Below are 72,089 nucleotides of genomic sequence, written 5' to 3'. Positions count from 1 at the left end.
AAAGGGGCAGGCTGAGAGAGATTTTTAGGATGATGGAATCTTTCTGCATCCAGTTTGTGGCAGGGGTTACACAAATATATACATTTGTTAAAACTCATGGAACTGTACACCAAAATAAAAAAGAATCATTCTTATTATATGTTAATTTCTAAAAAGCTCTTAGACTTTTACACCAAAAAGTCAATTGTACTGTGTTATTTTAAAATAAAGTAAAATAAAATTTTAAAAAAGAGAAAAAATTTAATATCAATACATTACCACTAAAATGGCTACAATTTCTAAGAGAATGACCACAACAAGCATTGGTGAGGATGTGGAACAACCAGAACTCTCAACACTGCTAGTGGAATTGTAAAATGGTCCAACTACATTGGGAAAAAAGTTTGGCTGTGTCTAAAATGTTAAACATAGACCATACAAACCAATCACTCCATTTACCCAAAAGAAATGAAAACATATGTCTGCACAAATACATAAATGTTCATGGCAGTTTTATTTGTAATAGCCTAAAACTGTAAACAATCCAAATGTCCACCAACAGGTGAGTGTATAAAAAGATAGTGGTATATCCATACAATGGAATAACACTCAGCAATTAAAAGGAATGAACTATTGGTATATGCTGCAATATGGATGAAACTCAAAACAATCATGCTGAGTGAAAGAAACAAGACCAAAAAAAAAAAAAAAAGAAAAGAAAAAGAAAAAGAAAGACAGAGAAAAGAAATGAAAAGAAAAAGAATAGTAGGGTTAAGAGCAGATTACATGCAGCCAATGATAGAATTACTGGTAGGTCAAAAGAAACTATCCAGAATGAAGCATGGAGAGACTTAAAGGATGGAAAATATATTTTAAAAAGAATGAGACACAGGGGATACAATATAGAGACCTAAAATATATCTCATTGGACTCCCAGAAAGAGAGGAGAGAGAGAATGGAGAAGAAGCAACATTTGAAGAGACCACAAAAGTCATTAATCTCTGGTTTCAAGAAGCCCAACAAATCCTAAGCAGTATAAATGAAAAGAAATTCACACCTAGACATATCACAGCAGAATTACAGGGGTGGGGAAAGCACACAGAAGGGAAAAAAACTGATTACCTTCCAAGGAGCAATAGTTAGGTCAATAGCTGACTTCTCAATGGGAACAATGGAATCCAGAAAACAATATAATGAAAATAACTGCCAACCTAGTATTCTATATCTAGGGTTTAAAACAGGCAGAGAATTAAAATATATGACAACAGTAGCATTTAAGTTGGGGAGACTAATCTATAGTCCTTACATTTTCTCAGAGAATATAAAAGTACCAATTAACATTTGACTTTGATAATTAAGAAACCATATTGTAACGTCCAGGGTAACCATTATTAAAACAGTAAAAGAAATTTCTTTTATTGGCAGACCAACAGAAGGGGAAAAGTGGAGTAGTAAAAAACAACAAATCCAAATTAAAGCAATTAGATGAAAGGTAAATATGCATCTAAATTTACTCAATAATCACTAAAAGTGGGAAAACCAGATCTTATGTGCCTAAGAATGTGATGCAATGTGAAGCACACAGCACCACCTATTAAGTATTCTTGCCAAAAAAAACTGAATATGAATCTAATCAAGGCTTCAGATCTAACTACCCATTTACAAGAAATAAGAGCAACAGAAGAACAAGTTAAATGACATCAAGAGGAAGCAACCAGCCAAATGTAGTCTGTGAGACATTCCATATAACAAACGACCTGATTTCTCTGAAAAATTAATTCCATAAAATCGGGTGGGTGAGTGAGTGAAGAACTCTTTTTTTTTTTTTTTAATGGTTGTACACAACATTTATCGTTTTTGCATTTGCTGCCAGGAATGTTTGCCATGAGTTCAGGGCCAAGCTGTAGATAGTAATCTGTGACTCTCGAAGCATGAAGGTATCCACTCTTCCTGAGTCCATACCTGGACTCAGTCTCCACTTGGCTTGTTTGGATTGGTTTAAGGTGTAAGCTAATTCAAACCTTTCTACACAAGCTGTGTATACGTTCGAAACACAGATCATCTATGACCCTGGTGGTGAAATCTGACAAGAACAACATAAAGTGGTTTATAGCACTTATTGATTTTAACTTGGCTAATGTCCCAAACTAGTTAGGAGATAAGGCAGTACTCAGCAAACTTCTGTTATTTGAATAAAAGAGTCAATTAGGGAAATTTGGATATGGATTGGATAATATATGATAAGCAATTATTGTAAATGTTTCTACATCTGATGATGGTGTAGTAGTTATATTTTTTTAATGCCATCTGTTTGAGAAGCATACTTGGGTATTTATCAGTGAAACTACATGATATCTAGGATTTGCTTTAAAACAATACAGCATAAAATGGGATGGGAGGGATAGATGAAAGGAGACTGGCAAAATATTGATAATTATTGAATCTGGATAATGGGGGACTATTATCCTATTCTGACTGCTTTTGTTTACACTTGAAATTTTTTATAATAAAAATGTAGAAAATATACAGCAGGTTAGACAAATATCAAATATATATCACTGATTACATTAAAACAATTACAGTTAACAAGACTAAAATTGTATTGAATTTTTAAAAATTTGCTTATATACTGCTTACAAGAGATTCATTTTAAAGCATGAGGACATCGTAAGTTTGTAAGTAAAAATATTTTTTAAAAAGGAAAATGTTAGGAATGATACATTTGTAAGCACATAATAAGCCCCCAAACTTTATAGTATATGGGCATTGCAAAGAACCAAGAAAGCCAAGACACACTTGAAGAAGAACAAAATGGGTAGACTTGCCCTAAGAAATATAAGAATTATTCTTAAACTATGTAAGTCATGGGACTGGTATCCAGAATACATAAAGAACTCTTTCAACTCAATAACAAAAAGACAGATAACCCAATTTAAAATGGGCAAAGGATTTAATAGACATTTCTCCAAAGAAGATATACAAATGGCCAGCAAGCATATGAAAAAATGTTCAACATCCTTAGTCATTAGGGAAACGCAAATCAAAACCACAATGAGATAAAATTTCACATCCATTAGGATGACTATAATCAAAAAGACAGTCAATAACAAGTGTTGGCAAGAATATAGAGAAATTGGCACCCTCATATGCTACTGATGGGAATGTGAACTCATGCAGCTGCTTTGGAAAATAGTCTGGCAGTTGCTCACAATGTTAAACATAGAATTATCATATGACCCAGCAATTCCACTCCTAAGTATATATACCCAAGAGAAATGAAAATACACGTACATGCAAAAACTTGTACACAAATGCTTATAACAGCATTATTCATAATAGCCAAAATGTAGTAAGTCAGAAAGAGAAAGACAAATACTATATGATATCACTTATATGTGGAATCTAAACTATAACATAAATGAACAAAACAGACTCACAGACATAGAGAACAGACTTGTGGTTGCCAAGGGGGAGGGAGGGTGGGGGGGATGGATTGCAAGTTTGGGATTAACAGATGCAAACTGTTATATATAGAATGGATAAACAACAAGGTCCTACTGTATAGCACAGGGAACTATATTCAATATCCTGTGATAAAATATAATGGAAAAGAATATGAAAAAGAATGTATATATGTGCATAACTGAATCACTTTGCTGTACAGCAGAAGTTAACACACTGTAAATCAACTATACTTCAATGAAATTAAAAAAATAATAGCCCCAAAGTGGAACAACTCAAATGTCCATTAACTGATTAATGGATAAACAGAATGTTGTATATCCATACAATGGAATATTATTCTGTCATAAAAAAGAATGAATTACTGATACATGCCACAATACGGATGACCCTTGAAAACATTATGCTAAATGAAAGAAGCCAGCCAAAAAGAGCCCATGTCATATGATTCCATTTATCTGAAATGACCAGAATAGCAAATCTATAGACACTGAAAATAGACCAGTGGTTGCCAGAGGCTGGGAGGAGAGGGGGACCAGAGAATGACTGCTAGTGGGTACAAGACTCCTTTTGGGGTGATGAAATATTCTAAACTTAGATCATGGTGATGGTTGCACAACTCTTTGACTATACTAAAAGCATAGAATTGTATATTTTAAATGGGTGGATTTTATAGTATGTGAATTATATCTTAATAAAGATGTTTTTTAAAACTATAGTAATTCAAACAGTGTGGTATAGTTGCAGAAAAAGACAAATGACAAATGGAACAAAACAGAGAACCTAGAAACAGACCCACATACGTAGGAATATTTTCCATATTACAGAGCTGGCTCTGAAAATCAGTGGAGACAGTGTTGGTTTTCAGTAAAGAGTTGAACTTGTATCAATTCGAAATTGAAAAAACTTAAATTGGATGCCTAACTCATACATATCCTAAAACTGATTCTGTGGATTAAAGACTTAGTTGTGATGAGTCAAACTTTAAAGCTTTTCAAAGTAACGTCAGAGAGTATCTTCATTACTGTAGGAAAGGGAAGGCTTTCCTAAGACACATGAAGCACTAAACAAAATGAAAATATTTCAATTTTAGTTCTTTAAGATGAAGACCTATGTTTATTAAACAAAACAATAGAAAGAGTAAAATGGCAAGCCACAGAGCAAGAGAAGATATTTGCAGGGATTGCTAAATGACACATAACTGACAAAGGACTAATATCAAGAATATATAAAGAATGTGTATGGATCAACAAGGAAAAGGCAATCCAACAGAAAAATGGGCAAAAAAAAATCTATACAGGCTTCCACAGAAGAGGTAACATGAATGATCAATAAGCATGTGAAAAGATGCTCAATATTATTCATATTTAGGGATATGTTAAAACCTCAATGTAATTTTTTTACACACACAAAGTTGGCAAGACTTAAAAGTCTGAAAATATGCTTTGGTGAGAAAGTGTAGCAATGGGACTTCTCATACACATCGTCACCAAAACTTAATATTTTCATATTTTACTGGTGAGAGTGTAAATGGATTCATTTTGAAACAAAGCTTGGCATTGCATGTTAAATTTGAATAATGTGAGAAAAAATATTCAGAAATAATGGCAATGTCTGTGACAATAAATGCTCTCATTCTTGCTAGCTTAACAAGATTTATAACACACTGAGAAAGGATATGGGGCACTCTTATCCAGCACTATGTGCTAAGCATTTAATTAAGATCTTTTCACATGCTTCTTTATTTAAAGTTGAGGCAAAAGGGGTACCCAGACTGCTGTTATTCTATGGCAGGAAACTTCTGACTGAAGTTCCTTCTACTAGATAAAAATAACTCAGAAGCACTGTTAGTCCATGAGGACAAGCTACACATTTACAAACATTACCACTCTCTAGCTTCTTTCTTCAAGAGACATAGGTTTCAAACATTTAAAATTTTCAGTACAATAATAATCGCATGGTGGGATGTGGAATTAAAGAGATTCTTTCTTCTAGGTGCCATTTTATGACCATAAGACAAATCCAGAAGATCTTATATGTGAATGATACGAATACTCAAAGAAGCAAAATGCCAGTTAGAGAAGTAATAATTACACACATAATGTATGGAAATTTCCTTCAGCTAAAGAAAGACTTGACCCATCAGCAAGAAAAGGCTCAACAAATAACTTCCAGACATGATTAAAACACCACACACACACACACACACACACTCTCTCTATATATATTGTAATGAAATTTCTGAATTCCACAGATTTTTAAAAAACCATATAAACTTTAGGAAACAAAGGAAGAGGCAACATACACAAAAGAGAACCAGTGAAACAACATCTACCAACTGTGAAAAGTTTATACCTCCCAACTAAGATAGCATTTGTCTTAGTTGGGAAGGCAAAAGTAGATATTTTGGGGTAGTCAAGGCCTCAGAAAGAATATAATACACCCACATACCAGACATGAGGGAACAAACATTTGGTATGTGCCAATCAAACGACAATTTATTCAGCACAGAGATGTCAAATGGGGAAAGATAAGATGAATAAGAAACAACAGTAGCAATGAATCCTGCAATGTACGCTTACATATAAATAGATTATGATAGCATGACTGAGGATTTGTAATATAAGCGATAAGAAAGGATTGTTGAAATAGGAAACACGTATCAGACAAAACAGAATTCAAGATCAAACGTTAAAGAGGACAAAAATCGATGCTCTGTACAGTCATGAAGAAATGTCATACATCTACGTAACAAAAATGTACAGATGCCAAATACGTAATGCAAAACTTGAAATACAGGGAAACTGAATAAAACACCAATATGATGGGAGATTTTAATATTTTTTCAAAAATTTAAAAAGGATATAAATAAGCAGGTCACCGAAAGAAAAGTCCAAAGAAGACATACAGATGGCCAAGAAGCACATAAAAAGCTGCTCAATATCACTAATTATTAGAGAAACGCAAATCAAAACTACCATGAGGTATCACCTCACACTGGTTAGAATGGGGATCATCAGAAAATCTACAAACAACTAATGCTGGAGAGGGTGTGGAGAAAAGGGAACCCTCTTGCACTGTTGGTAGGAATGTAAATTGATACAGCCACTATGGAGAACAGTATGGAGGTTCCTTAAAAAACTAAAAATAGAATTACCACACGACCCAGCAATCCCACTACTGGGCATATACCCAGAGAAAACCATAATTCACAAAGACACATGCACCCCAATGTTCATTGCAGCACTATTTACAATAGCCAGGTCACGGAAGCAACCTAAATGCCCACTGACAGATGAATGGATAAAGAAGATGTGGCGTATATATACAATGGAATATTACTCAGCCATAAAAAGGAATGAAACTGGATCATTTGTAGAGACGTGGATGGACCTAGCGACTGTCATACAGAGTGAAGTAAGTCAGAAAGAGAAAAACAAATATTGTATATTAATGCATATATGTGGAATCTAGAAAAATGGTACAGATGAACTGGTTTGCAAGGCAGAAACGGAGATACAGATGTAGAGAACAAACGCATGGACACCAAGGGGGGAAAGCGGCAGGGGGGGTGGTGGGATGAATTGGGAGATTGGGATTGACATGTATACACTAATATGTATAAAATAGATAACTAATAAGAACCTGCTGTATAAAACACAAATGAATAAAATAAAATTCAAAATAAATAAATAAATAAATAAAAACCAGGTAGTCAAAAAGTAGCAAGAATATAGATTTGAAAATATAACCTATAAGCTCAATTTTATCTATAAATTTATATCAGTAATGGAAAAATATACATTATACTAATATGCCTGTATTCTATTCCGCCCCCCCCCCCAAATCTTATTATGCCTTGTCCAAAAAGAAAACTACAAAATTCCAAAAAATGTAGAGGATATACAGGCCATACTATGAACCCAAACCAATAAAACTAGAGATCAACACTAAAGAGATTAATAAAAAAAACTTTTACTACTCGGAAGTTAAACACTATTGTAAAGAAGAAATAAAAAGTGATATGTAGAACTATCTCGAAAGCTATGAAAAAGAAAAATTCATATGTAACGGACATAGCTAAGATTGTACACCAGAGGAAATGCACAGCTTTCAAGGAGTTCGTTTGAAAAGAAATGACAATAAATGAAGTATAAAACATAAGACATTTTAACTAGATAACAAAATAAACAAGAAAATAGGAAAAAGTTAATAACAATTGAAGAGGAAATTGATTAAATAGAAAACCAAAAAATATAAAGAATAAATAAAATTAAGAGCTGTTTCTTTGATATTATCTATGAAACAGCCAAACCTATGGAAGCCTGTTTAAAGAAAAATGAGAGAAAAAATATACAACATTCAGGATGAGAAAGGAGATATCACCAGAAATGCAAGAGAATAAAATAATTATAAGAGAATATTTTGTGCATCTTTATGGCAATAAATAGAAGATCTAGAAAAGTGGTTCTCAACCTTGGCCACACATTGTCATCACTTGAGCAACTTGGAAAATTACTGATGCCTAAGTCCCTCCCAGAGATTCTAATTTAGTTGGTCTGGGGTGTGGCCTGGGCACTGGGCAGGTCAAAGGCTGCCTCACGTGATTCTGATGTTCGATCAAAATTGAGAACCACTGAATTCTTAGAGGGCTTGGACCATATGGTCCATGAACCAGCATCACCATCTCCAGGGAGCTTGCAAGAAATGCAGAATCTTGGACCCCACATCAAGCCCACGGAATCAGAATTAGCATTTTCACAACCTCCCCTAGGTGATGTGAATGCACATTAATGTTTGAGAAGTACTGATCTAGAAGAAATGGATGATTTCCAAGGGAAATATAGATACGAAAATTTATTTAAGAAGGAAAGCTGGTGGACCAATTAATGTAGAAGAGGTCGTTAAAGTAAAAACTTACCATTTACAAAGAGGCATCAGACCCGAATGCTTTCACAACTGAGTTCTATCTAATCCTCAAAAGTCAGATAATGCCTCTGGTTTTTAAACCATTCCAGATTATGGAAAAGTTTCCAAGTTTATCTTATGGATTTAGCTTTACATTAATAGTCAAACCTGATGACAATAGTACAAAACAAGAAAACACCAGAATTATGAACATAGATACAAAAATTCTAAATAAAATACTAGCCTATTTAAGCAACAATATATTTAAAGAACTGGGATTTCCCTGGTGGTCCAGTGGATAAGACTCCATGCTCCCAGTGCAGGGGGCCCAGGTTCGATCCCTGGTCAGAGAACTAGATCCCACATGCCGCAACCAAGACCTGGTGCAGTCAAATAAATTAATTAATTAATTAAAAAATATATATATATATATATTTAAAGAACAATAAAAATTACCTAAGTAGCATGATTTTATCCTGGAAATGCAAATATGGTTTAACTTTAGAAAACCCATCCATGTAATTCAGTATGCTTCATTACATCAACAAAGAGAAACTCAAGTAATTATATCAATAGGTCGCTAAAAGACATTTGATAACGTTAATTAGTCATTCCTAATAAAATCTCTAAATAAAATAATAGTGGAAGGAAACTAACCTTGGTAAACACTACTTTTCCAAAACCAACATTATACTAAGTGGTTACGTGCTGAAGTATTGCCATTAAAAGCAGGAGTTAAAACTAATACAATGTAATATGTCAATGATCTTAATTAAAAAATTTTAAAAAGGAAAAAAAAAGCAGGAGTAACAGAAATGCCTGCTATAATATATATTATTCAGCATTGTTTTAGAAGTTCTAGCTAACCTAAAATAGAAAATGGAAATAATTGACATCTTTTTGCAATATGACTGCACACACAGAAATTCAAAAGACTACTAAAGCGAATTAGAATTGGGAAGATTACGTGGTAAAGTAGCTGGGTCCATGAAAAGTATATAAAGATCAATAGATTTCTCTATGCTCTAACAGTATCTAGGTTGACTATATTATGATGCGTACAATCTCTGGGCAAGTTTTTCAGCTATTAAAGAGAATGAGATAGAGTTTGGTCTACTTTCCCAAAGGGATGGATAGGATATATTAAGTGACTTGCAAAGATGCATAATCTCATTTTGGTCAAAAAAATTTACATTCCTCCAAACGTCCTCTTGCTCTCTTTACGCATCTATCTTTGTACAGTTTTGTATGAGCATGAAGGGAAGGCATACAGTCTGTTAACTATGATTACCTCAAGGAAGTCAGCTTGAAGGAAGTGCAGGGATGAGGTCATTAAGTTGTCTTTATACTTATCTTGTATTGTACAGCATGTTACAATAACATGTATTTTACAATTGAAAAATCTAATAAAACTCAGTAAAGATATTTTTTAAAGGATAATAATGTTCTGGGTAATGGGATAAGAGGGGAAGGCATTTTACTTTCTTCTCTGTATCATTCTGAACTTTCCATATTCTCTCCAAAAAGAATGTGAATTAAAAAAATTTTTAAGTCAAACAAGTTTCAGAAATACTTGATGTTTGAAAATTGCTGAACATAGAATAGAATCAATGCTGTGGTTACAAGACACATAGAAGATTTATGTGTATGCACTAAGACTGGAAGAGAACAAAGATGAACAAGCCCTTTAATAAAGCAAAGTGGCATCGCGGATCATCATTTTTCCAAATTTTGTTATGAAAATATGCAATAAAAATAACTTGCAAGATTTCCATCTTTGTATAGTTAAATAAATTTGCCCTTTAGAAGTTACTTTTTCTGAAGAAAAACTGAAGCATACTACCCTGGGAGAAACAGGAACTACACCTTTGAAAGTCTGTCACAACCACCACCTCAAGAGGGGGAAAACGGACACGAATATGCAAGGCCAAAGGTAAAGATCTCTGCTAGTGGGCCAATGCCAGAGGGTAACCCAGAATTGGACTAGCCCTTATTTTTTTTTTATGAGAATGGCCTAAGGGACCTCTCCTCTGCCTCCCCCGGGAGGGCTGGGGAGGATGCTGCAGCCCTTCGATCCCGTTTGCTCCATTTCTCTGGTAGGAGACCAAGCAGTCTCTCTATAGCTCACAGAGGGTAAGGTGGGCCCCACACTTTCGTGACTGGCTGCATCAGTCAGGGCCTAGACTGGAAATCCATTTCCCTCCTAGGGAAATTCGGCCTCTGGGTCTCTCAATCCAGCTTTACTATATTAAGTCACACACCCAGTGGGTGGTTTCTTATGTCTATTTTCAATGTAGTTAGAAACCAGAGAGGAGGACGGATGTGATTAGAACCTTCCAAACCCCATCAGATGGCTTTGGAATACCTCTCCTTATTTCAAAGTTCAGGCAAAAGGAAATGGGCTCTGCATTTAAAGCCAAACACAAGCATGAAGGAAAAGCAGAAATTGGCCTCTCTTGAAAAGTAAAATAATATAGGTCTAGTTAACTATTTCGTTTTCATCAATGTGTTTAGATATTTCTGTGGTAATTCACATCATGAATGAATAAACGCCATCTGAAAGCCCTATGCAGGTTTTCTGTAGCCAACTATCCTAGTGGCTTTACACCACCAGCACGTCACTACAACGCCAAATCCCTTGCGTTCACCAATATCAGCAACACAAGTAACACGAGAGACCAAGAGGATAGGAAAAACCAAGTAAAGGAAAATAATTCTTGATTTTTTACTTTGACTTCAAACTTGGTTGACTAAGAATTTCCATCTCAGGGGCCATTAAAATGATTTTAAAGTCCGAGCAGGTGCAGATGCTATATCTACGTGCAACAGTGATACTTTCATTGGTGCTACAAGTGCTGAACTACTGAAGGGGTCACATCACTTCCAGCTTATACCGTGTTGGGGATTTATTAACTGTGTGATTTAAGCCTCATGTCCATGTATGTGTGTGTGTGTGTATGCCTTGTCTATAGCCAACACTCCACTAGGGTAACTTAAAACAAAATAGGAATTTATTTACAATAGCAAAGATGTCAAAAATAACAGGAACGATATATAACAAATCCAAGAATTGTTTTATGAAAAAGGCAAACAATACATACACAAAAGATAAAACAAAATCCAAAAGGGCAAACTTAATTTTGACCTTATCTAAACAGCTGCAGAATGTGGCAAAATAGTTTTTCAGATATGAATTACTTAAGTAATGTTGGGCCAATTCAACACACACTTTTCAGCCCTTCCTTTTTACTTGGTGAATCTTCCTCTGAATTCTGTTTACCTTTGGGGAATGTAACTTTGGGGAGGTCATACAAGATTTATGAAGTACATACAGGCTATTTACATGTGTACTAAAAGATACATTTATTGGCTGACAGGCTCACATTTCAAAAGGAGTAAAGTGATATGAAAGTGGAGGTATAAACTGAGTCCCATTTCACCATCACTGCTTCCTTCTGGGGTTTGGGTGTGTGTGTGTGTCTTGTCTACTACACAGAATGAATGCACCAGTAATCTTTTAAGTTCCTCAAGTGCTCTAAAACAGTGCTTCCCAAACTTGAGCATGCATCAGAGTCACTTGGAGGAGGTGTAAAGACACAGATCACTGGGTCCCACACCCTGTTTCTGATTCAGTGAGTCTGAGGTGGGGCTGAGAATTTGCATCTTTAACAAAGTCCAGGTGATCATAATGTTGCCGCTGCTGCCAGGCTTTGAAAACCACTGCCCTGAACTATCACCCTTTCAAGATTTCAACTGGTCAAGCTTTTCCTTGCATGAATCATAGAATCCTAGAATTTGTGAGAAATAAAGGAAATTGTTAATACCAAGATTCGCAGAGTACTGAGCAGTACACTATCCGACTGGTTGGCATCACAGACCAGCAAGATGTTATCTGTCAGGTGTTCTACTACAGTTAAGTTTTTCAGCATGGTGTGGTTTTGCCTTTTTTCTGCCTCTGGACAGTGACATTCACCATGTTTTCTTGATCGTTTACCTCAAATTTTGATTATTTAGTGTTTCAACTATTAGGGAAACACTTGTTCCAACAGTTAAATAACTGCAGGATCTCATCTTTAAAAATCAAAGATGACTCAAATCTATTTCCTTATTTTCTTCTGAGTCCTGATAACTTTTACCTAACTTCCGATTTTTATTATAACAATGATCATTCTCTAGTATGTTAGCGTCTACTAAAGCCCTCCAAACTGGGCACAAAGGGGTAACTCTAGGGCAGGGCTTCTGCTGTGGGGCTGGGCTGTGGACTGATGCTGAAATAAGTGCTCTCAAAAACCACTTTATGCATGGGAAAATTTATCTCAGGGGAATTAGAGATGCTAATAAAACAAATCCTTTATGAAGATAAAAGAAAAAATGAATTTCAAAGACATGCTCATCAAAGGACTCACCAATCACCTCTTAACTTCTCTGAAATGTTACTTGCAAATTCGCAGAACTGAAATATTATTAGTATTTAAATCCAAGTCACAAAATTCAAAGCGATCAAGCATTTCGCATTCCACTGCTGCATATAAGGAATTAAGAAATGGGGAAATGAAAATAATCCACTGCTTTTGATGTTTATTAGGTTTACAAAAACTGTACATTTTTTTTTCTTAAGAAAAAGCATTAACTTAGTACTGGTATCAAATAGACTAAACATTAACAGGAAAATATTCTGATTTTTATTTTTGCACGTTATTCTCAAGTACACAATTACAATAATGTCACACATCCCTATATGATTTTCTTTTTATGTATTTTACCTTTTTTACAAAGTGTACAGAGGGAGGGACATACAATATTTAAGGATATTTCTACAGAACAATAACTTATATTATGTCCTTGTAAAAATCTGTACCTCTTTAAAACATTTAACTGAAACAACCATTTTTTTTTTAGCTTTGCTAATCAAAATTGTTTTAAGAATTAAAACTAGGTTGTAACTAATGTCAGTACATAACAGTGACTACAATTTTTTTTCTCTTTATACAGACAAATACATTTTACCATATTCACTTGACCAAACCCTTAAATACCTTTTAAAGGTTTCAATATTGTGCTTTAAAAAGAACAGAACTGTGTATGATTCCAGACCATCCATGTAAGAGAAATATAAAGTGTGTAAATTGTTGTGTTCTTTATCTTTCAGTTTATTTAAAAAAATATACATGACCAATTATTTATATGTTTTGTATTAATTTTTATGGATGTTTAAAAATGAACAAATTTCCATATTCATTTAAGTGTTTTCTTTTATATTATTTCTGGGAAAAATAAAAATTAAGGGAGATTTTAAAGGTTCTCACAAAAAAACAGACAGAGCTTTCAATAGTACTGCAGGGCAATGAATCACACGATGGTTAAGTTACTTTTAAAAAAAAAGCACATTACGGGGGCCAAGAGGGCACAGGCATTCCTATGCCTTGGCTTTGACTGGCATTCAGGATGGAGTTATACCAGCCTAAAGCACTTGATTTAGAACTGGACTAAATCAACCTAGCACTTCAGAGGCTTGCCAAACACCAAATATTAGATTTCTAACCCTGTAAATATAACTCTTGCATACAAATATCAACGGCAAAGAGAAAGGTGAAAGCTAAAAACCTAATAGCACAAAGGGGATGGAACACCATAATGAACTGGCAAGGCAGCTAACAAGTGGGGAGAAAACTCCAAAATCTCCCATGATGTACCAGATACTCATGTGCCGACAGCCAATTTAAGGGATCCCAAAACCTGTTTTCAGTTCTCCAAGATTCATCTTAACATAACCAAATTCACTTTATGAATTTATGACTCTGATTCAGAACTCTCTGTTAAAAAGTGTTAACTTTCAAAGAAAAACGAAACTGTGAAAGACTTGGTGATGTTCCAAATAAGGCCTCAGATTTTCCTCATGCACTTAAAACACACCTTTATCTTCTAATCAAAGCCAGCTTGAGTGTTAAGTTTTTGAAAGGTTGCCAGCTGTAACGAAGAAGTAACAGAGCAGGCTGAACGTGCCCAGTGTAAGTCGTAATTAGCACCCATTCTGTGGTACATGGAGCAACTGCTTCCTTAGTCCCCTCACTTGGGGACACAGAATCCCTTCATGGGCTTCTCAGAGAGAACTGAGGGAGTTATGTCTGGATTCTCATTAGCTTTTCTGAAAAATATAAAGGCATGGAGCTGAAGTTATATGAAAACATTCTATCTAGAAACATCTTAACTTCTATTTTTCAGTTACCAAAGATATTTAAAAGAAAATACCTTTACTCTTTAAAAATACTAGTCCTTATTTTCCTTCTAATTCTTCACCTGAGTAGTCTCTCCAAAGAGCATGATTTACAAAATGCTCTCTCATGCATCCCTGCGTCTTTCATGTTATTGTAAATTTAATACTTTTCATTATAGATTTTCAACAACTACTACTTGGGGTTGTGTGTATAAATATGTAAAATAAGCAATACACACAGATACATGTTATATATATGTGCATATACATAATTCAGGGTACATTTACATATATAAAGTTGCAAAAGATCCTACGAGCCACGAATTACCTCTAGGAGATTCCAAATGCAGTCCTCAGTAAGTCTCATCTGTAGCACACAACCATTCCAACACAAAGCAGCACAGACAAAATACAACAGGATCAAGCAAAATTTTTCAATAAAGTTTTCTAAAAGTTTGCTATGCTGACAAAAGATGTAAATACTCCAAAGAAAGCACCCCCAAAAGTATATTCTGTCTGCTGAACAAAACGAAAGGTAAACACAAACCCAGCCACTGCTCTTTACTCAGCGATGCCAGGGACACAAAAGCTCAAATGGAAACTTTCATTGTCATGTGGTCTGAAAATATTAAAACAAGATGAGTAAATGACTCCCATGTTAGGATAGTTAGACCTGACCATAAAATCTCCCATTTATATTAGTAGATGTCTCTGACAATTTTATTGTGAGAAATTTATGGGGAAAAAAAAAATAAGTCAACATTACTTTAAGAGTTACCAATCTAAAATTACCTTAACTTTAAGTTAAATGGTCTTAGAAGAGTACCATCAAGGTAAGCAAGGTAAATATTTAAATAAATATAAAACTTCTAAGATAGAAAAACTCAGTATAGAATCAGGGATTACTTTATTAAAAGCTTGTTGCTGCAACTTGCTTGTTGCTGCAACTTGCTTGTTGCTGCAACTTGCTTGTTGCTGCAACTTGCTTGTTGCTGCAACTTGCTTGTTGCTGCAACTTGCTTGTTGCTGCTTTTCCCCATTTATTAAACAAACTGAATAGAATTCAGAACACACTATTGAACAAATGGTAAAAAAAAAAAGTCAACTAGAAGCAATAATTCTATTTGTACACAGCATAAATCAATATACAGTATTGTATGTGAACGAGACTGTGGCTTTAAAATGAATTTTCTGCTTCAAGGCCAACATCTCTACAAAAGTCTGTAGAAGTATTGTTAGGGCAGGCCAACTTCTTTATGATGTCGCATTATGTGCTGGTTCTTTTCTGAAGGTCTTCGGAACCCTTTCTTGCAGTACTCACAACGGTGGGGATAGTCTTTCGTATGAATGGAGATAACGTGCCGTTTAAAGCCTGAGGCATCTGTAGTGCTATACTCACAGTACTCACACTGATATACTTTCCTACCACTGTGTGTCTTCATATGCTTTTTAAGCTCATTCTGTTGCCTAAATCCCTTTCTACATCTCTTACACCTAAATGGAAGATCTTTTGTGTGAACTGAGAGAATATGGCGACTTAGAACGAACGGATCTGCAATCTTAAAGTCACAATGTCTACACTGGTGCATTTTTTTACCCTTGTGGGCAGCCACATGTTTCTTGAGTTCTGAAGGCCTGTGAAAGCCTTTATCACACATATCACACTTATGGGGGTAGTCCTTTGTGTGAACCGAAATTATGTGTCGTTTCAAATCGCTTGAGTTCGAACTCTTGTGGTCGCAATGCAAACACTGGTGTGTTTTGCTTTCTTGGTGGATAAGAGCATGTTGCTGCACCTCTTTGGTATCTGAGAAAGTCAGAAGACAAATGTCACACTTGAATGGCATCTCTTTACTATGCTTAGTTTTTACATGCGTTTTCAAGTTAGAAGAGTCTGCAGACCTATATTCGCAGTACTGGCATTGGTACGGCTTCTCCCCAGTATGGATTCGCATGTGCTTTTTGAGCTCTGATGGGTGACGAAAACCTTTACCACACTCCACACATATATGAGGAAAGTTCTTGCTGTGGACCGCCAAAAGGTGGCGATTCAACAACCCTTGTTCAGCTGTCTCATATTCACAGAATTTACACTTGTGCATTTTGTTGGCTCCTTTTTCCTTATGCACCATTTTGTGAGTAAACAAAGCCCCAGCGTGAGAGAAATGCTTCCCACATTCGTCGCATTCGATGGCCTTCTCTGCCTTGCTGGTCAGCTTGTGGCTCTCCAGGTGGTTGTGTAAACTTATCTTCTTGTTGGTAGTGTAATCACAGTCAGTACAGCGGTACTTCTTCTTGGTAAGGTGTTCAGGATGGTTTTTCATGTGCCTTTTCAAAAAACCTCTCGACTTAAACTTTTTCCCACAAATCATGCAAGGATAGACAGTCAAGGGATGTCCATCAGGGCCAATAATTATTGCTAAGAAAGGAAAAGAAAGGAGCATGAGTGATCAAACCAAGTTCTGTTTTGGTTTCTTCAAGAATTTAAAGCATGTGTTCTGAACATTATTGGGCAAGTACTCCTATGTTAGGCTATTTGCTACTTAGCATCATTCCTTTTACAATTTTTCAACATAAGAGATACAGCAGCCTCATCAAAAAGAGAACCTGGTCTGGAAACTCCATTCAGTATGACTGTACCAACCTCACTCCCTCCAGTTTAAAAAAAAATAAATGAATAAATACGTAACTTCTACCAACTAGTGACTGCAGCTGTATCAATTGAGAAATTGGTGGGAAATTATTGATAAAAACAAAGTTTCATAATCACAGTTTCTGCTTTGGTTATTCTAACAACATAACTTATGTCAATTTACAGTAAAGCTTAAATATGTCTACAGAATTTTAATATGCAAATCAGCATACAAGAATAGACAAGAATATGTCACAAGAACTGAAGTACTTGCCTTGCTGCTCTGTAAAGTATTCCTGCTTTATGCTGACATAATCAGATTCTTTAAATATATTTGGTCTTTAAAAAAAATTAATGCTTCCAACATATTTGAGGTATTTCTTTTCATATCCACATAAAAATCACCCGAGTTTTGAATTTTTTCATCCATGTTTTATCCGCTCCCCCCTTTTTTCTTTTTTTAATCCAAGGAAATCATTCATGAATATCACTGAATTCTTAAAATTATATTTTCAAATTCAATACACAAAAGCGCTACGTGGTCTAGCAGCTAAAATGTCATCACAACACCTTTGGGGATACATACTAGAGTTTCATCTGAGAGCTCGCAAAGCACGCTGCGCTGTGGAACTCATGTGCCCTCACCTGTTTGGTACTGCCTGGAATCAGGTCTTCTCCTTTTCTTTGGTTTTTGTTTAGCCAGTCTGCCAAGCCCAGCAGACTCATCTATGTGCAAGAGGGCACTTGCAGTGCCATTCCGGTTTTCAATTCCATCAGAATTATTACCTAACAATGCGCATTAAAAAACAAAATTATACAGTATTATAAATTATAAAGAATTAGGGACTCTTTATTAACTATAACAACGAAAGTTAGCCATGATACTCATGAATGACAGAAATTCCCCATTCTAGGTAATGGGTTTTATGACCACATTTATTATATAGCAAGACCATAGGAAATGCCTAGCTTCCAAATCTAAAAAACACATGTCAGCATTTTGCCCCATGGCCATGGACTCCCTTGTTGTCTCCCAAAATTGTAAAGTCATGGGCCACATATAATCAAGATGAAAAGTTTCAGCTTGAAAGCCTGTGTACTTCTTGCAGTACTTCCTTCTACGTAATATACACATGAAGGAAATTCCTGTTAAAAATAAAGACAAAAAGTAGACTTTATAATCTTCCTCTACTCTTATGCAAATCAAATAACCCTTACAGGGTGCTGGTATTTCAGATTTCTGAAACCTAAGACCACAGAAACCGTTTTCAATCATGAATTCACGTTCAAGAACCAATTCAATCCCAAGAGCTGCAACACGACTTACCGTAAGCTGCTGCCCATGCTATTGGCATGAAAGTTTTGATTTCATTGTCATCGATTTGCTGTTCGTGCGCGGCAGCGGCTGCCGCTGCGGCAGCAGCATCCTCCTCTCCTACAATCACTTCCATATAAACTTCGTCTGCAATTTCTGCAACATCTGAGTAGAAAATTATAGAAACTTGTGTGACTAGGTTTACAGAGATCACAGGAAAAGATATTTTCACTTGAATTCAGTTAATAGACAAATAGAAAGAAGGTTCACATGTTATATACCTAGAACATAGCTTTCACGTAGTAAGCACTCAATAAATACTTACTGAATGAATCATACATTCCTCGGCTTTTACCATAATGTGCTTTTTTAATAATCTTATTTTTCCATATTCTTTTCCATTATGGTTCATTATAGGATACTGAATATAGTTCCTTAATTTGTTTTTAAAGCAACATTCTAAGCACACATAATAAGTCATTGATGTTTCCCTTGAAATACAGCAGAATAATAATCTCTACAATAATCCTACTTGTTTCCTTCAGATACTGGCCATATTTTTTAAAAAAAGAAAAAAAAAAAAAGAGCTACAGGAACATAAAATTCTCTCCCACAAAAAGGCCACCTACTTACTTAAATCTTCATCTTCTTGCTGAGAGTCGTTGACAGTCATATAAACCATCTTTTCCCTTGGCACACGAATACTGCTATTTTGATCAAGTAGTTCAACTCCATGATCATTCTCAGGCTCACTCTCCACAATGTCTACAGTGCCACCTATCAGAGAAGATGAAGGCTCCAAGAATTTATGTGAAGACTTCATTTCCACCTGTTTCACTTACTACATTTTACATACTTTTCTACTGCTATATTGGAACCCTTGCTTAAAATGTTATCTTCAGAAAAGATTACAAATATTCTCAGTCTAAACCACCAAAAAATAATTAGGTTGAAGTGTTTGATCAGGAGGTATACTATGCTGAAGGTTTCCTCTTACCTAAGTCATCCTCTCCAGGGTCAGCTTTAAAAATGTACACCTTGATGACTTCAGGGCAAGTGCCATCCACTTTACAAGGATCGATTTCCGACTCTGCATCCATGGTCATTCCAGAGGAACCGTCGTGTTCTATTTTGCCAGCATCATCCACTAAAAAGGCAGGAAATACATGACAAATAATAATAGCAGATATTTAAATAAAAGTTACCATTTTCAAAAGCCCTTTTTACAAATATAATCTCTAACTTGATTCACATAAAATTGGATGATTTTTACCTAAACAAGTAGACACGCAGCACATGGTGAGAAATGTGGCTGACTGCTAAGCTAGAGCCGGGTCACGGAGGGCTTTGTACAACCAGGCAGAGGGGCTCATGCTTGACCTTGGTAGGCAGGAGGTTTTTCAGTCTGGTCAGGTGCCACAGTCTCTCAGGGAACTTAAAAACACAGGCCCTCGCCAAGCAGTTCTACAGAATCAGAATTAGCAGGGGTGGGGCCTGATAGACAGATTTAGAGGAACCCTGCCCCAGGGATTCTGATCAGCAGTTTGAGAACTTCTGCTGTAGGTGGTGGGAGACTCATAGGCAGAGCAGTGACAAGGTCAGATCACCATTTCTGCTACACCATGCTGGCCTTGAGAAAGGTGGATTCAAAGGGATCAAAACATAAAGCAGAGATATCACTTTTGAGTCTACTGCAATAATGCAGGTGACAGATGACAAGGCCTCAAAAATTAGGACAGAGGTAGTATGGATGGGGAAGAGGGCTACACTTGAGTCGTATCTTAGGACTGAAATCGCAGAACCTGGTGCCCAACTGAAAACTGAACATGACAAAAGGAGCCAAGGATAACCATGGGGTTTCTGATATGGGTGACTGAATGACTGGGGGAAGAAATGGAAGGAAATTAGAGAAAGTATCTCTCTTCTGCATGTTTAATTAATTAACTTAAGGTCCAAGGGTAACATCCCTAAAAGCTCTAAGAGCCAGTGCCTGTCCCTATCCCTCTGTGATCACAGAACCTTTTGCTTGTTTCTCGCAGAGTATATGATTCACTGTGTTGTCACTAGGGGTGTGTTGCCCCTGTCTTTCCCACTGATAGAGCAGAATCTGTATTTTCATTATTCAGTCTTTTAAGACAGAGTCTGGTGATAGTAGACACTCAGAATACTGATGAATCAATGATTCAAGGAATGACTGAGATGTGAAGTCAGTTGCTAGATACTCAAATCTGAAAGCTGAAGGCTGACCCACAGATTTGGGAGCCATCGGTTCCGTGTTAACTAAGCCTTGAGATCACACAGTGAGAACCTGCAGTGTGAGGAAAGAGTGGGCTGAGGATATCCTAGGGAATGTCATGGTTTAAGGGAGGGACAAGAAGAAGAGTTCACAAAGGAACCTGAGAAGGGAAAGCTGGACAGGTTGGTGGAAGGTCATAAAGGAAGCTAGGGAGTTAGAAGTTCCAAGAATCCTAGTAAGGCCCATGGCAATAATGCAGCATGCACACAAGTCAAAGGGGAATGTCTGCACTGACAACAGTAACCTGGAAGTCACTGGTGTTCCTGCTGAAGAGCAGTATAGTGAAGGCTATATAGGGGTCAGATTAGAGTGGGTTGAGGATTCAATGGAAGGTGTGAATTTCTTCAAAAAGTCCAATTTAAAAATGGAGAACAAAGGGTAGAAACTAGAATGCACTGCAGGATCAAGGACTTTTCTGTTTAATTGATTAAAAATACTCGAGCATGCTCAGTCTGTGAGAGAAAATACAATAAAAAGTGAGAGGCTGAAGCCAGAGAACCTGGTGAAATTTTGGGATCAAGATCTCAGAAGAACAGGGAGAAGATGAAACGAGGCATAAAGATGAAGGAATTTTCCTTAAATAGGAGGAGAAACACGCTATCCTTCTGAGACCTGGGAAGGTAAACATGGATGAGAATGAAGCTTATGTTGTGTTTAGAGATGGGAAAGGAAGACTGTAATGCAGAAAGTTGGAAGAATTCATGGCTGGTGGCTTCAACTGTGGACATGAAACAGGAGGCAAGGGCCTTGGTCACCAGTAAGAGAATGGCAGATGGGTTAAGAGCTTGAGAAGCTAGAGAAAATGAGCTGATCCAGGACAAGCTTACCGATATGAAGGTTCAAAGAGACCAGCTGGTTAAATCCTCTGTGGTTTTTAAGAACAAAGAGAGGTTCCCTGAACTGAATATAACTACCTAAATTCAAGTTATCTTGACTATGCTTTATAAAAATGATTTGTAGAGGGAAAGAATCGACATTATGCCCTTATTTCTGGCCTGATGTGTACTTACCCTTTTTCAAAGCTAAATATTTCTATGACATACCCAGCTGACAGGGCCACTGTTATTTTCTTAAAGGTGGCTTTGGAACTTCAAACTGAGATGGCATTAGAAGGCTGAAGATCTCACCAAACTAGCAGGAGAGTCCTGAATAAATCTGTACGTCTTCAGAGAACTCATCTCTGAATAGTTTGATATTGTTGATGAAGCTTGGCCTCTTTTGGCAAGGTTTGTCAAAACTGATTCTAACATGTACTGGAAAATCAAATGTCCTTGTGTTTACAAAGAACAAAGTCAGGCTAGCTGTTTTTGCATATGTTAAGTTTGTTGGTACTCATAAGATAAAACCTCTGATGACCAAAATCCAACCATTTTGGAGCTTGCAAAATGTCATGCATTTACCTGTAACTTAGAGTAAGACATTTCTGTTTGCTTTCATACATGTGTGGGAAACACATCTGAAATATACAGACTTACCAAAGCCTAGCAAAGCTATTCTATTATTAGGCAAAAGTAGAATTCACCTTCAGATTTTCACCTTGAGAATGTGTCCCACTAACTCAACCTATGAAATTATTCTGAATATGAAATATTACAGAAGTGATTTAAAAAAAAAACAAACATTTTGGTGGTCCTGTTAAATACTAAAAATTTCACTGTGATTTTAAAGTTCCATTAAAAATGAATTTCTAAAAACAGACAAAGAAGGCTTTGATAAAACTGAGTCATCATATGTATGATTTCTGCATAAGTGCCTTCTTCTAATGCTGTAATGAAGAACTAAAGCTTTAGAATAAGGCCTCTCCAAAATAGAAGAGCATAATTTCTGGAAATTAAGACCATTTCTAATAATAACTACCATTTGCATAGCATTTTGCAATTTCCTTAGCATTTCTATGTACTTTTCAATTTCCTTAGCATTTCTATGTACTTTTATTTCATTTGATTCTTACCTTTTCCAGATAAAGAAAGGAAAGCTCTGAGATGATACATGATTTGCCCAGTCAGTAAATAAGTGAGGGGTGGGAGAGAGAGTGAAGAGGTACCTGTCTTTAGAACTCAGACCTCTATTTTCATCTTTTGATTTTTGAAGAAATATATGTTTACTGTATAAAATTTAGTATTAAAAAAAAATCACCAATAGTCTCACTAACCAGATATTGTATCATTAGTTAGTAAATTTTCTTCCCAGTTTTTTCTATTAAAAAAAAAATATTGGCATCACAGTTTCCTCAAGCCTTATATAATAATCATCTTTACATCTCATCTGGTATTTTAAACTTTAAAGCTGAAGAAAAATTTGGCTTATCAACGATCTCATTAGCAATAGCAAAACTATAGCAAAATACAGGCGTACCGTATTCTTAGGTTACATTTTCTCAGAACTTTGTAGAGACTGTTCCACTGTCTTCTAGCACTGAGTATTTCTGTGTGGATGTCCCTATAATACTTTATCCCCAAAGTTCACTAAACATCACTGTGATTATGACTTAGTGGTTTTATCATTCTGTCAACTTCTTGAAAGAAAGATTCAATCTTTATTTCGGGAAAGTTCCTTGAAGAGTCCAATCTTTATTTCAGAAAAATTTCTTCCATTATAAATATTTTTCTAATTCATCAGTTATTCCCTTCTTCTGGAATTTCACTTATATGCATTTGTCTCCTTTATCTGTATCCCATATCTATCCATCTTCTCCATAATCATTTGTATCTTTTTTTTTTTTAACCATTTCATTTTTGTGATTTTCTAAAGCCAGGTGTCCCTCTGCCCCTGGTTATATACTGAGGCATATTTATGCTTATAGTTGTTTCTGTGGTAGCTTTTTTTTTTTTTTTCTGTGGTAGCTTTTATCTTGATCATATTTTTACTTTTCAATTTCTTTCTGAATTCTGTCAGTTTGTTTTCTGCCTCTATTGTCTTGTAATACATTTTTTGAACCTTTGTATCTCTTCTCTGAGTTTTAAGAGATCATGTTTGCAATTTCACTGAGGCTTCAGGTCAGTGCTAACCAAGAGAACTTTCTGCGATGATGGAAATGTTCCATATATCTGCACTAGCCACATGTGACTACTGAGCACTTGAAATGTGGTTGGCGCAATTAAGAAACTATATATTTAATTCATCTTGCAATATATTGATATTAAATAAAATAATATTTCAGAGAGCTGAAGAACATGAATCTTCATAGGGCTCACTATGCATGATAACACAACACATGAAAAAAGACCCACAGGACTTCCCTGGTGGTCCAGTGGGTAAGACTCCACGCTCCCAATGCAGGGGGCCTGGGTTCGATCCCTGGTCTGGGAACTAGATCCCACATGCCGCAACGAAGATCCCGTGTGCTGCAACTAAGACCCGGCGCAGCCAAATAAATAAATAAATATTAAAAAAAGAAAAGAAAAGAAAAAAGACCCACACCTAACTAAACAAAACCCTATGATATTTCAGACCAACAGGGATAAAGAGATGATCTTTAAAACTTCCAGAAGAAAAAGAAACATCTACAAAGCAATGAGAATCAAAATGGCATCAGGCTTCTAAACCAAATGCTGGATGACAATGAAACATGCCATCACAAATTCTCAGGGAAAATTCACTTCAACCTAGACCTCCGTACCTAACCAAGTTATCAATCAACTTAAAGGGTAGAAAAAATACTTTCAGTATACAAATCTAGACTCCTTAGGAAGTTATTTCGATATGTGGTCCAGTAAAATAAGGGAGTAAATCAAGGAAGAACGTGGTATAGGGATCCAGAAAACAGTGGATTAGTCTCAGGAAATGAGAAAAGGAAAATTTTAGAAAAATGTCTGCATTATAGTAAGCCTAAAGAGCAACTAATCCAGAATGGGTCAGAAAGACAGAAAGCTTCAAGAGGGGAGTCACTGGAAAAAGAAGAACTCAAAGAAAAAAAACTGGACAGAGAAGTAAGTCAAACTTGATAGTGTATTTCTTAGAAGGCACAAACAATTAAGAAAGAAAACCCGTGCTATAAGGGCAGAATCAGTCTCAACGACAAAGTCTAATTAAGCTTGAAGTCTTTATATGACCAGTACCCACAAGGAGGACATGGATCAGTCAGTAAACCCCAGCCTTTCAGAACCGGAAGCTACCTGAGAGATCTTGAAACAGATTATTTTCTTAATTTGAAAGAAAAATAAAGATGATTTTACTTCCTAAATAAGTTACTTCAAGGGACAGCCTGAATACACACATCTTTTCTAAAGGTTTAACAAGACTGCCAGGTTATAAATGTTAGGATGCCTAGGTGGGAAACCAAGCCTTTTCATAAAACCGTACCTCAGTATTGCTGCTGAAGAGAGAATTTGGTTCTCTGAACCAAGAGCCTATTCTAACTTACTCTGATGAGTCCAACAGTCATCTTACTACCTAATCACTTCAATTTTTTTTTAACCTCTAAACCAAAATCCAATCAAAAGAAAAACTATAGAATAAAAACTTGGTATTCGACATCCTTAGGGTTCCGGTGTGGGCGTGTGGTATTGGATAGTGAAGACACCATGGATGGGTAGTTCCTCCTAAAAGGATACCTAAGCTCACGATCATCTGTTATGTCCCAGACATTGTGGTGGGTAGTTTCGCTATATTTTATCATGAAATCAATGACAACAACCCCAGGACTTAAGTGTTTTATCTCCGTTTTACAGATGTGAAACCGGAGCACCTAAAAGACTAACATGCAAGAAGCATTCTGCCAAGGCAGCAAGTGCTCTAGTAGATAAACACACTTAAAAGTTCACTTTTAGACCTCCCTCTCTTACCTTCCTCTTCAAGAACCCTCCTTCTGAGGTTAAAATTTCATCTTAATTTTATTATATAGCCTATAAAAGATTTGAAAGAATTGGTTATAATCTGATCTCCTTTAATTCTTGAAACTTTCCTAGAGGGGGTCAAAGGCTTAGTGAAATTAGCCTCATTCTGTAGACAGGGAATTAAAGCATCAGAGACATTCAAGTGCCTATCCTAAGTTACAGTGATCTCCAGCATGGTGTCAGAGATATAATTAATGAAAAATATTTGCCAAATTGCACTCAATTGGTCTAAGACCCCTACTTGATTAAGAACTAGTTAAGCAAGAACTGACTTCTTAACAAATTCAGGGGGAAAAGGAATGACTATTACAATCCCACCCTCTGCCTGCCTTTACCCCAAAATCCCCTGATGGGACAACAGGAAGGTCTTGAATGAAGCCAGTCCAGAGTTAGTCTTGCTAGCCCAATGGATGCCACCAACAGAGAGACTCTGTGGATAACACCAATGGCCAGTAGTTACTGATAGGCATGCTTTGTGCTGGATGCCTGGTGCGCATGACCTCTAATTCTCACAACCACTCTGTAGGTCAGGTAGTATTACTGCCTTTTCACAAATAAGGAAACTAAGGCCAAAGTGAAGTCAGTAACTTGCTGAGCAGCAGGAATGGCATCCAAGTTGAAGGCTGGCTGACTCTAAGCTACAGGTGCTATTTCCATACACCACGTTGCTTCTCTAGGATCTCTATCAAAGGACAGCCATGTTCTCTCTCTCCCTCTCTCCTCTCTCCTCCTCTCTCTCCACTGACCAACTCCATTATCCCACCAAGTAATCAGAGATCTGTTCCAAGGGCAAGCTATCAGACAATTTTTATCTAGGTCTCAAGCAGATAAACAGTAAATATGAATCACAAGGCCAATCTGAAGCTCCAACTGCTTCTAAGACTTACAAGATGTAGACTTTTTAACACAATCTTTTTTTGTCGTGGGGAGAGGGAAGGACTACAACATCTTTACCTTATTTGAGCACTTTATTCTTAGTATAAATCTGACATCCTGATTGGACGTTAAACTGAGAGCTTAATTCACTAATTTTAGTGTTGATTTCTAAATAAATTTCAGAATGCCTACAGTAAAGACAATAATTTTAGATGGATTAACACAAACCTTTTTGAATTTTACCAGAACAAGCTAGACATCTTCTCTAAAATAGTCTTAGTTCAATAAGACTTTTCTCACATTTCAGAAATATTCCCATGTGGACATGTATTTTTTAAATTCTAAAATCTTATTGTGGTTTATCAAATGGTTTAAGGATGAAAACTGATAGAGTGCATACATTAAAAAAATGGGGGGCTTCGCTGGTGGCGCAGTGGTTGAGAATCTGCCTGCCAATGCTAGGGGACACGGGTTCGAGCCCCGGTCTGGGAAGATCCCATATGCCGTGGAGCAACTAGGCCCGTGAGCCACAATTACTGAGCCTGCGTGTCTGGAGCCTGTGCTCCGCAACAAAGAGAGGCCGCGATAATGAGAGGCCCGCGCACCGCGATGAAGAGTGGCCCCCACTTGCCGCAACTAGAGAAAGCCCTCGCACAGAAACGAAGACCCAACACACCCATAAATAATAAATAAATTTTAAAAAAATGGTAAGATACATACACATGCAACAATCAGCCCACAGAACAAAGGAATAAACAAATATTTTACCATGTCTCCTGTACTAATAGCCCCTAGAATCAATAAACAAGTCATTAGATTGTACTAATCCTCAGAGTTTATGCATTAAACATATAGAGATTTGGATTTATTTATCATTCATTCCCCGAACAACTTTTTATTGGATGTCTACACTATGACAAAAGTTGTGCTTAATTAGGAGCTAACATCAGATCAACTGGTCAAAACACCTAAACTAGAAGGCCAGGGCCACCACACTCTGCAACCGCGGGGTGCCGCTGACACTGTGGCTGTACAGTGGACAGCGGCAGGCAGCAACCATGTATACAGACCCTCAGCTTGTCTAATGTGCTCCGCCTCTAGTGATGGTTTTACCATCTGCCCAGCTGCACAAGCCAGAAGCCTGAGAGGGAGCTGCAAACCCTCCCTCTTCCTCAACCCTAAATTTAATCCAAATCCTACTTTCTAAGTATGTCATGAAGCAGTTTCCGTCAAACTCTACTGATAGAACCTTATTTCAAACCATCATCATCTGTTCCTCAGCTGGACTACTACAACCTCCTCCCATAGTGTACCTTTTTGGTTTCTGATTTTACTCTTACCTTGTCTGCTCTCGACAGCGCCGTTAAGGTTACTTTTCTGAACTGTAAGTCTAAGCATGTTACTATTAATCTGCTTACAACCCTCTAACAACTCCCCACATCAAAAAGGCAGAGCAGGTTTCTTAGTATATTCAAGAGCCTTTATTATGACTGTGCCCTTCCCTATTTTGCCACTCACGTCTCATCATTTTCTCCATTCACCTCATCAGAGACATTATTTGCACCCCAAAGAAGAAGTCTCTGAACACTCACAGATCTTTCCCAGCTCCCTCCAAATAAACATGCTCTCCTCTCTGCCATTCCTCCCTCCTCGGCTGCCCACTGAACATTTCATTCCCCCTTCAAATTAAGTTCACCCCACGTTATTTTTTAAAGATGTGATAATGGTATTACTGTTTCATTTTTTTTAAATTGTTATCTTTCAGAACTATATACTGAAATACTTATGAATGAAATGACGTGCGGAATTTGCTTCAAAACAATATAAGAGGGAAGGAAATGCACAGGAGTAGAGATGAAATAAATTCAGTTATGTCTTCAACCAAGCTTCCACAGAACTTTGGCTTATAACACTTTCATAGCATTTAGCTCACCCTAGTGTACCCAAAATTTCCCAACATCTTTTCCCTTAGTGCTTCCAAAATGCTTTGTACATCCAGTTATATATCTTTTCACACTAAACTGTAATTACCTGTTTCTGTTTGTCTTCTCTCCAGGACTGTGAACTTTTAAAGTCAGAGGCTTTCACTGTTTATCTCTAACAGCTAGCACAGTTCCTAGCTTATCGTGGCTTATCAATAAATGTTTGAGAATAAAGATACAAGAAAAAATAAACATGGGCAAGAGTATAAAAATAACAGTTTATATACAATTCCTTTTTCTCATGTAAACATAAATTTGAAAAAAATAACATTTCTGAGGTAGAAAAACAATGGAAAAGGGTTTGGAGGCTGTCTGGGTAGATTCTGCTATGATGGGTTAAATAAGAAAATGTTTACGCCCCCTCTAAATTATTTCCTAACGTCCTTGAAATTGGGTATTCAGTAATACTGCAAATTTTAGTAAATCACTGGAACTCTATTTGCCTCTTCTGTCCACCAATAAGCACTATTTATCCCAAACTCTACTGCTCTGTAGTATTAACTTTATATACACACACATATGAAGAAGGGCAATATGAGAGTGGGGACTAGACACTTTGGAATAAAACACACTTGATTTCAAATGTTCACCCTAATGCTAGTTGGATGTGTAACTTTGGACAAGTTACTTAAACAGAGCCTCAGTTCCCCAATCTGTAAAACAGTGGTAACACCAATGTTATAAGGTTGCTATAATTAACAAATTATATAGTAAGTTCGGGCACAAAGATATTATTTACTGAAGGTTTACTATTACCTATTTTTATTGTTACCAACCTGTTACAAATCTCCAACTAAATAATTCTTGGGATAAAAAAGCTTAAGTTTAAAAAATTTTTAAAAACTGTCCATATTGACTTGATAACAATCAAACCATAAACACAATCCTAAACATTTTTCCCCAAAAAGAGAACTGTATTAAAAACAAACCTCACCAAACAAACTTAATTATATCTTCTGATGGAAATTCCCATTGACTCAAGGGCCATTAGAAGATGGGTCTGAGAGCATTTTGCACACATTAGTACCTGAACTCTTTCTTGAAATATTAATTCAAATGGACTTAAATTATATATATATATATATATATATATATATATATATATATATATATATACTACACCAAAATAGTTTAATAAGCATTAGTTAAGAACTAACCAATCTAATGATATATTAACATTCAGCTTTTATAAAAGCAGTTGCATACTGCAGAACATGGTGTTTTGAATACAATCTTATCTTAGTGAAAAGGTCTTTGACCTTAGAATATAAAAACAACTAAATGGAGAGAAGACAGCTATGTTATTACTCCACACTCACTGTCATCAAAAAGTTTTATTAAAGTTATGGTCTGCACCAAGTAAAATTTCCAAGTTTACAATAAACATGTTAAAAATGTTGATAAACTTTCACTTAACCCAACTAGTTTAAAGGTTCCAAGATTAAATTATTTGCTATAATTTTTGTTAATGTTTGTCTTCTTTAAAACTGCTTACCGCGATGAAGAGTGGCCCCCGCTCGCCGCAACTAGAGAAAGCCCTCGCACAGAAACGAAGACCCAACACAGCCAAAAATAAATAAATAAATAAAATTTAAAAACAACAACAACAAAAAACTGCTTAAAATAACTGAAAGCACATATTTTATTAAAATGTGTATTAGAAATGAAGCACCATAAAAGGTTTACATTAGAACAGAGACTCTCTGCCAAGTGATCGGGCTTTGGCAGGAGAAGCCCCATACTCCAGAGGCATATTAGTTGTTTTCTTTGATGTTACTATCAACAGTAAGCACACATACCCAAGTATACTGGTTTTCCATAAGAACACACTATGTTGCCATAACTTATTAATTTTGCTAAACCTTTAAAAACTCACTTATGGATTTTTGCCTGGCCTTTAAAATTCAGACTTTAATATTTAGGGTAGTAAATTTTGCAAATTCACTACCCATTTCTGATAACATGAAAACAGTATAAGGATAGACATATAGCTCAATGGAATAGAATTAAGAGTACAGCAATTAACCCCTCACCCTTTACCGTCAATTATTTTCAACAAGGGTGCCAAGAACATTCAATGGGGAAAGAACAGTCTTTTCAACAAAAAGTGCTTAGGACAACTGAATACCCACATGCCAAAGAATAAAGTTAGCTCCTTACCGCACACTATGTACAAAAATAAACTCAAAATAGATCAAACGCCTAAACATAAGGGCTAAAACTACATAATTCTTAGAGGAGAAAACAGTGTAAATCCTTATGACCTTGGGTTAGCCAACAATTTATTATATATGACACCAAACACATAAGCAACAAAAAAAATTACAGGCATGCCTCATTTTATTGCACTTTACAGATACTGTGTTTTTTACAAATTGAAGGTTTATGGCAACCCTGGGTCAAGCAAGTCTATCGGCGCCATTTTTCCAATAGCATTTGCTTACATATATTTTGCTTCTTTTCGAGTCTCTGTGTGATATTTTGGTAATTCTCACAATATTTAATATTTTTTCATGATTATTATATTTGTTATAGTGAACTGTGATCAGTAATCTTTACTGTCACTACTACGACTACTGAAGGCTCAGATGATGGTTAGCGTTTTTTAGCAATAAAGTATTTTTAATTAAGATATGTACATTTTTTTAAGACCTAAAGCTATTGCACATGTAACAAACTACAGTATAGTGTTAACATAACTGGGAAACCAAAAAAATTCGTGTGACTCGCTTTACTGCGATATTTGCTTTACTGTAGTGGTCTGGAATCAAACCCGCAATATCTCCAAGGTATGCCTGTTTAGATAAACTGGATTTCATCAAAACTTAAAACTTTTGTACATCAAAGGACGCTATCAAAAAAGTGAAGACAACCAACAGAATGGGAGAAAATATTTGCAAATCATATATAAGGGATTTGCATCTAGAATATATCAAAAATTCTTTCAACTCAGTAAAAAAAGACAAATAACTCAATTTAAAAATGGGCAAAATGGGCGTCCCTGGTGGCGCAGTGGTTAAGAATCCGCCTGCCAATGAAGGGGACACGGGTGCGAGCCCTGGTCCGGGAAGATCCCACATGCCTCGGAGCAACTAAGCCCGTGCGCCACAACTACTGAGCCTCCGTGCCTGGAGCCCGTGCTCTGCAACAAGAGAAGCCACCGCAAGGAGAAGCCCGCGCACCGCAACGAAGAGTAGCCCCCGCTCACCGCAACTAGAGAAAGCCCGCGCACAGCAACGAAGACCCAACAAAGCCAAATAAATAAATAAATTTATTTAAAAAAAAAAAAAAAAAAGGGGGCAAAAGATCTGAACAGACATTTCTCCAAAGAATATATACAAACGGCCAATAAGCACGTGAAAAGACGCTCAACATCATTAACCATCAGGGAAATGTATATCAAAACCACAAGAGGATACCACACTTCATATCCACTAGGATGGCTATCACCAAAAAGACAGTATTAACTAGTACTGGAGAGGATGTGGAGAAAATGGAATCCTCATTCACTGCTAGTGGGAATGTAAAATGGTGCAGCTGCTTTAGAAAACAGTCTGGCAGTTCCTCAAAAGGTTAAACATAGAATTACCATATGACCCAGCAATTCCACCCCCACATATATACTCAGAAGAGATGAAAACATATATCCAACAAAAACTTGTACACAAATGTTGATATTGAAGTCCTAACAGCCAAGAAGTGGAAACAACCCAAAAGTTTATTAACTGATGAACAGACTAAAATGTATACCCATACAATGGAATATTATTCAGTAATAAAAAGGAATGAAGTACTGATACATGCTACAACATAGACGAATGTTGAAAACATTATGCTAGGTGAAAGAAGCCAGACACAAAGGACCACATATTACAGGATACCACTGATATGAAATGTCCAGAGTGGGCAAATACAGAAAGTAGATTAGGGCTTGCTTAGAGTTGGAGAGGATGGAGAGGGATAATATGAGTGATAGTTAAAGGATATGGGGTTTCTCCTTGGGGAGATGAAAAAATTTCTAAAATTGATCATGAGGATGGTTGCACAAGTTTATGAATATACCAAAACCCACTGAATTGCACACTTTATAAACGGGTGAACGTATGGTATGTGTATGAAAAGCTATTACCAAAAAAAAAGTTTATTTCAAAACTTAAATTGAATCTAGGATTAGAAAGGAACACCTAACTCCCATTCATCTCCTACCTAACTGTCCTAATTAAAAGACATGAGAGATGTCAACAAGACCTAGAGTGACATTTCGTTGATCATATTAGTATCAGAGGCACCCAAAGAATATTTTGTTTCCTGCAGCTGTTGTAAGGCAGTACCTGACTCATCATCACCAGATCTTCTCCAACTTTCCCTATTGTACAAACTGATGTTTCACAAAATAGCATCTTGACTATGCAGCTGCAAAGTGAAACTGTAGGAGGGTGAAGACCACTGCAAAGAAATCAGGGATGCCTGGCAGCTGTCTCAGATTCATGGAGAACTAAGAAACAATTTGAGTAACAAGTGGACGATTCAAACACTCCACCTTTCAGAGAGCCAGAAAACTCCTAAGTACCATAAAGCAGTGCTACCATATCTAGCCTGACCAGAACCAAGTAACAGCCACAGCTACTGGTAGGGAAGAAATGTGTCATTAATACCTTGGATGAGGCGTGATGTCCACAGACTTTCAGCTATAGCATTCATTTATTCAACAAATACTTCACATCTAATATGCCAAAGGATTTGATGGGGAATATACATAAGTAGCTAAGATGCAATAGACAGTTCCTGTCCTCAAGAAACATACAATCAATTTAGAAGCAATCACAACATCTAGAGAGCAAAGACTAGCTGAAGAGGTCATCCTGACCTCAAAGGCAGCTATACTGTGACAAAGAGTGTTTGTGGCAATGTACACTACCCATGACACTACTACTTGCTACTTTATCATCTTTTTAAATGAGACTTTCAGAGGGAAGAAATCTGTCAAGAAGGACCCTAAAAACTTTATAAAAGCTGTTTAGTAGACTCTTAGCTTCAATGACTTACTGAAATTTTTAAAAAGAATATTTGCACATCTGTTCATGTTCGTCTTTGACCTATAAAGTGATGAATAAATATCATAGGAATTCAGAGATACTACCATCTCTCATCATATTATGAAGAGCATTAAAGTTGACTGCTAATAATGGCATCTCAGCATTCTCCATCACAGATAAAATCAGGCCATAGTTCCTCTATGTGCTTACTACAAAGCCCTTCTCAATCCTGAACTTCTGAAATCAATATAGGTTTTAAGTTAAAATGTAGCATAAAAGAAGTATCTTTACTGGGAAGCAGACAAGAGAAAAGCTAGTTAATTCCAAGGCATTCATCTGGTTTGATTCCAAAGCCAACAGTTTAAACATGATCATTACTTTGAAGGGAAAGGGGATGATGGTATGGAGTGGGGGGAAAGAGTGAAGAAGTGTCTGTATAACAGAGAAGATAAAAGATACTACCAAAAGTCACCATCCCTAAAACCAATCCAACCATTTCACTATAGTGAAATAGGGGGATAAGAACTTGTATATGTGTTCTTTGTATTCTTTGAGCTTGGATGTGATATTCTATTTTTAAAAGAAAGAAGAAAGGAAGGAAGGAAGGGAGGGAGGGAGGGAGAAAATAAAAAGTAAAGGAAGAAATTATTGTATTATTAAAATATATATTTTATGTACATATATAAAATATACTAAAATACAGTACAATAGCAGTTTGTGTCTATCTGTATTTACTTTTTCAGGAACATTAAAATCTATATCAATTAGCACAAACACAGAGCCTAAAAAAAAAGATGACTATAAATAAAATTTTTAATAAAAATTTTGTAAGTCTGAGCTCTAATACAAGAATCTACTACACTATGTCAACCATTACTAACGAAACGTCTGGTTTTTTGGATGACTTTCTTGGAGGGTTGACTTCCTAAAAGAGTAATAAAGGTAAGAGACAGTGTGCAGCTGAAGGTCGAACTAATGCCATGCACTTTACTCCTTAGCTAACAAGTTTAAGACAGAAAGGACAGAAAAGGGAAAGAGAAGTCAAGAACAGAGTGCTTTCTCAAGTATTTCACCAGATCCTCCTCCCCTCATAAAGCACAATGAACCCAATTCCCTCCTTTCTCCAGCCTTGCCCCTGGGTTGCCTGGTCGTGGGATAGAAAATCCGGCAGTTATATTTAAAAATAGCATTTTCATTTAAATAGTGCATCTTACATACAAACTTAAGTCTCCCAATCTCAGCTGGCCCCTGCAGTTCGTTCAGCAATCTGTAAGTTCTCAGCTTCCTGCCCTGGCCCATCCCCATACGACATAGGCTTTTCAACCCTTTGCCACTACCCTTCAGCTCCCACCCAACCTCTGCAAGTCCTTCTATATTAGCAGGTGAATTTGCTACACAGAGAAAATAGCTCCCAACATTCAAACACTCCTTTTAAACTTACTGTCCCAGGCTCTCCAATTTTCCTGATCCTTAACTGCCTTCCTGTCTCAGAGAAGGGGACTCTTTCTCTCTAGGACTCACCTACCAGCCTTCCACCACTGCCCTGGACCCTACTCCGTTCCTCTTCTCTGGAACCTGCTCCAACTGTTAGTCCTTCCTATATCTTCAGTCTCTGTTCAACTGTTTGTGTCCTGCACCTGTAAACCCATATGTATGCTCAACACACTTCCACCATCCAGCCAACCATCAAAAGCTGTACTCTTGCTGCTTCTGTCCCTTCACTGACCAAAACGGCAATTTATACAAGCTGCTTCACCTACTCCACCACTTCCACCAACTTCTCAATCCATTACAGCTTATCTCCTCTATCTCTTCTCCACTGGCCCATGCTTTATTGAAACTATTCTAATTAAGATACCAATAACTTTTTATACAATTTTTTAAGGTTACTTTCCATTTATAGTTATTACAAAATACTGGCTATATTCCCCATGTTGTACAACACATCCTTGAGCCTATATTACACCCAATAGTTTTAATCATAAAAAATTTAAAAATTAAAAAAAATAAAGTTGCCTTTCCACAAAAATAAAACAAAAAGGATAATTAAAAAAAAAAAAAGATACCAATGACCTCCTAACTGCCTAACGAAAAAGCCCACTCCCTCCTCAGTAACTAACACTCTTAGAAATTCTGCTTATCTTTCACAGTGTTAAAAACGTTCTAAAGATTTTTCTCCTCTTCCTCTTCCTAAAACCTCCTGATTTTCATGAGCTCTTATCTGCCTACTTCTTAAATGCCCAAAGGATCCATACTTGACACTCTAATTTGACAAGCACTCTCTGGGGACCACCACCCATTTCCACATAGGGTACTACCTATATTCTGTTGTCCCAAATTTCTTCCTCTAGTCACAAACTCTCTCAAAAGCACCAAATTCATATTTTCAACTGCCTACAGAAAACATCCACCAGATTGTCCCCAGCAAGCAACCTAAACTTTTAACAGGTCCTGAAACATTTTCTTTCCACCAAATCTATTCCTCCTCCCAGGTAATGGCATAACCAGGCACCCAATCTCCCACGGCAGAAACCTTAGTGTCCTCCTTGAATTCTTTCTCCCTCAAATCCTTACCCCTATTCTATCTATCACCAAATCGCATTCATTTTACTTCCTAATCTCTCTTAAATCCAGCTCCCCTGCTCTACTCCCATTACTATGAAGGTACTTAGGATCTTCTTTACCTCATGGAGGAACCATTCCAACTTCTCTCTAGCACTAATCTCTTCTCACCTATTCTTATTCCTTATTACTACCAGGATTACCTTCCTAAAATAAATTCAAACTTGAAACAGGATATTACATTTTTCCTTGTCAGAGTGGCAAAAATTAAAAGGGAAAACAATACCCTATGTTGGTCAGAGTGTAGGGAAAGGGACATTCTCATAAACTTGGTGGGTGGAATTATATTAGGCAAAATACCGAAGCAAATATAACCAGACTTGTAAATATGTATACCCTCTGATCCAGCAATATTATTTCTAGAAATTTATTTTAAGTAAATAAACAGAAAGTGCACAAAGATATGAGTATATCCTAAAGTTCCCATTATTCCCAGCAGAAGCCAAGACCTTTTTGACATACTATATACCATTTGCCTAGAATGGCTCCCTCCTATCCATGTCCTTCTTCATCCTGCAAAACTAGGAACTCATCCTTGAGTTCAAAGGTCAGCAACTCCATTCTGTCTCCACAGCAATTTAGTCACACCTCTGCATCACAGTGTAACCTATCTTTCTCTCCCACTGTAGACTGTAAGCTCTCCAAGGACAATGGTTTTGTGTAATTTTTATTTAGCACATATCCATATTTGCACTGTCTAAAAAAATGTCTGACACATAGTAGGGGCACAGTAAACACGTGTTGAATGAAGGCATTTTCCTCCTCTTTACACGAAGAACTCTCTGATTTCCAGAATCTTAAGAACTTTTAAAAGGTATTTCCTAAAATGCTGGTGGACTCCAATATTTCATATTAAATTCCTGTTTTATAACAGGTGTTCAAGCAAAGCAAATGGTCTCGTGCATTTACATAAGCAAATAGTCTGTGAGTCTTTATTTGTTTGAAGTTTAGTTCCTAGAGGCATAATTAGAATTTCCATACTGGGTCAGAACTGTGGTCTATCTAACTGAGGATTAGGATCCTCAGGATCTCTGAAAGTGGTACCAAGAAATAAATTGTAAGAAGACATAGCTGTTCTCCCAGATGTTAGAGGTGTGTTCCAAAACACCTTACTTTTCTTCAATAACCTAGTATGAGTCCATCATACTTGAAATCATGTTTTGGAATATTTGTTTAAATACTATGCCAGAGCTCTTTTCCATGCTATCTGTTATATAAAGAGCATTTTACATATTATATAAGTACATAGTATTACATAAGTAGTACTGTACATCCATATACAAGAATATAAGTAGTTTGGGTATACATTTTTCTCTAAGTTGAACTCCTTTTAAGTTTCAAGAGGGTTCCTAATTCTAATGAAGGCTGGTAACAGCCTAATCACATCCTCCATGATTTCACAAAGTTCAGTTCTAGTCCTTTCAATCTTTGATCTCTAGACTGAAGAAATCTCATCTTTCTACTGTGTCCTTACAGAGAAATGATTCTACTCTGTACCATTCCACTTTTCTTAATTTTGAGTTATCTTACAGGCTCCAAACTGAAACAACAATGAAGAAAGGTCTATGAGATTTAATTTTATAGAAGTCAAGAAAATTTCACCCCTGATATAAGTTAGGAAAGACAGCCTTCAAAAACACCTTTGAGGGGGCTTCCCTGGTGGTGCCGTGGTTGAGAATCCGCCTGCCAATGCAGGGGACACGGGTTCGAGCCCTGGTCTGGGAAGATTCCCACATGCCGCGGAGCAACTGAGCCCGTGAGCCACAACTACTGAGCCTGCGCGTCTGGAGCCTGTGCTGCGCAACGGGCGAGGCCGCGACAGTGAGAGGCCCGCGCACCGCGATGAAGAGTGGCCCCCGCTCGCCGCAACTAGAGAAAGCCCTCGCACAGAAACGAAGACCCAACACAGCTAAAAAAAAAATAAAATTAATTAATTTAAAAAAAAAAACACCTTTGACAATCACTGTACCCCAAGACTTACAGGAAATCATAAGGTAGTCCTCACAGTTGCTTTTGTCATCATCTTGCTGGTCCACAGGAATCCCATTGGCATCTATGATTGCTTCAGAGGCACAATCTGCTACCAATACTTCTTCTGACACTACGTCAGCTGTCAGAGGATCAGTGACGATCTCTGCCTCTACTACACTATCATGAACAACGTGTTCAACATGTCCAACATCAGACACATGTATGGATTCACTCGTCAAGACGTGTTCTGGCATAGACATTGAGGCTGAAGTAATATCAGAAGCTAAAACATCATCTGGGACTGTGCAATGTGCTAAAGAAACTTCTTCGGTTACATCTGAGTCCAGCACTTGCTCAGGAATGATGACCGTTTCAGATACATCTGCTTCTTCCATGATATCTGGACATTGAACATCTTCTATAACAACGTCCTCGATAACATCTTGGATTACAACTGAGTCTGGGTCATCAGGAACAAAGTTATGCACAGTTATGTCTGAATCCACAACATCTGAAACAAAAACAGTTTCTTGTACTTCCACAACAATTTGATCACCATCCATGTGTGTAGCATCAGCTCCTTAAAAAAAAAAAATTAAAATCACAAATTTCAGGTAGACATGCATGACTACCTCAACTAATGTAAATGTTACTTAATTTCTACCAGGAAAACAGACTAGCTCCTCAGTTGTCTCAAACATTAAGATAGATTAAAGAAATAAAGAGAGAATCTATTTTTGAATCATATCAGAAATAGAAATTCTTAATACAAGAACTTTTATACTCATCCCAAATCAATTAACAGGTAAGGAAATAAAAGAAAAACAAAGTAACTGAGGCAGTCACACACACAAAAATATATTCATGAAAGTAATATTCTAGGCTGACTAAAACTAAACCCATATGCATAGGTACTTAAGGGATGATTATAAAAATTAATAAGTAAAGCAACTTCAGGTGGCAAATATACCATTTTCCTTCATTATATGTTTTTCACTTCTTTCCCTTCTTGCTCCATCTCTCTGTCAACTCATATTTTTTTCTCCTGTCCATCTCTCCCATGTTTGCTTTTACTTCCCTTCATTTCCCCCTTCTCCTCCTTTGTTCTAGAACAATATCCCACCAATATCCTCCATTTATGATTATGGAAATTCAGAAACTATCCTCCGAATCTAGAATATAAAAAGAATCGGGCCATAAATAAAAAGAGGGCTAGAAGGCCACAGTTAAAGAGGAAAGACAACTGGTTAAGGAGCCTCTGTGGACAGATAAGATGAATAAAAGTGCAGTTGCTCTGGAGCAATGGAAGGTGAGGTTAGTTGGAGTGGGGCCTGCCCCAACCTCACCAGGGTAGTCCGCCTCCGTTCAGCTTCCTCCCATCCCCCCATATGCCAATCCCCCTGGCAGTTCCTCAGAACATAAGAAACCCTACTCTAGTCCACTCTGCAGTTAACAAATGAAGGTAGAGGGTTGAATCAATTGAAGCCCAGTGAGATTAAATGACTTCACCAAGATCACACAGTTTGCACAGGTTATGGTGCTCAGTAACTACTACTCTGAATAAATGCCACAAATGAGAATCGAAATCAGATATCCTTGCCAAAAACATAATGTAAGATAAAATAAAACAAATCTGGTACCTTGGCTCCTGATCCAGAGAAAAGCAAACAATATTTTATAAAAGTCTTACCTAAAAAGCTATTCAGTCGATTAGTGCTTCTGGATGTGACTCAGACCAGGCTGAGTCCAAGCAGCTGCCTAACTCAATGACTCTGTGTCAATGGCCAGGCCCTCAGAGAGACACATGGCTTTTTTTTTTTTTTAAACAAACACAAATAATCAACAAGGGCCAAAGAACCTTTAAAAATGTAAGAAATCTTAAAGCCAGTTAATATCCATTTTATTTACACCTAGAAATAATAAAGAGTGCTTGCTTTAATTCCCATAGAACTTCTACAAAATGCTTTATACTGTTTTCAATATTCTCAATATTAACATCAAGCAATAGATCACTGTAATCTCCATTTTGCAGACATGAAGATGAAAGCATTTAGTGGCAAGAGTACTGCTTAAAAAAATCTAAATCAGAGAGCAGGATTTGGACACTTATTAGTTTTGTGACCTTGGGCAAGTCATTTAACCTCTGAGTTTCGGTTTCCTCATCAGTGAAATGAGGACAGTAGTATCTGCCATGCATACCTCACAGGACTGCTGTGATGATCAAATGGGAATATATGGGAAGTGTTCTGAAAAACTGTAATGAAAGGTTTCATTATTATTAGGACATATGAAAATGGAGGCCCTGGCAGATTAAGTGACTTGCTCAAAGATAAACAAACACCATAAGTGTTAACAATCAGGGCTAAAATGCAACAGCCCTTCAATCTACCCCTTAGCCCATGATCCAGGCTTGCTTGTGGCAACATTAAGCTAGTAAATGGTGTGCATTTTTCTCGAAAGAGCTTAGTCTCTCTTTCAAGCACATTAATTATACTTCATGTTCTAAAGAAGAAAGAATCATAACTTTGCATTTATCATTATCAAGCTGAAATTACCAAATGTGAGTCAAAAGACTATCCCAAATTGTTAAGAAAAATACACAAACCACCATTAGATTTAGAGATTAAAGAAAAGTTAAAATTAAAAATCGCTAATATTTAATTTCCTGATAAAGTTAATTGCTATTTCTTTAGTATACAATACAGTCATTTCAAGTCCAATGGAAAACTCATTAACATTTTATTTATAAGGTAGCTAGTGTGATATAAAACCATTTTATATTACAAAACCTAGCATAATCACTTCACTGTTATATAACTGGAACCATGAGTAATCCAAAATTGTGAATACTTTTTTCCCATTTTTAGAACTTCATAAATTTAATTCTCCTTGTACAGTTTGGGGAGTGAGGTAAGACTCCTTTTGTTAACTTGTGAGAGAGAGGATTTTAAAAGTAGGATGGGGTCAGAACATGGAGGGCCTTAGGTTTATACTTTACCTGCCGGGTAATGGTCTATGTGGAAGAAAGTAGAATGAAGAGATGTAAGCAAGGAATATTTTCAAAGGGAGAACTTTAACAGGACTGAAGTAAACACTAAGGTTTTGATAATGTTGCTGTTACTGACAAGAATATGAGTGTTGGTTATGAGGGAGCCAAATTTTTAAGGAGGGGAATAATAATATACTCACTTTAACATCTGTAAGCTTGATAGGATAACAAGATACCTAAGTGTAAATATCAATGACAGCGTCTAGCAATTTTTCCACTTGACAACCAACTCCAAATCTGGTAGGTGGGAAGTGGAACAACCCAAGTAGTTATACCTGTTGCATCAAAATATGAGTTTGGCTCTTGTGGTTGTAATTCAAGCCCATCTTCATCCATGGCCTTTAATTCTCATCAGTCACAGCTCCTAAATTAGGCGAAAAAGTAAACCAAGTATTACTCTTTTTAATATACGTATTAAAAAAAAGTCATCATACTATTTACATTTCTGAGACACCAAAAATTATGTGACAGATGAACATCTATCAAAAATGTGTCTATCTGAGGGCTTCCCTGGTGGCGCAGTGGTTGAGAATCTGCCTGCCAATGCAGGGGACAGGGGTTCGAGCCCTGGTCTGGGAAGATCCCACATGCCGCGGAGCAACTAGGCCCGTGAGCCACAACTACTGAGCCTGCGCGTCTGGAGCCTGTGCTGCGCAACAAGAGAGGCCGCGACAGTGAGAGGCCCGCGCATACCTGATGAAGAGTGGCCCCCGCTCGCCGCAACTAGAGAAAGCCCTCGCACAGAAACGAAGACCCAACACAGCCATAAATAAATAAATAAATAAATAAATTTTTAAAAAATGTGTCTATCTGAAATAAAAGGGAAAAGTTAAAATTAAATTGCCAAAAACATAATGATACATGGGCATCTATATGACAAGGAAAGGTGGATAAATCAAATAAGTCAGCTTTGCCTCGACTTTTTGAGATACTGCTTACATACATCATACATACATACGTACATACATACTGCAAACGTCTTGATGCATTCTGACACATGCATAAATCTGTGTAATCACTACTCTACCCAGATCAAGCTAGAGAACATTTCCAGCACCCCAGCACTCTGGTCTCCTCTCACTCTGTATACTCCTCACTCCCACAAGGGTAACCGGCTTTATTAAGGTTCAATTTATACTCTGTAGCTTATCGGGAGAAAATTCCTGCACAATTTTCATATTACTTCTCTGAATTTAATGTGGTCTGTTATCTTTCAACCAGTACATTAAACAACGGTTAAAGATTCAAAGTGCGTAATTATAGTAAACACCCTTTGGGATTTCTGCCTAACTTACAATGACCTCTTAACTAATCCCCCAATCGGGCTTCCCTGGTGGCGCAGTGGTTAAGAATCTGCCTGCCAATGCAGGGGACACAGGTTCAAGTGCTGGTCCGGGAAGATCCTACATGCCGCGGAGCAACTAAGCCCGTGTGCCACAACTACTGAGCCTGCGCTCTAGAGCCCGTGGGCCACAACAACTGCGGCCGCATGCCACAACTACTGAATCCCGTGCACCTAGAGCCCGTGCTCCGCAACAAGAGAAGCCACCGCAATGAGAAGTCCACGCACAGCAACGAAGAGTAGCCCCCGCTCGCCACAACTAGAGAAAGCCCGTGCACAGCAACGAAGCCCCGGTGCAGCCAAAAATAAAAAAAACAAAGAAATTTAAAAATAAATAAATAAATAAACCACAAAAAAAAAAAACCACACAAAAAAAACACAAAAAACTAACCCCCCAATCTAGAAAAGTAAATTCCTGCAGTGTATTTATACTCTCCTGGCCATAGTTGATTGGCACTAACTATAAAACGGTAAAAATAAGTTCATCTTTGAGCACAATAAAATCAAAGTCCTATCCCCGAGAATCGAAACCATGAGCAAAGGTCACTTAGTCTATCTTTCTCTCTCTCTCTCTGTCTCTCTCTTCCCTCTCCTCTCCTGGCGGCTGGAACATAGGAGGTGAGGAAGGCCATTTTCCAACTTCAGCTTAGACTAGTGAGATAAAGTTTACAAATAAATAATAAAAAGAATCCAGTGAATGCCCTGAGAAATAGAGGAGAGGGAGCAGGGAAGGGAGGCTACCAATAATAGCTTTTTAGCTCCTGGTTCTGGACCTTTCTGAGGTCCAGCTACAGTCCGCCTTGAGTTTTTGCAAGCCACCCCAATGACCTTAATGCTTCCTTTTCTACTTAAGCCAAAAACTTAACAACAAAAAAAACCAATCAAATAATATACTACTTAGTACTAATCATTGCTTCAAAAGAGCACACATCAGGGATTAGGGCTTACTCATGTTGCAAGTATTACATAAACCTCCTCCCTCACTGGTTTCCTTATCTCTACTTTCTCACTTTCTAATCCAACCTAAATGGTTCTATTAGATGCATCTTTCTTTTACTTTTATCATTTTTTGCTGATGATATAAGTGCTGCATGCTGCTTACTAAAATTTCAAATAACAAAAACAAGAATCATTTTTCTAAAGCATCAGCCAGGTGATATCAGGCCTCTGTTCAAAAAATGTTTAATGGCTCCCTGCTGCCTGCAAATAAAGTTGAAACTCCTGCCATCTTCTAACTTCCAGCTGCAAACTATCTTTCTCTCATTATCTTCCCTAACTCTCCTTCAAGCACCTCGCCTGACCACCATATGAACACACTTCAACCAAACAAAAATGCCCCATATCCACATAAGACCCCAACTCTATATTTGGCTCAGGGTTTCTTCTACCCAGAACACCTTTCCCCTATCACCTCTGCTTAGATCTTCCCCCAAGTCCCCTTCCCCACACACACAAAAAAGAAAAAGCTGAAAATAATCTCTCCCCCCTCTGAATGTCTATAGCACTTTATCTTTTTTCCTTTTTCCCTGACTCTACTTGTTTGCTGTAAATTATGATTATTTATGTCTTATTTTCAGATGCCAAACTTGCATTTATATACATATATATACTCCTTAATGAAATATCCATGAGAAACTCATTTAATTAATGTTAATATAATAAACAGATTTTCAGCTTGTCAACTCTGAGACATATTCTATTCATTTTCAGGAAAGAGCATGTTTCACGTTATTTACTCAAAGTGCTTCAAACAAAAGGACCAAAAAACAAAAAACATTTCAACTATAAAAAATGGAAAACGTACATGCTCTGAATAAGCTGTCACTGCTCTCTCCCCATCAAAATCACCTCTAGCCATAATTCTTTTTCCCCTTTTAAAAATGTAATTACAAAATGATAAACATAAGCTAATTTTCTAAGCATAATGGCATAGTATACATGAAATCAAGCCAATTTAGAAGGCAATAAATGGGGTTCCTTAAGGTATTTAAGGCTCCTCTCCCCAATTTCCCTACATAAACCCAAACCCATCAACTCTAAGAATTCTCCACCTGCACAATAACTCCTTTTCTCAGCTTTTCTACTAGAGTTTGATGGATAATCCCCTCGATTTTGAAATTCTCTCCTACCTCAGTTTAAGTGACATCCTAGTCCTCTTCCCATCTTCCCAACCGCTGTTTACTCTGCTGGTCCTCTCCCACTACTGCAACCCTGCCCAGGGTGGGACACTCAGCCCTCTTCTCTTCTTTTTCTTTATTCCAGGGTTTCAACTAGCATTTACACAAAGATGATTCCCCAAATCCACATACTCAGGGTAGTACCTAACACTTCCACCACACTGTCTGCTGAACATCTTTTTTTTTTTTTTGGGCTGTCGGGGGGCTGCGTTGGGTCTTCGTTACTGTGTGCGGGCTTTCTCTAGTTGCAGCGAGTGGGGGCTACTCTTCGTTGCGGTGCATGGGCTTATTGCGGTGGCTTCTCTTGTGGAGCACGGGCTCTAGGCGCGCAGGCTTCAATAGTTGCAGCACGTGGGCTCAGTAGTTGCCACACGCGGGCCCTAGAGCACAGGGGCTTCAGTAGTTGCAGCGCCTGGGCTCAGCAGCCGTGGCACGTGGGCTCAGTAGTCGTGGCTCGAGGGCTGTAGAGCACAGGCTCAATAGTTGTAGCGCACGCACTTAGTTGCTCCACGGCATACGGGATCTTCCCGGACCAGGGATCGAACCCGTGTCCCCTGCATTGGCAGGCAGATTCTTAACCACTATACAACCAGAGAAGTCCCATGCTGAACATTTTCATCAGGAGAAAACCTTGCTTTCTCCTGACATGACCACTAAGGCCTTTTCCTTCTTCCCTGCTTATATTCCGTCAGGTTGTCAGACTGTCCCTTCCTTCTCCACAACTTCTCAGGAATCTGTCCCTTTTTACTCCCACTGTCACCATTCACTCTCAGCTTCATATTTCCTGATCCCCAGGGAACAAAAATAGCCTCTCAACTGGCCTTTTGCTTTCTGCCACTCCCACAACAAATGACCAGGAACCTACAAGTAAGGGCTGGTGCCAAATGCCAGGGCATTCCTGCAATCTGTGGGCAGACTAATCCTCGGAAGTACTGCTTTGATCATGGCACTCCCCTGCTTAGAAAGCTTCAGCAGTTCCCCAAAATTCAGGGTGCTCTAAAATATTAACCCAAGCTACCATAACACACTTATTTCCCAACATTTCACATCATACCCATTTCCTAACAGATATTCTGGCCCAAATGGAGGGTGTCCACTCACCTTATTTTGACTCAGGTAAGCAATAGTTGTTCAACAAACAGTTTTGACTGGTTATTTTTCCTTCTATTTTGTCATTATAAAAACTCAAATCAGGAAAAAAACATGTTTTGAACTTCTAAGCAGAGATGACTATACTTCAGCTTTGTAACCCCTGTGGGGTTAGAAGTAAATCTCTCTCACAACCAGAATGAAACCAATGTTCTTAGGATAGAACCTACTCAGGAAAGTTCTCAGGATTGTGATAAAGTGAGGGTGGGGAGCGCAGGCTGATGATGTAATGCAAAGTGCCCCTACCTTTGCTGCAAGAACCAAGCCCAGAGAACAGTTGAATCTGAAGACAAATAAGCAGAACGGTTCAGAGAACCAAGAACCTAACACTTTGGGCGAACACATACTAATGTTCAGTCTGATTATCAAATGCCCTCAAAATACTTCCGGGACGTCACTCTCACCTTAAGCTCTGTAAAATATTCCCTTTCCAGATGCAGGAGTCATGATCCTAAAAATGCTATGGAAGAATTCACAACAGAAAAACGTACCATTTTAAGGGAAATATTGGTTTGAGAGAAACTCAGAAAATTCACAATAATTTTCTTCAATTCTTCAAAATAAAGCAATAAAAATACCATGCCAAGTTAATAGGTATAGCAGTGGCATTTCATCTGTCTTAAATCTGGGATAATGAATATAATTTCTTCCTTTTTTTTTTTTTAACATCTTTATTGGAGTATAATTGCTTTACAATGGTGTGTTAGTTTCTGTTTTATAACAAAGTGAATCAGTTATACATATACATATGTTCCCATATCTCTTCCCTCTTGCGTCTCCCTCCCTCCCACCCTCCCTATCCCACCCCTCTAGGTGGTCACAAACCACCGAGCTGATAATATATCTTTTGATGCCTAGACACTTTCACGATCTCCCTCTCGGGGAAGGTGCTTATATTTTCACTTCGCTTTTTGTCATAAGCATACAAGAATCATTTGTCTGCTTTTGGTCTTCCCAAAACTCCATGCCTTTTAATTTTATGACTTGACTCTAGTTCCTCTCCCTAAGCCATGCTCAGAAAACCAAACTGTATCGTACAGATTAGATGGAATTGCTCAAGCTACAGGAAACAGAAACAAAAGCAGATCCACCTGTAACAGAATTTTTCTTAGAAGGAAATTGGAACTGGTGAAAACTTACACTTAAAGCCTAATTAATATCTTCCCTCTTAAGCTATGAATTTCTTTCCCAATTCTTTCCCACATTGTTCAATGTGGGAAATGCAGCTATCATTTCTTCAGATATCTAATTTTCAAATCTGGAACGCTATTTCACTTCTCTTACCAATTCAGCCCTTAAATGTCTCACAGTCATCCACTCTTAAATTCATCATGTCCCCTTTATTTTCAATGCTACCACTCTAATAAGCTCTGGTGGTCTTACTTCCAGAACCCAGTGGGAATCTTCCAATCAAAAGATTTGAGCCCTTCTTGAACTCAAGAAATTTTCTTCTGTTTCAATACTTGCTTCCATTTTCTCTGTTCATTCTTACTAGAATTTCTATTATAGGATGTAAGAACTCCTAAATCTAGCCTCCATATTGCTTTAACTTTTTCTCCTGTATTTTCTATCTTTGTCTTTCTATTACATTCTCAGAATCCCTACTCTTCCTTCTAAGCTAATTTGATCTTCACTCCATCTACTGAATTTTTACTTAAAAGATCATGTTTTAATTCCAAAATAAACTTAGTTTCTTTTTCAAAGCAATCTTTTTTCAGTGGATACTGCATCTTCTCAAATATCTCTGAGGATTTAAAGTTTATTCTGTACCCTATATTAACCTGTCTCCTCTGCTGTTTCATTATTCAGTTTGTTGAATTTGGTGCCTCTCTTTCAGACTGATGGTTTTCCTCAAAAGCATGGTTCTTACAGGTTGTCCATTCCTATCTGTAGATGAGGGTCTAGAGTTACATTCTGATAGCTGGGCTGTATTTCCTCAGCCCAAGTGAGAAACCCTGTTTGCCTAGCAATGAACCTAAGTTCTGACCAAAGGAGTCCCGTCTAGAAGGAGGTCAAGGGAGAGAAAGGAACCATGTAACTAGCCAGGCTTTCCTTTAAGGTGGATGAGTAGCCCATCTTGCAGGTACTGGAGGTCCAATATCCCTCAGGATACTACAAGCTACCTAAAGCACGGTCCTTAACTTTCTCCCCACAGTACCCACTTTGGAATTTCCTATGGATGAATTTGCAATTCAGAGAGCCAAATTTTTGGCATTAGCTCAGGAGGAAAACCACTAGAGATATCTATACTGATAAGTAAAAGGCTTGGCTTTCCATAACTTTAATTATCTGGCTGTGCCCATGGCTTGCTCTTTCTCCTAGGATGTCCCCACTTTTGACACTGGGGAAAACACAGAATGACAATTTTGGGATGGTCCTTCCAACTTTCCAAATAGGACCACAGGTTCACTAAGCTCTCTAGGGCTTTGCCACTAATTGATTCCCAATTGCTTTATTCAACCAGAAATTCATCATATTCTGGTCTACAAGTGGCATACCTCTCAGGTTTTCTTTTTTCTCTGAATTTTTATACTTCTTCCTCAATGTGATTTCAAAAGGAAGTAAAAATAAATGTGTGTCTTCTCTACTCTATCTTGAATTTGAAGTCATTATGAATTTGTACGTGTCAAAACAGAATGGAAATATGTAAAAGCAAAAAAACTATGATAGAAACTGAAAAAAAAATCAATAGTAGTGAAAAGTTACAACTCTTATCAACACCTGACAGATCAAACATTCAAAAAATAAGGAAAGAGATATATATAATTAATAATATTAAGCTAATAGCTTTAATTCAAATTCTACTCCCTAATACAATATTTTATTTTCAAAAAACCTTGCCCACCCTCTGTGCCAAGAAGAGGAAGAGAAAATGCTTCCTGTTGTAAATGTCAGAGCCCCGTCCTTCCTTGCCCTGTCCTACTTGGAACTTCTGTACACTTTGCTCAAAAATTCAATGCCAAGTTTTTGTTACAGATTAGTTTTTTCCATAAAACCATTTGAGCCAATCAGTAATTTCAAGGTTTTGTTTGTTTAAAGTCTAAGAGTTCGAACTTTCAAAATCTATTACAATTTGGTCCTAAAACTAACACAACATTGCAAATTAACTATACTTCAAATTAAAAAAAATTTTTTTTAAAAAGCTTTTAAATAGGAAATAAAAAATTTGGACCTAAAATGACAAGCCTTCTTAAAGTCTTATTTTTCCAAAGCCCCTATTCATGTTCAGATTAACAGTTGCCAAAATACCTAAATGTCCATTGACAGATGAATGGATAAAGAAAATGTGATATATACATACAGTGGGATATTATTCAGCCTTAAAATTCCATTGTTTGTGACAAGATGGATGAAAGAGGACATTATGCTAAGTGAAATTAGCCAGATACAGGAAAAAAAAAAACATTCTGCATGACCTCACTTATATGTGGACTCTAAAACAGTCAAACTCAGAGAAGCAGAGAGTAGAATGGTGGCTCCCAGGGGTTAAAAAGGAAGAGAAGTTGGAGAGATAATATTCAAAGGATACAGAGTTCTGGAGATCCTCTTTATGGCACAGTGTCTATAGCTAACAATACTGTGCTGTACACTTAAAATTTGCTAAAAGGGCAGATCTTATGTTAAGTGTTCTTACTAAGACGGAGAAGGAGAGGGAGAAGGAGGGGAAGAGGAAGAATAGGAAGAAGAAGACAACGATGACGACATGGTGGGAGGAAACTTTGTGAGGTGATGAATGTTTATGGCTTTGCTGGTGGTGATGATTTCTCAGGTGTATACTTATCCCCAAACTCATCAAATGTATACATTAAATGTATAAAGCTTTTATATGTCAATCATACCTCAACAAAGTGCTTTAAAAATAAAAAATATAAAGAAAATTTTTAAAGAGTTGCCAAAACACCCTCTGAAGTTAGTTGCATTGACGTGCTACAAACACTAAGCACTACACTTTTTAAATACCTTTGTCTTTAAGACTGTAGCTTGATGTTAGGAAGTACATACCCTTTTTTTCTTTATATATACTTTTTTTTTTTTTAATTTTTGGTTGCATTGGGTCTTCGTTGCTGCGCGCGGGCTTTCTCTACTTGCGGCGAGTGGGGGCTGCTCTTCGTTGCGGTGCGAAGGCTTCTCATTGCAGTGGCTTCTCGTTACAGAGCATGGGCTCTAGACACGCGGGCTTCAGTAGTTGTGGCACGCAGGCTCAGTAGTTGTAGCTTGAGGGCTCTAGAGCGCAGGCTCAGTAGTTGTGGCGCACAGGCTTAGTTCCTCCGCGGCATGAGGGATCTTCCCGGACCAGGGCTTGACCCCGTGTCCCCTGCACTGGCAGGCGGATTCTTAACCACTGCACCACCAGGGAAGTCCCAGGAAGTGCATACGCTTTCTACACAGTTTTTGTTATGTAAAGTAGTACGGCCTCCTTCATGAAATATTGCTATTTAATACACTCAATAATTTATCCATGTTCATTACATAAAACTCTACTGTTATCATAATGTCTAACAAATCTCTTTAGATCACTCTTTTTGATTTTGAAGTTTTAAAAAAATAGTTTAGTTTATCAGCTTTTGCTGACACTCTGAACAGAAATCCTACTCACATGATTTCCTCTAATAACCACCTTTAGTTGAGGTATACTGGAGTGGACTTTGTGAAACACTTGATGTGATCAAAGGATGGAGACTGTTTTGACATAATATGGAGATTAATTTAAACTACACAGTACACAGAAGAGTTAAACTAAATAAAACCGTCAGGGGAAATTTTTAAAAGGTTAATTTCTGGGCTTCCCTGGTGGCGCAGTGGTTAGGAATCCACCTGGCAGTGCAGGGGACACGGGTTTGAGCCCTGGTCCGGGAAGATCCCACATGCTGTGGAGCAACTAAGCCCGTACACCACAACTACTGAGCCTGTGCTCTAGAGCCCGTGAGCCACAACCACTGAGCCTGCGTGCCACAACTACTGAAGCCCGCACGCCTAGAGCCCGTGCTCTGCAACAAGAGAAGCCACCGCAATGAGAAGCCCCGCTCGCCACAACTAGAGAAAGCCCGTGCACAGCAACGAAGACCCAACGCAGCCCAAAATAAATAAATAAATAAATTTATTTTTTTAAAAAAAAGGTTAATTTCTGTCAAATGCAGTACATGATAAAGAATTGTTGGTATTATCAGAAACTTTTTAAAATCTTTTTCTTGCACTTGCCATCCTTCCCAAAATCAGGCATTTACTTCATCTCTGAACTGGTCATTCCCACAGTTGTTAACTTAGTTAAGTGCTTTTCAGGGGACTTCCCTGGCGGCCCAGTGTTTAAGACTCTGCGCTTCCACTGCAGTGGGGCACAGGTTCGATCCTTGGTCAGGGAACCAAGATCCCGCATGTTGCGCAGTGCAGCCAAAAAAAAAGTGCTTTTCTTATCGAACTCCTCCTTAATGAGCAACATGTCTCCTTGTATTGGAAAATCTTTCTGATAATGCATTGGAATTTCGGGGGTTTTTTCCCCTAAACTAAAGCAGTCTCACTTTCATGTTACTTTATTCAAGCTAATGACGGCTTTCCTTAGTTTTCTAATAACCAGTTGTAAAAAACATGTACTGCAGCTTTACAGTTTTTTAAACTATTTTAAATCTTTTTAAACTCTGAAACTTCTTAAAATTACTGTTTTGCCAATTGACCAACACAGTAACTTCTTTTTTTAACATCTTTATGGGAGTATAATTGCTTTACAATGGTGTGTTAGTTTCTGCTGTATAAAAGTGAATCAGTTATATGTATACATATATCCCCATATCGCCTCCCTCTTGCGTCTCCCTCCCACCCTCCTTATCCAACCCCTCTAAGTGGTCACACAGCACTGAGCTGATCTCCCTGTGCGATGCAGCTGCTTCCAGCTAGCTAGCTATTTTACATTTGGTAATGTATATATGTCAATGCTACTCTCTCACTTCGTCCCAGCTTACCCTTCCCCCTCCCCGTGTCCTCAAGTCCATTCTCTACGTCTGTGTCTTTATTCCTGTCCTGCCCCTAGGTTCATCAGAATCTTTTTTTTTTTTTTAGATTCCATATATATGCACCAAAACAGTAACCTGACTAATACTTACCCTACTCTTTCCCTCACCTACATGAACACACATGCTTCCTATTATTGCTCTTCTTAAATACATCACTTTGGGTCTGTTAGGCTCTGTAAACTCAATGCTGACACTAACAATGTTCTCTGTACATTTTAAATACTGGCAAGAATATAATATCAAGCCTTTCAACAACTGTAACAAAATTTTTAAATTGACATTTGCAAAATTATGGAGCATTTTTACATTGATCCTCTGCTAATACGATTAGCAGTATGTTTTGTACCTATAACTTAATAAATCCTTTAATCATAAAACAAAAAAAGAACATGCTGGACAATGAAAGGGCTGGTTTGCAATACACCTGCAGACCTGCTTCTTTTTTTCTTTGTTTGCTCATCTTTTTTTTTCCAGTTTTACTGAGATATAACTGACATTCCATATTCTATAAGTGTAAGATGTATAACATAATGATTTAACTTACATACACCATGAAATGATTACTATAATAGGTTTAGTGAATAGCCATCATCTCATATAAATGCAACATCAAAGAAACAGAAAAAAAAATTCTTCTCCTTGTAATGAGAACTCTCAAGATTTACTCTCTTAACAACTTTCATATATAACATAAAGCAGTGTTAATTATCTTCATCATACTGCACATTACATCTCTAGTATTTATTTATCTTCTAACAGGAAGTTTGTACCTTTTGACTACCTTCATCTATTCCCCCCTCCCCTCCCCACCTGTTTCTTACATGACCAACAATGGGCATGCTCCACTGAGTATCAGCTCCAGGTAGAATATCAGCAGCATTAATTCCATGATCATTCTCCGGAGCAAAGCTAGGGAAACAGCTAATTCACATTGCACTCCCCGCCCCCCCACCCCACTCCCTGCCCAAATCCATGCCTGCTTTTTTCAGGGATTTGGGGAGATAGAAAACTACTACTAGAAAATAATCTAAAAGAAAGGAGGAAACTGGGGGGAAGCACAAACATACATAATTTGAAATAAAGAAAAAAACACAGATACAGGAAAAGTAAAAAACTTGTAAGAAAACAGTCTATAATTCTATGTTAGCACACTGAAGATAAATGTTAACTTACAAGCATTAACTCAATAAGAGATAGAGAACCCAATCACCATAAAATGGGGGGGGGGGGGAGAAAGATGTCTGTTACCCTTTCAAAAAGCTCTAGGCTTTTCCCAAAGCTAGCTGAACACAGGAGGAAACCCATCTCAATTCTTTTTACAAAACTAATTTACCATTTTTCGAAAACACAATGATCCAAAACCTATGGGAGGCAGCAAAAGCAGTTCTAAGAGGGAAGTTTATAGCAATAAAAGCCTACCTCAAGAAACTAGAAAAATCTCAAATAAACAATCTAACCTTACACCTAAAGGAACTAGAGAAAGAAGAAAAAACAAAACCCAAAGTTAGTAGAAGGAAAGAAACCATAAAGATCAGAACAGAAATAAGTAAAATAGAAACAAAGAAAACAATAGCAAACATCAATAAAACTAAAAGCTGGTTCTTTGAGAAGATAAACAACATTGATAAACCTTTAGCCAGACTCATCAAGAAAAAGAGAGGACTCAAATCAATAAAATTAGAAATGAAAAAGGAGAAGTTAACAACAGACACCGCAGAAATACAAAGCATCCTAAGAGACTACTACAAGCAACTCTATGCCAATGAAATGGACAAACTGGAAGAAATGGACAAATTCTTAGAAAGGTATAACCTTCCAAGACTGAACCAGGAAGAAATAGAAAATATGAACAGACCAATCACAAGTAATGCAATTGAAACTGTGATTAAAAATCTTCCAACAAACAAAAGTCCAGGACCAGATGGCTTCACAGGTGAATTCTATCAAACATTTAGAGAAGAGCTAACACCCATCCTTCTCAAACTCTTCCAAAAAATTGCAGAGGAAGGAACACTCCCAAACTCATTCTATGAGGCCACCATCACCCTGATACCAAAACCAGACAAAGATACTACATAAAAAGAAAATTACAGACCAATATCACTCATGAATATAGATGCAAAAATCCTCAACAAAATACTAGCAAACAGAATCCAACAACACATTAGAAGGATCATACACCATGATCAAGTGGGATTTATCCCAGGGATGCAAGCATTCTTCAGTATACGCAAATCAATCAATGTGATACACCATATTAACAAATTGAAAAGGAAAAACCATATGATCATCTCAATAGATGCAGAAAAAGCTTTTGACAAAATTCAACACCCATTTATGATAAAAACTCTCCAGAAAGTGGGCACAGAGGGAACCTACCTCAACATAATGAAGGCCATATACGACAAACCCACAGCAAACATCATTCTCAATGGTGAAAAACTGAAAGCATTTCCTCTAAGATCAGGAACAAGACAAGGATGTCCACTCTCACCACTATTATTCAACATAGTTTTGGAAGTCCCAGCCACGGCAATCAGAGAAGAAAAAGAAATAAAAGGAAAACAAATTGGGAAAGAAAAAGTAAAACTGTCAGTGTTTGCAGATGACATGATACTATAGATAGAGAATCCTAAAGATGCTACCAGAAAACTACTAGAGCTAATCAATGAATTTGGTAAAGTTGCAGGATACAAAATTAATGCACAGAAATCTTGCAATCCTACACACTAACAACAAAAGACCAGAAAGAGAAATTAAGGAAACAATCCCATTCACCATTGCAACAAGAAGAATAAAATACCTAGGAATAAACCTACCTAAGGAGGTAAAAGACCTGTACTCAGAAAACTATAACACTGAGGAAAGAAATCAAAGATGATACAAACAGATGGAGAGATATACCATGTTCTTGGATTGGAAGAATCAATCTTGTGAAAATGACTATACTACCCAAATCAGTCTAGAGATTCAATGCAATCCCTATCAAATTACCAATGGCATTTTTTACAGAAGTAAAACAAAAAATCTTAAAATCTGTATGGAGACACAAAAGACCCCGAATAGCCAAAGCAGTCTTGAGGGAAAAAAACGGAGCTGGAGGAATCAGACTCCCTGACTTCAGACTATACTACAAAGCTACAGTAATCAAGACAATATTGTACTGGCACAAAAACAGAAATATAGATCAATGGAACAGGATAGAAAGCCCAGAGATAAACCCACGCACCTATGGTCAACTAATCTATGACAAAGGAGGCAAGAATATACAATGGAGAAAAGACAGTCTCTTCAATAAGTGCTGCTGGGAAAACTGGACAGCTACGGGTAAAAGAATGAAATTAGAACACTCCCTAACACCATACACAAAAACTCCAAATGGATTAGAGACCTAAATGTAAGACCGGACACTGTAAAACTCTTAGAGGAAAACACAGGAAGAACACTCTTTGACATAAATCACAGCAAGATCTTTTTTGATCCACCTCCTAGAGTAATGGAAATAAGAACAAAAATAAACAAATGGGACCTAATGAAACTTAAAAGCTTCTGCAAAGCAAAGGAAACTACAAACAAGACAAAAAGACAACCCTCAGAATGGGAGAAAATATTTGCAAATGAATCAACGGACAAGGGATTAATTTCCAAAATATATAAACAGCTCATGCAACTCAATATTAAAAAAACTAACAACCCAATCCAAAAATGGGCAGAAGACCTAAGTAGACATTTCTCCAAAGAAGACATACAGATGGCCAAGAAGCACATGAAAAGCTGCTCAACATCACTAATTATTAGAGAAATGCAAATCAAAATCACAATGAGGGGGCTTCCCTGGTGGCGCAGTGGTTAAGAATCCGCCTGCCAATGCAGGGGACACGGGTTCGATCCCTGGTCCGGGAAGATCCCACATGCCACAGAGTAACTAAGCCTGTGTGCCACAACTACTGAGCCTGTGCTCTAGAGCCTGCGAGCCACAATTACTGAAGCCTGCACGCCTAGAGCCCGTGCTCCGCCACAAGAGAAGCCACCACAGTGAGAAACCCGCGCGCAGCAACGAAGACAAATGCAGCCAAAAATAAATAAATACATTAAAAATAAATTACAATAATAATAATAATAATTAAACCTCACACCAAGTAGAATGGGCATCATCAGAAAATCTACAAACAACAAATGCTGGAGAGGGTGTGGAGAAAAGGGAACCCTCTTGCACTGTTGGTGGGAATGTAAACTGATACAGCCACTATAGAGAACAGTATAGAGGTTCCTTAAAAAACTAAAAATAGAATTACCATATGACGCAGCAATCCCACTACTGGGCATATACCCAGAGGAAACCATAATTCACAAAGACACATGCACCCCAATGTTCACTGCAGCACCATTTACAATAGCCAGGTCATGGAAGCAACCTAAATACCCATCGACAGACGAATGGATAAAGAAGATGTGGTACATATATACAATGGAAAATTACCCAGCCATAAAAAGAAACGAAATTGGGTCATTTGTAGAAACGTGGATGGATCTAGAGACTGTCATACAGAGTGAAAGTCAGAGAGAGAAAAACAAATATCGTATATTAACGCATATATGTGGAACCTAGAAAAATGGTACAGATGAACCGGTTTGCAGGGCAGAAATAGAGACACAGATGTAGAGAACAAACGTACGGACACTAAGGGGGGAAAGTGGCAGGGGGGTGGTGGTAGTGGTGGGATGAATTGGGAGATTGGGATTGACATATATACACGAATATGTATAAAACAGATAACTAATAAGAACGTGCTGTATAAAAACAAAATAAAATAAAATTCAAAACCTAAAATAAAAAAACTAATTTACCGTTTTTAAAAAAACCTAACAAAAATAATGTAACCAAACTACAAACATGGTTAATTACGAATCCCAAGTCAAGTTTTTGCAAATGTGATCCATCATATAATATATACAGACACACACACGTGCACACACGTGCATGTGCATACACACACAGACACCTTGACAAAGTATAGTTATTCTAGAATTCAAGGATGCAACCAAATAATGGCCCAAATTAACAGGTCAAAAAAGGAAAATCCTGATGTGCCTCAATAGATGCTGAAAAGTTGAGATTCAACATCTATTTTTTTACTTAAACTAGTCAAATTGGAAGAGAAAGACTTTTTTTTTAACAGTTAGAAAAAATACAATAAATAGGAGTGAAATCTTAATACATGCTATCACGTAGATGACCCTTGAAAACTTTATGCTAAGAAGCCAGATGCAAAAAGCCACATATTACAGGATTCCATAAATATGAAACATGAAGAATAGGCAAATCCATACAGACAGAAAGTAGACTGTCAGGGGCTGGGGGTGGGAGGTGATTGCTAATTGGGTACAGGGTTTCCTTCTGGAGGGATAAAAATGTTCTAAAATTACTGGTGATGGTAGCACAACTCTGAATCTACCAAAAAAAACCCCACTGAATTGTACACTTTTGAAGGGTGAATTTTGTAACAACTTCCTCTCAGTAAAGCTGGTTTAAAAAACACACATGCAAATCTTAAACTAGTTCATGTTACAACATGTATTTTTAGATAGGAGAATGATATCAGTATCACTTTATAACAAAAAGACATGTATTAAAACTAAGGTGAAACACTAAAAGTATTTCTTTTTAAGTCAAACTTAAGACAAGGATGCCCACTAACACTATTATTATTTAAGATTGTATGGGAACTGATAAGCAATGCAATTAGATAAGATAATGAAATGCAAGATATAATTATTAATTGAAAAAAATTATATTTATTTATATATGACTTATCCAGGAAATTCAAGAGAATCAACTAAAATCTTAATATCAGAATGAATTCATAAAATGTGCTGGTATAAAATTAATATACTTGATGGCAAAAGCTTTTTATTTTAAAGACAAAAGCTTTCTTATGTAACACTTAAAAATGTAAAATATCATTAATAAGAGTAACTGAAAACTCTAAGTGGGATTTTTTAAATACAAATATACAGAGAAATCAATCTTGCTCTTGAATATACTGGATCAGTAGTATTAATTCTCTCTTAATTAACCTCTACATTCAATCAAAATCCCAACACACTTTTGTTGTAAATCAATTGACCTTATATATGTAGGTCTACTCTCGGACACTATTCTGTTTCATTGATCAATCTGGCCTTGCACCCACTATTTTAATCACTGCATCTTTATAATAAGCTTTAATATATGGTAGTGTAAGTTTTCCAACTTTTTTTTTCAAGACTGCCTTTGCTATTCTAGGCTCTTTGCATTTCCATATAAATCTGAGAACTGGTCTATTAAAAAAAAGCCGGTTGGGGTTTTGATTGGGACTTCGTTGAAAACTGACATGTTTATAACATTGATACTTCTTATCCATGAACATCGTATCTCTCCCCATTTATGAGTTCTTCTTTCATTTCTCTCAGTAATGCTTTCACTAAAGGTCTTAGTAAGCTTTGTTGGGTTTATTTCAAGGTACTGGATGGTCTCTGATCTTACTATAAATTGTACTACTAGCTTTTAAAACAAAATATAAAACAATCAATCAAATGTACTGGCTTTTAAATTTTATTTTCAAGTTGTCTGTTGTTAGTATAGAGAAATACAAATTATTAATCAATGTCCCCCAACTATAATATAGTAAAATTAGAAATAAATGTCACTGAGGTAATAACACCTCCCCCAAAAAATTCCCTTAAATTTGAAAAGTCTCAATAATTCAATGAGCAATAGGAAAATTATAAAAACCACAATATATTTAGAACTAAATAATAAAAAATCAATTCACAGTACCAGTTACAGTTCAGAGGAAATTTTATAGTTTTAAAAGCACGTAAGAGTAGAGATTAAAAACTAATGAGCTAAACTATTTACAATAGCCAGGACATGGAAGCAACCTAAGTGTCCATTGACAGATGAATGGATAAAGAAGATGTGGCACATATATACAATGGAATATTACCCAGCCATAAAAAGAAATGAAATTGAGTTATTTGTAGTGAGGTGGATGGACCTAGAGTCTGTCATACAGAGTGAAGTCAGAAAGAGAAAAACAAATACCGCATGCTAACACATATATATGGAATCTAAAAAGAAAAAAATTGGTTCTGAAGAACCTAGGGGCAGGACAGGAATAAAGACGCAGATGTAGAGAATGGACTTGAGGACACAGGGAGGGGGAAGGGTAAGCTGGGACGAAGTGAGAGAGTGGCATGGACATATATACACTACCAAATGTAAAATAGATAGCTAGTGGGAAGCAGCCGCATAGCACAGGGAGATCAGCTCGGTGCTTTGTGACCACCTAGAGGGGTGGGATAAGGAGGGTGGGAGGGAGACGCAAGAGGGAGGGGATATGGGGATATATGTATACATATAGCTGATTCACTTTGTTATACAGCAGAAACTAACACACCATTGTAAAGCAATTATACTCCAATAAAGATGTTAAAACTAATGAGCTAAACTTCCAACTTAAATTTTTTAAATGTCAGAATAAATGCAAATAAAATAGAAAGAAAGAAATATTAACCACATGGAGCAGAAACAGAAATGGTCAATAAAAAGAACTATTTGAAAAGCCTTAATATAGGCAAGTTATTGGCAGTACTCATCAGAAAAAAAAGGAACAAATTAATGAAATTAGACATTTTAAAGTCATTAGAGTAGCCTATATTTTATACCAATATATTTGAAATTTTATATTTTTCTAGAATACAGTTCATTTTGTATAAATAACAGCAACTTAAGAAAAGCCAAAAACACTTATCACCATGAAACAAACTATTAATCAAAAAATAACTCACAAAAAAAGACACCAGGCAAAGACAGTTTCACAGATGACTTCTAAGTTTCCAGAAACAGATCATCTCTATGAAATACAACTTGTTTCAAAGGAGAAGAATTATTCCGCAACACATCTTAAGAAGTTAGCATAAAAAGAAAAAGTACATGGCAATAACAAAAGGATGCAAATATCCAGGGACTCCAAAGACAGTTTAAAATGCAAAATCTATGAATACAATTCATCACACGAATAGAGGCTGCAAAAACATTTAAAAAATCAACGAAAACTCTAAAATGCTAAGTAAAAGAGAACATAAACTAATAAATATCTCCTCCCTCCAAAAAAAAAAAACCACGAAAATATCATACTTAATGATAAAATATTAGAAGCACTCCATTAAAGCACGTGGACAATGATGTCTGTTATCAATGCTTTCATGCAACTCTGTGCTAGAGGCATTAGTCAGTGAAGTAGAAGAAAAAGAAAACAAACGAAAAAGAAAGAGGCGGCAAAAAGGAATGGAAAATAAAACATCTTTACTCACACACACCAATGTATTCAGAAAATACAAGAATTATAAACTGTAATAAACTGTTATTACTCCCACATTTCATTGAATCTAAAAATATCGCCTATTTTAAGATGCATCCTTGTTTTACCTACATCTAAGAAAAATATCCTGCCAGTTAAACCGATACTATACTTTATTATCTAGAAATTTCATTTTAGATTTATCAAGACAATTCTTTTAGACTTATTTAGACATATTTTCATCATATCCTGTGGATATATAGAAGAAAAAATAGAAGCAAAAGAAATTGGGTGTCCGGTGACCCCGCCGATACCCGCGAAGCCGCCGCCCTGGCCCTGCCACCACCGCCACCTCAGGACCAGCTGTATGATTAGGCCTCAATCTTCAATGAGTAGACATATTCCTCAGTTCTGTGGTGTTCTTGGTCATACATTTATGGAGTTTCTGAAGGGCAGTGGAGATTACTGCCAGGCACAGCACAACTTCTGTGCAGACAAATGAACTGTAGAAATTCATTACTACTCTACCAAGAAGCTCCCATAAGAGTGGTTAACCTGGACACAGAAGTGTTGAACTGAAATCCACAGAGCATTTTTTACAAGAGTTCTGACCTGGATGGGGTAAAGCTCAGTGCACTTCCTTTCTATTGCCTCAGTATCACTGAATTGAAGAATTGCTGCTTCTTGTTAGGAGGTTCATTTCATTTCCCATTACTGTCAACTTCATACTCAAAAGCACTGAGAATTTCAAGTGGAGTATATTGAAGTAGACTCAGTTTCTTTGCATCATTTCTGTATTCAAGTTTTTAAATTCTTTCATAAACCTATTGAGTATTTTTTTAACTAAATTACCATGGCTTGAATGAACCGCCCAGCTCCTGTGGAAGTCACTTATAAGAACATGAGATTTCTTAATCCAACCAATGCGACCTTAAACAAATTTATAGAGGAACTTAAGAAGCATGGAGTTACCACAACAGCAAGAATATGTGAAGCAACTTATGACACTACTCTTGTGGAGAAAGAAAGCATCCATGTTCTCGATTGGCCTTCTGATGATGGCGCACCACCATCTAACCAGACTGTTGATGATTGGTTAAGTCTCCTGAAAATTAACTTCCATGAAGACCCTGGTTGTTGTATTGCCGTTCATTGTGTTGCAGGCCTTGGGAGAGGTCCAGTGCTTGTCGCCCTAGCATTAATTGAAGGTGGAATGAAACATGAAGATGCAGTACAGTTGCTAAGACAAAAGCAGCGTGGAGCTTTCAACAGCAAGCAACTTTTGTATTTGGAGAAGTATCGTCCTAAAATGCGGCTGTGCTTCAAAAACTCCAATGGTCATAGGAACAACTGTTGCTTTCAATAAAACTGGGGTGCCTGATGCCATTGCTTGGAAGTGGAACCTAGACAGGATGGAATTTGTTGTACATGTTAGCCAGCACGTTGGCTTCGTGAAGTCTGATGAAGCTTCCATAGGAGTGTCGAAAAGCAGTTTTACCAGGCCACAAGCCTGGCAGAATTGCAACTTCCATGTCTGGGTTATGATCAACCTCCTTGGACACTTAGCAAAGGATTCTTGCTGTTCAGCATTTAAAATGTGCTTATTATCGTTTGTACCAATTGACCTTTCCTGAAATCATGCAGTATTGAGTCATGTCTTTAAATCTGTTTCCATGCCAGAATCTTATCAATATATAAAAAATTTAGAAAGACTAGGTGCCAAAATACCCAGCACAATACTTGTATACTTTTAGTATCACATAGAACTAAAATCCCAGGAACTAAGAAAACTCTGGACCTTATGTGGTTTATTCCTTCCATCATTTCAAACATAGAAAGTAGGGCCTATGTTATTTGCTCACAATATGCTTACGTCTTCCACATTCATACCAGTATACATCAGATTTGCTCATTTTGGTTTTTTTTAATTAACCAAGTCTTACAGTGATTATTTAATGTCTTTCTATAAATCTCATTTTGTGCTGTTATAGAAGACCTCCATTTTGAAAATCTACATTGTAAAAGGAGCACATGTCTTTAATGTCTCCAGACAAAAAAGCCTTAAATTTTAGTGTTTGCACTTTGGGGTACAACCTACAGGGAGGGCCTGAAAAAAGAATGGGAGGGGGCTATTAAATATTTTTAGTAAAGTGTTGTCTTTGTCTTGTGCAGAACATGTAGAATATGTGCTTTAATTTAGTAAATATTTTTTAAAAGGTGGAAATACTTTGTTATTGTAGCTAAAACAATTCTTAATCATAAAATTTCTGAAATTCTTATAATTTTTTTTCAAACTTATCTGAAGTTGTTTACCATTTTATTTTTGTTTGAAGTGTGATTCCCAACCTCTCTTGAAAAAAAAAAAAAGGGCTTCTGCTAATGAATTGAGCAGACATTTAATATTTTATATGCTTTTTGAGCTGTGTAACTTAATATTTGGATATTTGACAATTTGTTTTATTATATAATTGATAAAATGGTGATGTGTATTAACATTAGCTCAACCATATATTTATACTGTCCGCGAACATGTGGTTATAGTTCTGTGGGAGAAATAATTTGTCAGTGTTCACCAGCTTGTAAAAATCTAGTGCGAGAGCTTAAACATTAAATAAATGATGAAACGCAAAAAAAAAAAAAAAAAAAAGAAATTGGTAGAGTACTCCTAAAACTTCACATTCAGGGTCCTACTATGGAATGCTTTTCTACTCAAAGCTATTCAATCTTTCCTAACAATATTGTCCTCTACCAACAAGAGTGCTGGTGATGCAGCATTTCTTAAAATGCTCCATAATTATCTATGTGATTTTATTTCCAGTAAGACACCCACCTCACAATTCCTTCTGCCTTCAGTTGTATTGTTGGGTGTGAAATTAAAACACAACAATGCACATACTCATTTAAGCGATGACAAAATGAAGAGTCTTGACCAAGTATGTGCATGTAAAAACAATAACTACATCATGACTGCTACCTGGACAACAGTGATTATAGGACACCATCAAATGAAGATCTATATGAATCTCTGACATATTAAAATGGGGGCGGGATGTACTTCAGAATCTATGAAATACGGTAATACGAAAGTTCAGCAAGGTTACATGATCAATACAGAAACAGTATCTAAAAGAAAATCCTATTCACAATAACAAAAATTATACAAATTTTTTTCTAGCAAAAAATCTAACAAAAGTTGTGCAAGAGCTTTATGAAAAGCAGTAGAATATGCCCAGATTCAGACCCCAGCTCCACTACTTAGCATACATCTATATGTATCTATATATTATTCTGTAAATTTGATGCAAATACAATAAAAATCCAACAGTTTTTCATAGAAACCAACAAACTGACCCAAAAATAAACAAAGGAAGGAAAATAGCTTTAAAACTCTGAAGAAAAAGAACACTTATTAAGATTTAACTATAAAGCTATCATTGTTAAATCAGAGTGGTATAGGTATATAGTCAAACAGACCCATGAAATCAGAAGAAAGTAGAAACAGATGTATATATGTGAGAATACGATAAACTTCACAAGTTGCATTACAAATTAGTGAGGAGAAAGGCTGAACTACTTGGCAAATTCATATTAAAAAGATAAAATCAGATCCCTATATCACACAATAGAGAAAAAAATTCCAGATGAATTAATGACCTAAATATGAAAAAGCACAGTATCATTATGACCTTGGGGCAGGGGAAGAATTTCTTGCAGATACAAGAAAACATAAACCATAAATGAAAAAGAACTGAGGAAACTGACTACTTTCACATTAAAAAGTCCTACACAAAAAAATATTCCATAAACAAAGCTAAAGAATAAGCCACAGACTAAGAAATGGTATTTTCAGTGTATAAAACTACAAGCCATTAGTATTCAGAATATAAAAAGAATAACCATAAACCAATGAGAAAAAGGCAACAATCCAATAAAAAATGGACCAAGGATAGGCACAAGCAAGTCACAGAAAACTCAAATGGCTAATAATACGTGGGAAAAAAGGCTCAACAACACGAGTAATCTAAGAAATGCAAAATGAAAACAGCAATGAGATACCATTTATACCTAAAAGATTGGAAAAAACTGCAAAGTCTAATCTTTTGGCAGTGGTCTGGAGAAACAGAGACTCATACACAGCTGATGGGCGTGTCGAATGGAACACAATTTGACATTTGGCAATTCCCAGTAAAGTTGACAAATGCACAGACTCTTGAATGTAGCAACTCTACTTCTATAATCCCAAGAGAGAAGAACCCCATATAAGGATGCTCACAACAACATTGTTTGAAATTGCAGAAAACTGCTAACAACCTAATGGCCCCTCCCTAAGAATAGATAAATAAACCACAGTATATTTATACATTAAAATATAAGTAAAATGAATGAAGCAGATCAGTAGTTTTCAAACTTCTTGGACTCAGGACCTCTTTACACTCAAAAATTGAGGACCTCAAAGAGTTGTTTATGTGGGTTCTATCTAGAGATGTTTATATTAGAAATTAAATCTGAGACACCTTAAAAGTATTTATAAAAAATAAACCCACTGTATATAAACATGAACATTTTTAAATAACTATTTTTCAAAACAAAAAATTGTGAAAGGAGTAGCACTGTTTTACATTTCTGCAAATCTCTTCAAGGACAGGCTTAATAGAGGACAGCTGGATTCCCATAACTGCGTCTGTGTTCAATCTATCATGACATCACGTTTCGTGGAGGCTCTGTACAGTACTTGTGCAGTGTACAAAAGAATGAGGCTGGAAGAATCTCAGGGATCCCTGGGAATTCCTGGAGCACACTCTTGAGAACCGCTAAACTAGATCTACATACAACATAAATAAATCTCAAAAACACATTGCTAAGTGAAAAAATATATATATATATAATGATAAACACAGTATGATACCACTTATGTAAAGTTAAAACACATAAAGCAGTACTTGACATTGTTTGTGGTACATACATATTAGGACAGTGGTTATTTCTGGCAAAGAAAAGACAGGAATGGGATAGGGAGGCACTCTTCAATCTGTGAGGTTTTCTTTCTTTAAACACACAAAAAGTTATGAAGCAAATATGTAATAAAATATTAAGATCTGTTAAATCTAGGCAATACCTGCTTTTCAGTAATTCTGAAATATTTCATAATTTTAAAATTTTAAATATTTTTTCAATCCTAATGGCTGTATTCTTCAAGGCCACGTAGCTTCCTTAAAATGTTACCTCCCTTTGAGTAAAATATAGTTACAAGATTCCTGGATTTTATAAAAATTTCTTTGGAAAACTAATTTGACAGGACTAAGTATACACTGGCCATATTAACCCCAAGCTTAAGTGCTGGGGGCGGGGGCTACTCAGCTTATGTGGCATATGCCTTACTACGCACACCCCTTGCTCAAAGGATACAGTGACTAGACAGATGCTTGAATAGTTGAAAATGATTCAACTACACAAAATTCTCTGCACCCCAAAACTGAGAGAATTGCTTTTAGGTAACTGTCATTACCATGTACCAGGTAATGCTCTGGGACAAGGATAAATGAGAACCTGTCTCTACATCCAGAGTTTAGAAAAGATAACAAAAATATAAATACAGATCTAAAATATAAAAGGTTAAACGCTAAATTAAAACATACCTACATTGCTATATGACACAGAAGAATGAGCCTGGAAAAATGATGGTGCCATAAACAGAAAGAAAGCTAGAAGCAGGAGTTGTTTTAGGGGCTCTGCGTTTAAAAAAAAGTTTTTTTCCCAATAAATAGTACTGGGCATCTACTATGTTCCAGATAAATTTGGTTTCAGCCATGTTGAGACAGTAAGACACCTGAAAGGAGGTGGTCAGTAGGCAATGCTACAGAAACTAGAGAGGATGGGCATGGTAAAGGGCACCAAAACCACGCAAGAAGATTCAAGAGAACAGGGTAGACAACTGACCTTGAGGAAAATCCCATAACAGAAGGCAGAGAAGGTATAGAGTTTCTGAAACAAAGAACACTTTTATATAACACACCTGCTGACATGCTGTAGAAGTTTCCCAATTTGGGAAACGGCGGATCTAGGAATAGTGGAATGCAAAGAAATGAAAATGCTGGTGAAAGAGATAAGACAGCTGAGGTTTTTGTAAGATGAGCAAACCTAGGAATGTTTATAAGGAGAGAGAAAGGCATCAGCAGAGTTAGAGGGCAATGATGCAAGTGGCAGAATCACACTGACAGAGCTCCATCCTTTGGGACCAGTGGATCCCACAGGCAGAGCATCTGGGCCTGAAGGAGGCCAATTCTTCCCACAAGTGAAGAACAGGAGGACAGCCCAGGGAGAGACAAAGGAAGACTATGAAGTGGAAGGAAGGAAATTCAATTGCTTAGATCAGATGGCTGTCTATCTTTCTGGCTTAAGTAAAAGATTAGGTAATCTCTGCTGAGGCTGAGGGGTTTCAAGGACAGGTTGAGGAGTTTAAGAGCAAAAAAGAAAAAGTCTGGAACTGCCAGTGTGCATAAACACAAATAGTACAAACAAGGTCATAAGTGGTGATACAAGTCCAGGTAGGTTGAGAGACGAAGCATTTACAAAAAGCAATGTGGAAAAAAGTTTTTCTTCAATGCATTGTGAGCATGCTTTTAAAAAAGGAAACTTGCATCTATCCGAAAGATACACAAATTAAAAACCAACACCTCATTTATCCAAGATAGTTGTTGTTCCACCAGTTTTCCAGACCACCCTTTCAGGCAAAAAGCACTTTAACTGTTTCCGACAGAAATCCTTCCAAACCTTACACTCCTGTCTTCTTAACTATATGACTGAAGTCCAACTCTTAATCTTAATCATCCACTCTTGCTGTACTGGAACATGTACTGCTGCTGCACTGCGTGTGCAGCAATATGATTCTCTTTTAGAATTCTATGTCTTTCCCAGCTGTCAAGATATAAAGCAACTGGTTCTTTCAAGTTTATGTTTACCTTTACCATCTCAACGACCACAGACTGCTTTAGCAACTTGCTTCTAGTCAGCCTCCTAGAACGCACTGTGTCTCAAACTTTTCTAAACCATAGCCCTCTAAGATAAACATGAGAATATTCAGTTCCTTCCCTTCCTCTCATGGAGCAATCACTGCTCTGACCCGTCGCAGTTTAGGAAAAATGGAAAAACTGAAACAACTTTCTGGTGAATACTTATGCTACCTATAAATTTACGTATCAAAATTCTAGGAAACACATTCCCAAAATGTGCATCGAGAATAGTTCAAATATTAATCAAAACATGAGAAGGCTTAGCTTAGCAAACAGCCTTAGTTATTACCCTCTTAATCAAAAAGGTGGCTCCTCTTACCAGATGGAAGAACAGGGATTCCAAAAAGACCACCTGAAGGCTGCTGCCTTTTTAATCATCGCTCTTCTACTTTTCAAAACTGACTTGTTTAAAAATTACCATGGGGATACTTACAGGTTCATTCCTCATTTTCGTAAAGTAACCCACAGCACTAGTCCTGTAATTCTCAACCACGGTAAATGAAAAGCTAGAAACCCCTCCCCATTTGTTTACTACAGAGATTATAATAACTCTTGAGCAAAAAGTTACTTGGGAGTGAGAAATTAGGACAGAAAAAAGGAGCAGCTGCCTACCACAGATGAATTGTTGAAAAAGTAGCAAAATTATCTGAACTTCTGAACATTCTTGATAATCATTCCTGCAGTGAAACACTGGTTGTTACTCTATTTCTCAACTTTGAAACTTCCTAGGCCAATGGAAGGGCTAAGTGACTATAAAGCCGGGCTCAGGTGCGTCACCACTCTACTACTTGAGGGCTCCCTGGCCTCCCCCATTGAGTATAAGCCCCTCCACCTGGAAAGCAAGCTCCATCTACCTTATTTAGCCACCACTCCCCTACCTACACCGTCTACTCCAGCCAAATTACACATACTTGCTGTTTTCTGAAGAAGCTTCACCCTTGAAATGCCCTTTCCCCACCCCCATCTCAGTCTAACAAAGTCCTACCCATCCTTCAGTAACCTTCTAGAAATGTCACCTAACCTCGTTTTCCTCTGAAACCCCAATAATTGGCTGTACCTTCCCGGCAGCACTTCAGTGCATTTCACCTCATCTCATCTGCCTCTGAACAACGAACTTCTTGGAGCCACCGTTTGCATTAAAAGAACCTTTTGAATCTTTCGTAGCACCTAGCACCGAGTTCACAGTAGTGTAGTATGCAATCAAAACTACTTTAAGGAGTGGAATTCCACCTTAGAATTTTTCAAATCAAACAGAGAAACTAAATACCATACCAGGTACAGGAACAATAAATACTGCATCACATTACGTTGTCCTTCAATAAGAAAATAAAACCTTCTGCCCTTTTCTTACTCCTGAAAAAAAGTAAATACTACCAACAGATCGCTAATAGCTTAAATGCACCTTTTCTAGAAAGTTGTTTCCAAATTAATGAAATTCAAACGACTCCGTAAAATTTTTATTTCTCCGTTTCCGTGCTGTGCAATTTGCACTTTTCCCCTTACTACATGAAAGAGTGAGAACTTCTTTCCTATCAATTTTTTAAAAAAATTTTATTCCTTTCTTTCTTTCTTTACTCGAAAAGGCAGTGACTGTTAGAAAACAACCGCATCTAAGGCACTCTAATTCACGTGTGACTTCGCTGGGGTAAAAATAAAATGTCTTGGGGTCCCACTTGCCGTGGTGAGTCCACATGCCTGGGCGGACCCTCAAGTGACCTGTACAAGCGCGGGGGAAAGGCGCGGGGCCGGGGACGCTGAGGAACGATATGGCCCCAGCGCCTGGGCGCCGACGAAGACCGCCTGCGGCAGCTCGGCTAAAATGCAGCGGAAGCAGCAGCTAGTCACGGGGGCTGCGGTAGGCAGCGCAGGAAGGTGGCGCTGCCGCCGAGCGCCTAGAGCCCGAGCGCACATCATGGCGGCGAGGGCAATGGCCGCTGTGGGGAGCGAGCACGCCCCCTCCGCGCGCACACGCTGCCGTGCCGGGCCTCCGGGACCCGTCACCGGAGCCGCCGCCACCGCCGCCGCCCGCTCTCCGACCCCCCCTTACGGGCTGTAGCGGAATTTTCTCTTCAGACGCCGCCTTCAAGATGGCGGCTCCCCCTCCCAGCAACCCCCTCAATCGTCCCCTGCAGCAGGCGCCGAGCCGCCGCCATCTTGTCCCCCATCCCTCCCCCCCCTCACCGATATTTACATAGCGAAAATCGGCCCGGCCGGCCTGCGGCCTTCACCTCACGCCTGCAGCCTTCGCCTCCTTGCCAGGCCTCGCCCCCGCGCAGTGCCCCGGGCCGGACGCGGCACCGACCCGGGGCCCCTCGGCCGCGTCCCGGGCCACCGGCCGACCCTCCCCCAACCCCCGCCCGTTTGCGGAGCGCGGCTTCGCCGCCGCTCGGGGCAGCCGGGCTCCTCCCCGGGCCTAACTGCGGCCTCCTTGGGGCCTGCTCGGCGCCGCGCGCCACACCGCCCGGCCTAGCGCGGAAGGGCGCCACGCGGGCCGCCGACCAGGCCGGGACCAGGCCCCTGCGCGCGTGCTAGGCCCCGCGGCCGCGGCGGCGCCCGGAACTCACCGGACGGGCGTGCGGGCGGTCGGCGACGGTGGCGGGTGCTGCAGGCCGGCCTTTCTCTGGAGCACTGGGCCGGGCTCCGGCTGGTGGGGCGGGCGGAGGGAGGGAGGAGGGGCCGAGCTCGGAGCTGACAAAAAGCGGCCCAGCTCCCCGGCACGGGCCCGCCGTCAGCACGTCACGTCACCGCCCGGGAGAGAGACCCAGGAAAATGCGGAAGGGTACATAGGCCCCCTCCTTCGCCCGGTGTGTCTCCCTGGTGTCCCGGTTGGCGCGCTCACGCCCTGCGACCGGGGAGCCCAGTGGCCTCGCTGCGGCGGGGTCTCCGGCGGCCGGAGTCTCCGTGACAGCGCCCCCCTTCTTTCCACCTCCTCCGCGCTCCCGCCCGCCGCCGCCGCTACACACGCGCCGCTGCCGCCGCCTCGGCCGTAAAGCCCGCGCGGGGCCGTGGTCCGCCAACCCCGCGGAGAGGCAGGCGGCCCGCACCCGGCCCGGCCGCCCCCCACCATCTCCTGTGGGCCGCGGCCGCCCCCCGGGCCCTCCCCGGAGACCTACCGCCTCTCCGCGCCGGTCCTGGCCGAAGCGCCTGCTCGAGTTGTTTGCAGGCCCTCAGACCCCCGCCCGCAGTAAATGTGTTTTCTTCATCCCCATGGCTGGAGAAGAAGATAAATTTAGCAACCCCCGCCGTCCCCTGCCTTCGCTTTAAAAAAAAAAAAAAAAAAATCTTTGAAATAAAATGAAAATAGGCTTGCCAGTCTAAATGGGTGCGTGGGCAAAAGGAGGGGGAGAAGGGTTATCCTAGAGCACCTACCAAACCGTTTAATTTTTTTCCTAAATAAGCGTTCAATCAGAAAACCTAATTGATTTTATTAGTTTACGGCGGAAAAAATAAGGGTTACGTTTTGAAACTGGTTTCGCACATTGCAATGAACATGAATTTTTAATGTATATTTTCTCTCTATCCGTGTTTCAAAGTTGGGGAGTCTATGAAATACGTCTTGTGTGATTGTTTCATAGATAATGAATTTTTCACATTCTTTAAAAAATACAGAGGGAGGAGCAGAATTGGGATTTGGGTGTTTTTTACAAACTACTTAAGTCTTTCAAAGTTTAAAAAGAATTAGGAGAGAAAGAAAAATATGTATTTGAGTAAATAAAACATTTATCAACTCCAAAAATGTGTATTTTGCATTTTCGTTACTGAAATTTTTATACTCTTTCCATACTGAACTTGGAACCCAAATTATGTTTAAAACTTACTAGTTAAACGCTAAATGATGTAGCCTTTACATTAATCCGAATCTGATATGCTTTATTTCTTCGTTCAATTCACTAAATGTTAGATAAAGATTTTTTTTTTTTTTTTTTTTTAATTCTTTGGCCGCACTGCGTGGCATGTGGGATCTTAGTTCCCCGATCAGGGATCAAACCCACACCCCCTGCATTGGAAGCTCGGAGTCTTAACCACTGGACCGCCAGGGAAGTCCGCTAAGTATACTTCTAAACAGTAAATAAAACAAAAGTTATAAGGCAAATAGCATATTGGTGTGAAATCTTTTCAAATACAGAGGCCTTGTATTTTAGTTTCCTGTCATAACTTTTTAAAACTACCAGAATGCAAGTTGTCCTTTCCCTCAGACCTCTTACAATTATAAAATTGCTTTCAAAAAGGAATAGCAAAGGTACAGTGAGATAATCTCTGACAGACTTCCCTGGTGGCGCAGTGGTTAAGAATCCGCCTGCCAATGCAGGGGACACGGGTTTGAGCCCTGGTCCGGGAAGATCCCACATGCCTCGGAGCAACTAAGCCCGTGCGCCACCACTACTGAGCCTGCGCTCTAAAGCCCGCGAGCCACAACTATTGAAGCCCGCGCGCCTAGAGCCCGTGCTGCACAACAAGAGAAGCCACCGCAATGAGAAGCCCGCGCACCACAACGAAGAGTAGCCCCCGCTCGCCGCAACTAAAGAATGCCCACGCGCAGCAACGAAGACCCAATGCAGCCAAAAATAAATAAATAAATAAAATTTAAAATGTAGTAAAAAGAAGTAATCTCTGAGAATGTACTTGACGGTAAATTTCCTCTCAAGGCTTTAACCTTGATTTTTTTCAAGCAATTAAATGATAACTGACATGTCTTCATCATTTATAGAAAATTCCACTGGGCTGTGATATAGACTATTCACAGAAAGGTAAATAAAACTAATATTTTTTTCAAGTAAAAAAAAAGTGAGAAATAGCTTGTATACCTACACTAATGTGATTTCAAAATATTGATAACCAGCGTTTAAGTACTTTCCAAGGGCCTCCTTTGAATGCTATGGCATG

At 37.9% G+C, this 72,089-nt stretch overlaps 1 protein-coding gene and 1 pseudogene across 1 annotated transcript; one reads left to right on the top strand and one right to left on the bottom strand.

The window, feature by feature from the left end:
- Nucleotides 1-15,731: 15,731 nt before the first annotated feature.
- Nucleotides 15,732-70,136, bottom strand: ZFX (zinc finger protein X-linked). Its single transcript, XM_061179548.1, has 8 exons — nucleotides 69,770-70,136; nucleotides 41,453-41,541; nucleotides 38,139-38,708; nucleotides 19,508-19,657; nucleotides 19,144-19,287; nucleotides 18,523-18,675; nucleotides 17,841-17,981; nucleotides 15,732-16,982 (listed from the first exon to the last, which is right to left on the bottom strand). The coding sequence occupies exons 2-8, from the start codon at nucleotides 41,511-41,513 to the stop codon at nucleotides 15,799-15,801; spliced, it is 2,403 nt and encodes an 800-aa protein (XP_061035531.1). The 5' UTR covers nucleotides 41,514-41,541; nucleotides 69,770-70,136; the 3' UTR covers nucleotides 15,732-15,798.
- On the top strand, nucleotides 61,049-61,561 carry LOC133082198 (protein tyrosine phosphatase type IVA 1-like; annotated as a pseudogene).
- Nucleotides 70,137-72,089: the final 1,953 nt, after the last annotated feature.

Source organism: Eubalaena glacialis, chromosome X (genome assembly GCF_028564815.1).
Source record: "Eubalaena glacialis isolate mEubGla1 chromosome X, mEubGla1.1.hap2.+ XY, whole genome shotgun sequence".
Lineage (NCBI taxonomy): Eukaryota > Metazoa > Chordata > Mammalia > Artiodactyla > Balaenidae > Eubalaena > Eubalaena glacialis.
The sequence above is the reverse complement of the archived record's forward strand: the minus strand, read 5'-3'. Positions and strand labels throughout refer to the sequence as shown.

Excerpts from the sequence above, each read along its gene's own strand:
- ZFX (XM_061179548.1), bottom strand. The coding sequence starts at position 41,513 with ATGGATGAAGATGGGCTTGAATTACAACCACAAGAGCCAAACTCATAT. Across the intron at positions 19,658-38,138 it reads GGACTACCTTATGATTTCCT|TGGATGATGCTGGCAAAATA; the intron begins GTAAGTCTTGGG and ends CTGCCTTTTTAG. Across the intron at positions 17,982-18,522 it reads AGCATGGGCAGCAGCTTACG|GTAATAATTCTGATGGAATT; the intron begins GTAAGTCGTGTT and ends GCGCATTGTTAG.